The sequence below is a fragment of the Salmo trutta genome, chromosome 21 (assembly GCF_901001165.1).
Source record: "Salmo trutta chromosome 21, fSalTru1.1, whole genome shotgun sequence".
Taxonomy (NCBI): Eukaryota; Metazoa; Chordata; class Actinopteri; order Salmoniformes; family Salmonidae; genus Salmo; species Salmo trutta.
The window spans coordinates 30,376,069-30,448,157 of record NC_042977.1 but is presented as its reverse complement, the minus strand read 5'-3'; the positions used below and the strand labels follow the sequence as shown (position 1 = coordinate 30,448,157).

The 72,089-nt window shown below is 43.3% G+C and overlaps 3 protein-coding genes across 6 annotated transcripts in view; 1 reads left to right on the top strand and 2 right to left on the bottom strand.

Annotated features, from left to right (window-relative positions):
* Positions 1-28,931: 28,931 nt before the first annotated feature.
* Positions 28,932-40,295, bottom strand: LOC115157141 (interferon regulatory factor 4). Of its 2 annotated transcripts, XM_029705125.1 has the most exons (9): positions 39,909-40,295; positions 39,248-39,447; positions 38,673-38,859; positions 37,758-37,843; positions 35,832-36,003; positions 35,272-35,364; positions 31,496-31,882; positions 30,895-31,007; positions 28,932-30,143 (listed from the first exon to the last, which is right to left on the bottom strand). In XM_029705125.1, the coding sequence occupies exons 1-9, from the start codon at positions 39,916-39,918 to the stop codon at positions 29,769-29,771; spliced, it is 1,623 nt and encodes a 540-aa protein (XP_029560985.1). In that variant the 5' UTR covers positions 39,919-40,295; the 3' UTR covers positions 28,932-29,768. The 2 variants fall into 2 exon arrangements, with proteins under 2 accessions (XP_029560985.1, XP_029560986.1); XM_029705126.1 differs by lacking the exon at positions 35,272-35,364.
* A 4,613-nt stretch (positions 40,296-44,908) lies between these two features.
* dusp22b (dual specificity phosphatase 22b) lies at positions 44,909-56,076 on the bottom strand. The gene is made up of 7 exons (XM_029705123.1): positions 55,897-56,076; positions 54,255-54,288; positions 53,991-54,073; positions 53,315-53,364; positions 52,054-52,128; positions 45,686-45,857; positions 44,909-45,428 (listed from the first exon to the last, which is right to left on the bottom strand). Exons 1-7 carry the CDS (start codon positions 55,915-55,917, stop codon positions 45,276-45,278), a joined length of 588 nt encoding a protein of 195 aa, XP_029560983.1. The 5' UTR covers positions 55,918-56,076; the 3' UTR covers positions 44,909-45,275.
* A 7,331-nt stretch (positions 56,077-63,407) lies between these two features.
* The window catches only part of LOC115157139 (receptor-interacting serine/threonine-protein kinase 1), a 17,451-nt gene continuing 8,769 nt past the window's right edge, over positions 63,408-72,089 (top strand). For 2 of the 3 annotated variants that reach the window (XM_029705122.1, XM_029705120.1), the window contains exons 1-8: positions 63,408-63,654; positions 63,977-64,186; positions 64,549-64,705; positions 64,896-65,033; positions 65,454-65,697; positions 67,049-67,198; positions 68,269-68,345; positions 68,554-68,629. In XM_029705122.1, the coding sequence (XP_029560982.1) occupies positions 64,029-64,186; positions 64,549-64,705; positions 64,896-65,033; positions 65,454-65,697; positions 67,049-67,198; positions 68,269-68,345; positions 68,554-68,629 (1,000 nt within the window). In that variant the 5' untranslated portion in view covers positions 63,408-63,654; positions 63,977-64,028. Of the gene's footprint in view, positions 63,655-63,714; positions 64,187-64,548; positions 64,706-64,895; positions 65,034-65,453; positions 65,698-67,048; positions 67,199-68,268; positions 68,346-68,553; positions 68,630-72,089 lie in introns of those variants that run through there. The other variant, XM_029705121.1, reaches the window with a different exon arrangement.

Genomic DNA, 72,089 nt, shown 5'->3' with positions numbered 1-72,089 from the left:
ACACGCACATCAAGCAAAAGCGACTGGGGGTCAGACCCAAAAACGGACTTTTACAAAGCAATATGAGTCTACATCAGTCAGATGGCTCTGGTTCATTTAAGTTCATACAACTTGGTAATTCCCTAAGTGTAGTACAAATATGAACTAAATAACATTTTATTTTAGCCCAGAGAATGAGGGAGAGTGATTGGAATAGGGGGTGGGGATTGGGGTTTCTAAATCACAGCAAATCAACAGTGAGTTTGGTTTTGACGGCCCACAGTGAAAGTAAAGTGGTTAAAGTGTGAAGGAACTCACCCTTAGGGACCGAAACTGGACAGTGAGAGCGAGAGAAAAAACAGGACCCTCATCCTTACTCACACTTTAATGTACAGAACTGTCTAATTTCATGTTATTGTATGTTTATGTAATGTTATGTCTACTCCTGTAGTGAGCATTGTCCACCTGGGTAACACTTTAGTCAGATAACCCATGTATAGATGCTCATCAAATTATCAATAGACTATCAGTAGCATGTGAACTGCATGTATATGGACTTGTAACAAGGAAGCATCTCCCTGTGTGATGCTAGCTCAGAGTGGGAAGGGAACCAACCTGAAAGCTCCTGTCTTGGCTGGCCCTACAGTACATGGAAACCACAGATAGTTTTCCTTCCCGTTAGCCTGCCCACCGGTTTCGAGTCATGGGGAAGAGGTGTGGTTTCTTCCCACCAGTGAAACATGACAATGGTGATGCTTTCCTGACAATCCTGTCCTGACAGTCACTGTATGTACATTTGACATTACAATAACCGCTTCATAATACCTGCTTCATACAGTAACAACCTATCGGTCAGTGTCCAACTTTGTTTCCAAATCATTACTTTGTACAAAATATTTTCAGTATTGACAGTAACCTGTAAACCTTGGTTAATGGGTCAAAGACCAAAAGTGTAAATTTGGTGTCCGAAGGCCATTCATTTAACATAAACAGATAAATATGTATAAATATAATATTAAATCCTTCAACTCTTACCCTTCTTTTGACCCAGAAATATTTGTGTTGCAAACTATGAAATAAGTGTAAGGAATGACGCTGGAGATGAGAAGCAGGTACAGGGATTCAAATATTTCATCGGGAATAGACATAGAACAAGACAGGAACTGCGTCAGCACACGGGTAACACGGACATATGACAAACAATGCAGCAGCGGGGAACAGAGCTGGGGAACTGACAAATATAAGAGAGGTAATAAACAGCTGATTGAGTCCAGGTGAGTCCAATATTGCTGAAGTGTGTGACGAGGGAAGGCAGGTGTGCGTAACTGATGGTGGCAGGAGCGCGTAATGGAGGGCAGCCTGGCGCCCTCGAGCGCCAGGGGGGAAGAGCGGGAGGTACTGGTGGCCTACCTTGGCTAAGGACGTGAGGGTTTATGTTTCCTCCTGCTCAGTGTGCGCCCAGTGTAAGGCTCCTAGGCACCTTCCCAGAGGTAAGCTACACCCCTTACCCGTTCCACAGCGGCCTTGGTCGCACCTGTCGGTGGATTTTCTTACTGATCTTCCACTCTCACAGGGTAACACCACGATCCTGGTCGTTGTGGATCGTTTCTCTAAGTCCTGTCGTCTCCTCCCTCTGCCCGGTCTTCCTACGGACCTACAGACTGCGGAGACCTTGTTTACACATGTTTTCCGGCACTACGGGGTGCCTGAGGATATAGTGTCTGATCGGGGTCCCCAGTTCACGTCTAGGGTCTGGAAGGCGTTCATGGAACGTCTGGGGGTCTGGATCAGCCTTACTTCAGGGTTTCACCCCGAGAGTAATGGGCAGGTGGAGAGAGTGAACCAGGATGTGGGCAGGTTTCTGCGGTCCTATTGCCAGGACCGGCCAGGGGAGTGGGCGGAGTTCGTGCCCTGGACCGAGATGGCACAGAACTCGCTCCGTCACTCCTCCACTAACATCTCTCCCTTCCAGTGCGTACTGGGGTACCAGCCGGTTCTGGCGCCTTGGCATCAGGGTCAGACCGAGGTTCCTGCGGTGGACGACTGGTTCAGGAGCGCGGAGGAGACATGGGAAGCCGTCCGTGTCCACCTTCAGCAGGCCGTGAAGCGCCAGAAGGTTAATGCAGATCGCGATCCGAAACCTGCCCCTCCGCCTGCCCTGCCGGAAGCTGGGTCCACGGTTTGTGGGGCCATTTAAAGTCCTGAGGAGAGTGAACAAGGTTTGTTATAGGTTACAGCTTCCACCCGATTACCGTATTAACCCCTCGTTCCATGTGTCTCTCCTCAGGCCGGTGGTGGCTGGCCCGCTCCAGGAGTCTGAGGTGCGGGGGGTTCCTCTGCCCCCTCTGGACATTCAGTATCTCGTGGAATGGGAGGGGTATGGTCCGGAGGAGCGGTGCTGGGTTCCGGTCGAGGACGTGTTGGACCCATCTTTGCTGCAGGAGTTCCACCGTCTTCGTCTGGATCGCCCTGCGCCTTGCCCTCCGGGTCGTCCCCGAGGCCGGTATCGACGCGCTGCTGGGGCCGCGCGTCGGGGGGGGGGTACTGTCACGACTTCCGCCAAAGTTGGTCCCTCTCCTTGTTCTGGCGGCGTTTGGCGGCCGAAGTCGCCAACCTTCTAGCCATTGCTGACCCTCTTTTCATTTTCCTTTGGTTTTGTATTTTCTTGTATCACACCTGGTTCCAATCCCATTCATTATATGTTGTGTATTTAACCCTCTGTTCCCCCTCATTGTCCTTGTCGGTGATTGTTTGTTTGTAAACTTTGTGCAAAATATGTACTTGTGTGCGACGGGTTTTGTACCCACGTGTATTATTTTGTATATTTTGGTTTTCAGAGTTTTTGAGCACCTATTAAACTGCTCCGTTTTATACCAAGTTCGATCTCCTGCGCCTGACTTCCCTGCCACCAGCACTCACCCTTACAACTGTAGATGCCGTTGTCTAATAAGGAGAGGGTTGCACGGCACAGACAAAAGATTAACGCAGATCCAGTTCCTAGGGAGGAAAGACTAGCCAGAAGAAAAGCAAGGTTTTTTTTCAAGGTTTCATGCTACTGTCAGCAACAGAATAGGATATAATAGGATATAAATCTGGGTGGATAACACTTAACATTAAGTTGCACTGTAGTTCATGTTTTATTGCACTGCAGTTAAGGTATAATTGATGGATTATATTACTTAATATAATATTACACACACACACACACACAATTATGGATTAAAAATGGATTATGAATTATATTAGTTAATAGCTGCTTCACATTTGGGGCACTTTCCAAGTTACACACCAGTTAGGCTACAGAATACTACATATACCTACACAAGAAAACGACATATACAAGCAATCTAAAAAGAAATCCAAGTTTTAAAGATGTTATTGAATGATGAGTTCAGTTTGAGAACGTTGATGAGTTCCATTTGATGTTCAGACAATGGATTTGGTTAATATTCTGATGTTCAGAACACAGAAATGTTTTGTTTTGATATTGGTGGAATTATTTTTTATGCATGTTCTTTCAAACGCCTGGTGTGATGTATTTTTTAAATTTATTAAATTTTTTTACCTTTATTTAACCAGGTAGGCCAGTTGAGAACAAGTTCTCATTTACAACTGCGACCTGGCCAAGATAAAGCAAAGCAGTGTGACACAAACAACACAGAGTTACACATGGGATAAACAAACGTACAGTCAATAACACAATAGAAAAAAATCTATACACAATGTGTGCAAATTAGGGATTAAGGCAAAGTGGGTCACAAAGTGGGTCACATGGGTTGACATGCTTCGAAGTACGGTAATGAAATATTTAGAAATCTTTTGTCACGAAATGCGCCGTGACCCTTATTTACCATTCGGATAGTGTCTTGAACGCACGAATAAAACGCCGCTGTTGTAACATAACTATGGATTATTTGGGACCAAACCAACATTTCTTATTGAAGTAGAAGTCCTGGGAGTGCATTCTGACGAAGAACAGGAAAGGTAATCAAACTTTTCTAATAGTAAATCGGAGTTTGGTGAAGGCTAAACTTGCTGGGTGTCTAAATAGCTAGCCCTGTGATGCCGGGCTATCTACTTAGAATATTGCAAAATGTGCTTTCACCGAAAAGCTATTTTAAAATCGGACATATCGAGTGCATAGAGGAGTTCTGTATCTATAATTCTTAAAATAATTGTTATGCTTTTTGTGAACGTTTATCGTGAGTAATTTAGTAAATTGTTAGTAAATTCGCCGGAAGTTTGCGGGGGGTATGCTAGTTCTGAACGTCACATGCTAATGTAAAAAGCTGGTTTTTGATATAAATATGAACTTGATTGAACAAAACATGCATGTATTGTATAACATAATGTCCTAGGTGTGTCATCTGATGAAGATCATCAAAGGTTAGTGCTGCATTTAGCTGTCTTCTGGGTTTTTGTGACATTATATGCTAGCTTGAAAAATGGGTGTCTGATTATTTCTGGCTGGGTACTCTGCTGACATAATCTAATGTTTTGCTTTCGTTGTAAAGCCTTTTTGAAATCGGACAGTGTGGTTAGACGAGAGTCTTGTCTTTAAAATGCTGTAAAATAGTCATATGTTTGAGAAATTGAAGTAATAGCATTTCTAAGGTATTTGAATATCGCGCCACAGGATTCAACTGGCTGTTACGTAAGTGGGACGATTTGGTGCCATCTGCCCTAGAGAGGTTAATTTTATATTTGCAGGGACGGTGCACATTAAACACAGTTGTGTATAATGGCAGGGTATTCCTAGCAAACAGAATGGGCCGGTTTACAGACAAACTGAAGGGGTTTTAAGGTTTTAAGCAATCTTGGGTCAAATTAGTCAAATAGTATGTTAAAATATGGGGTTTCATAGATTGAAGTACAGTATTGTATCCAAGGGTAGCGCATGTTCAATTAAGTTTAAAACTAATGATTGGGGGGAGTACAATGGAATTATAAGTATTTTTAGGTTTTGTTTGTAGTTAACTTTTGGGTTTTTGAATCGGTGTAGTATGAGGAAATGCTGACCAAGTGGTTATTTTATGGAAAAAGGAGCGCTTAGCTCTTTTGGGAAAATACCTAGGGACAGGATATCTTAAAGGGGTATACACACATGGCATTTTTAAGTTTTGTTTTCTGAGTTTTAATTAAACACGTGAAATTATTTTGATAGGGAATGTTCTGGGAAATTGAGATACAAAATGTAGATAAAGTTATTAGCTTCAATTGTCTAATATTGTAAGAAACACGGTTCTGAAAAGGGGGTATGACTTTTGACCCCACTGGTGACTTTTCCTTTTGTGGTCTGATCAGCCGCAATGAAAAGCCATTTGGATGGTGAATTTAGGGTCATTTTTGATACTGATTTTAATGAAATTTGGAGAACTGATAATTATGATGGAGTTAAAGTTCATAGACACAAGTGATAATTTTAACCAATGAAAAGACAGAATGACAACAAGGGTATAATACATTTTCTTTGTGAAGTAGTTCAGGTTAATAAGCAGGGGTACTTTTTACATTATCTAGATAAGTTTATTTTCCCTTAGGAAATCAGCTGTGGTTGTATTCAGTGGAAGAGATTTAACACAACAAGACTGTGGAATTAATATAATAGTAATATTATATTTTGTTGTTAAATAAGGTTAATAATGGTAGACTTAAGTCAACAGGACAGGGAAATATGACATCTGTAGGTGATCCAGGATTATTGAGGGTATCGAGATAAATTTAAGTAGCTATGTAATAAGACAATGAGACATTTAATACTCCCCTGCACTGCTGAGACCTTGATGGGTTGGAAGTAGAAGGAGGAGAGCATAAGCAAGGAAGAGAAGATAAAAGTGACATAGAAGAATTAGATAACGGTTAGTGAGTGACGACCAGCATAGTTAAATTATAAACAGGTGAGGACAGAAATAACACTGGGAGAGACAGAAAAGACATAAGAATAGAAGATAGAAGGATAATTTAGTTAGTTTTGTTTAGTTAGGATATTAATACATGGAGGGACTATCAGCCCCATTGGCATGTATTTTAGTTTTGATTTTAAGGTTATGTTTGGTAAATTCAATAAGGAGAGATTACTATATACACAGACAAGCACATAGGCATTTAAAACCACACAAAGCAGCACAGATAAATCTTAAGACACTTGTCAGAGAATTGTTACAGGGTAGCTAAGGATGAATGCCCCAGGGAGAATTGGACATGTGGAAAATGAAAGGGGGCAATCCTACAAGAGAAGGGCTGAAATAAGGATAATTTACTGATCTTACCAAAGACATTGTTTAGATTTGCAGTAAAATGATACATGGCTTGAGCCATGTATAAAAAGGGGGAGTATGGTAGAGCAGGCGATAGAACAGGTTAGAATAATTACTTGAACAAAAACATTTTTGTAGAATGTCCATTCCAACATTTGGAAATGGACTTATTGAACTATTCCGAATGGAGGGGAAGAAGGGGTGTTTAACAATAACAGATAAGCATAGCAAATGGGTAGAAGCGTTCCTAACTTACTTGGTGGACATGATTATGGAAACTAAAAAATGAGGTCAAGATATTATCCCTAGTGTTGGTTTACTAGCATCTATCTCTTTAAATGATGGATGACAGTTTAGCTAATCAGGTAGAGCCTATAGAATGTCAGAGTTAGGGAGAATAGAGATACCAGAACAGGTAGACATAGAAATTTAAGAAATACTAGCAGAGCACATGAGGAGACTGTTAACCAAACCCGTATGTCCAAGATTTTGTGTCCAACAGGTGAATTACAGGAGAAGGTGATTCACTCAATCCAACCAGGAGACTGGGTGTGGATCCAGTCCCTGAGGAGAAAAAACTGGAAGCAGTCCCGTTGGGAAGGCCCATACCAGGTGCTGTTAAACCATTGCCTTTGCCATTAGAAAAGCTGAGAGAGTCACTTGGGTCCACGTTATCCACTGCAAGAAGGTATGTACACATATGAGCACTGATGATCACACACAGAGTTAGGAGAAGAACCGAGAACCAACAAGGTCCGGGGGTTACCTCCTTAATGAAGATTTCCTATCCCGACCGTTCATCACTGTGTGTGCTCCTAGAGGTGTGAGTATGGGGTGGTACCAAGCAGAGAGACTAAGGGCAGGAGAGGGTTGACGGTTTTTGGGAAGAGTAGAGACTCTGAGCTGCATCATAGTCTAATCTTTCTGATACATTCAGATCCACCACCTACTGGTACTAATCATAGGATACCGTTGTCATTGAGAAGAAGTAGAAGATAAACTATATAATACACTGATGAGGGACTTACAGAATAAGGAGTCAAAGAAGAACAAGATGTAGAATTTAAGGTAAACATTAAACAATTTCCTGGGGAAGCAGACAACTGTACAGGAATTGGGGTTGGCCAGATTGACGTACTCAGCCAACCCACCTCGGTTCACCTAAATTCCGGATGAATACCAGTGTTATAGATACAAGAATGGCACCGAGAACTAAGATGATTTTAATGGCTGAAAGTAATCGTTAATGTGACTGACTTAGGTTTGAAAGCACAGGAGAAAATGTGTAACCTCATAGCACCTATAACTGATGAAGGGTGGGCTAGTACCAGCAAAGGACGCATATGACAGAAATGACCACAAAGGGTGGTTAGGAACTTGTGCCCTGGGGTTATTGGTCCAACCAGTTCGAATTAGTGATCAGAGACCAGTTATAGGAGGCTAAAGTAGGCACAGGAGGAGTTTTGACCAGGATGGAAATAGCTTTGAATAGATGGATGCTATTGGCATCCTCAGGGAGATTCCAGATGAATACAAAGTTATGAATCAAATATGTGAAGGCTTTAACACTACATTATTTTGGTAGTTGACAATAAATAAAAATGTGGATTGAATTAATGACATATTTTATAATCAACAGAGATTCATGAATGAAACCGGGGATGCAGTAAAGAGGTTCCCTGACCAATTATCCGCCACCTCCCTCATGACCTGGTAAAATAGACTGACTCTCGATAGGTTACAGGTAAAGAGGGCGGTGTAGGCAGAATGATTAGGTTCATTACTGTACGTACATTTCTGATAACACAGCTCATGTTTGGGAAATGGAAAAGTGTTGTAAGAACTGTATTATGGGCTGCTTTCACCTGTATGAGTGTGTTTGTGTTGTGTGGTTGTTTGGTCCCGTGTGCGAGAGGTTTAATCACCAGAACTCTAGAGAGATGGATAACGGAGCAGATGGTGAGATACGGATCGAGTCAAAGTTCAGACCAATGAGACGACAAGTACCTACCGCCGAGCAAGGTGGAGGATTCATTCAAATATGAGGAGCACATGTTAGATGAGACCAACTATTGGGATGCATGAATTAGTTTGAATTTGTGTGAAATTTCTGAATCCAATAAAAATAGATGTGATATAATGTATGTGAAATATCTAGCAAAACGGGTGGATTGTAATGGAAATTATATGATTTTAAGTCCTACTGGGACTGGACAAGCTATCTGCTGAAATGAATGGTGTAGCGGGGGTAGGTGAGGGGAATTGAATGAATATCTTTTTTGGCAAGTACACATCTATGCTGGTTACTGGAATTCTGACCCTAGTACTTGTGTTCCTATTATTGATATGTTGTACTGCCTGTATAATCCCTTGCATAAGAAATTCTCTTACAGAAGTTGTCAGAGCAACCGGAATGATGCCTTTGATGGAATTGACCCCGGAGAACACTAAATCCAGCTCTGGGCCAAAGATGGATCTGTCAGAGGATGATCCTTGTTTTGCTGTTGAGGAAGTGGTTGAATAAGGCATATGCACAATAAATTCATATGTATTGAATGTAGTGGCAGGTAGATGTGAAGGTTTTAAGTTCTGGGACAAAGTGTCTGTCCCACACATGTTAGGTGTAGCCCCTGCCGCAAGAAGGTTTTCTTTTTATACGTGTTGAATAATATGTTATGAATTTGTCGTGTATACTATTTGTCTTTCCTGATGTGAGGGTTTGAAGTTCCTGGGTGACTGGTAGTCAACCTAGTACAAGTGAGGTGTAGCCGGAAGGATGTGAGGCTTTTTTACTAATCATCTAATCATTGAAATGGAGATATACAAATTGTGTTGAGTGACACCCTAGGGGGTGTCAAAAGGGGGACTCTTAAATTTCCCTGAAATTTCTTATTGGAATATGTTCACACCCCAAGGGGTGTGAAAAGGGGGATTGTTAGGGTTGAACTGGCTATTTGTTTGCATAACTTATATAATATACTGGGGAAGCTATGCTACAATATTAAGTATATGAACTGCGGCTAAATCAACTGCTGAAGACAGGAAGAACGACACCCGGCGACAGGAAGTGCGTCACGACGCTGGGACCAGCCTGCGCGCCGACGATAGGAGGAGCAAGTTTAAACCACGCTCCTCCTCCCTCTGACAGGCCAGCATTGAGCGGGAACTATCTCTGTCAGAGTATAAAAGAGAGAACAATAGAATGTGACGCTCTCTTCTCTGTTTGCCCTGCGAGGTGTCACAGAGAGACCGTATATACGAACCACCTATTTACCACACGCGTGTTTGCATTAATTAAAGTACAAATAAATCAGAAGTTACTATGTGCTGACTATTTTGTTCTGATACCAGAAACGAACTGTCGCAACTTTAACACTACTAATAATAGTTCAAAGGATCATTATTGTTATTGCTGAAGGAATCACATTTAATCAATATTTGTGGGCCGTTGTGATATGTGTCATTCAGGGTAACAAAATATTGTCATACAGTATAACACCTGTATTTTATAATAAAATACAATAACTTCACTTTGTTGACTCAAAAAGACAAAAACACATCTCAAAAGATAAGGTGAAAGATATTTTCATAGATTTGTGCATTTTTTTCAGTGTAAAGCAGGATGATTTTGTAAAAAACCTTCAACAAATTTTGAGTTGTACCTGAGACACATCAAATATGTGGTGTTCAAAATAAAGTTATGGGTAGTTATATTTCTGCCAGTCTAAGCATGGATATATAACCTTGTGATTATGGAAAAAGGGCATAAAATATATTTTTAAAAACAGTGTTGTACTGAATTACATTTTACTAGGGTACATTCATATGAATCACAATAAAAATGAATTATTCTTGAATATAACTAATACAAGGGCATGGGTGACACTTTAACATAAAAAAGCCTTTTAGGGAATTGTAATGGCTATTTAATTTTTTTGCTGCTTTGAAAACCTTATATGTCTTTGACCCAAATACCGACAAACAACCAAACGTTGACTACATTCTTATATGACTAGCTAAATATTGCCTGGTGGGCTAGCTAGTTAGGCACCTTTGTTGGCTAGTTGGCTACATTACTGAACGTTAGCTAGCTAACGTTGCACCGTATCACTCTGTGGTGTAGTCAGACTTTTCCGACAGGAAGTGACATGCTAGCGAATGAGCTATTAGCACTAACTAGCTAAAGTTAAATATCCCTGCACTGGTGAACTAGCTAGCATGTGACCACCCGTGGGGTCTGGGGAAAGGTCTGACAACACGAACGTAACATAACCTTCCGTTAGCTAAATATCCCTACCCTGGAGGGCTAACATTAGCTAGCATGTCAACATGTGGAAAAGTGTGACTATGCGAATGGTGAGCTAACATTAACTAGCCGAATAGCTAGCTCACAAAGGACAGGTGGCCACAATATTTTCCCATACAAAACACAAATGGTTTTGTTCCACGTGTGCATCTGTTATATATGACTAATCAAATGACCTGTGAAGTCAGTTATACATGTCAGCAGGGATGGAAATTAAGATAGCCCAAGGCGAGTACTCTTCATACTGGGCTAGTAGACAATTTGTCAACTAGCCTGACACAGCAGTGAAATGGCTATCAGAAAATGTGGCAAACTAGCCTGACACTGCAGTGAAATGTTGCCTTTACAAACATTGCATGGCACAGAGTTAGGACCTGAATGTTACCCAGGCTAGTATAAATCGTGGTCTGCTGGCCAGTGCACAAAATCCTTATGTTCCATCGCTGCATGTCAGTACCTTTCAGACGTTCTCGCAATCACTGTTAGTCCTCCTTAGTGACCTCACAGCTGACGGTTTTAACTTTCCTCTTGAGAATTAGAATCAGAAGTAGAGTTATATAGCCCATCGCAATACGCCATCTCTTTGGGCAAATAGTACCCTAGACAGTCCTGATCATCTTTTTGAGCATTCCAGATAATTCCTCCATCGCAGCAGAAATGTCCCATCCACATACAGTAGAGGATTTTGTGTAAAACATTGAATTTGTTGATGCATCGAAATTTTGACCTTATGTCCCCTTTTCCAAATGTTTTAGACATGACACGTGAAATACAGAACATCAGGCTCACCCCACAGGAAGCAGTGCATGATCAACACTACCCTCAGCAAGGAGATCTGATGGAAGTGATGTAATCTCTCTATCTTTCACTCTGGGGGTAAGACATCATTTAAACATCACAGATATAAATTCCCACTGTGCCCATGGTAAAGCTAACTTCAGTACATTACTTTAGTTGGCTGCTTTGAGCAAAACTTCTATGTAATATAACCTATTCTCGAAGCCTAGTGTGTGTGTGTGTATGATTTCTATTCATTGTTCACTTGTTTTTCAACAATGTCAGATACAAGCAGGGATGACTGGGGCCTTCAGCAAGTAAAACACATGGGGTAAGAAATAATTTGAACATCACATATGTAAATTCCCACTGTGCCCATGATAAACCAAACTACAGTGCGTTACTTTAGTTAGCTGCTTTGAGCAAAACTTGAACGTAATATAACCTATTCTGGGAGCGTAGTGTGTGTGTATGAACTATGTGGAATATTTTTAGACCATTGGAAAAAACAGGTACTGACAGGAGGATCAATATGAGTCTGTCAGAGGTCATCACACTGGATGGGGATGGTGATGTAGGCTTTGGTGGTCCATAAAACAAAGAAGCAGGTATCCCTTCCAGTGATGTGGAGCTGACCCTTGGACCTGGTGCCAGTAAGGATGTTTTCACAGAGGCGGTAAGACCCTCCCTCCTTGATACAGAAATTTGTTGACTTCACTGCCTCTTCAATGGTAAGGTCCTTTGCGCCATAGGGACACTTGACCTCCACCACTGCTGTGGTCCCCACCAGACCATCCAGTGAGGTACCCAGGATCTCAGACCCCTTGACCCAAAGCCCTGACTCCTGCACATCCATCCATGTAGCCATTTTGAATGCCTTGATGCCCTCCTCTTCATTATCTGTGCCCCACTTTACAGACAGCACCCCATTTAATGACTGATCTGAGGATCCTTTTCAGCAGCAACGGAGTAACGAGCTTGGCCCTAACCACTGCTCCATAATTGCTGTCCGTCTCCTCATGGTGTGCCAGTTGAGGTTGGTGCCCACATACCCCAGGAGCCCTTGTTTTTTAACAATGTCCGGTACAGACAGGGACAACAGGGAGGGTGTCAGTTGTTTTATGCCATTCCACTGAACCTGCCCCAGAGACGGTTCCTTAGCCACTAAAGATCCTCCTCTGTGAGCTCTCTGGACAGAGAGTTGTTGTCTTCGGCTGGGTATACAGTGCATTCGGGAAAGTATTCACACCCCTTCCTTTTTCCACATTTTGTTACGTTACAGCCTTATTCTGAAATAGGGATGGTGATGATATAAAAATAAATCATCATCAATCTAAACACAATACCCCATAAGTATTCAGACCCTTTGCTATCAGACTTGAAATTGAAATCCTTGAGATGTTTCTACAACTTGGAGTCCACCTGTGGTAAATTCAATTGACTGTACATGGTTTGGAAAGGCACACCTTTCTATATAAGGTCCCACAGTTGACAGTGCATGTCAGAGCAAAAGCAAAGCCATAAGGTTGAAGGAATTGTCCGTAGAGCTCAGAGACAGGATTGTGTCGAGGCTCAGATCTGGGGAAAGGTACAAAAACATTTCTGCAGCATCGGACGTCCCCAGGAAGTGGCCTTCATCATTCTTAAATGGAAGAGGTTTGGAACCACCAAGACTCTTCCTGGAGCTGGCCGCCCGGCCAAACTTAACAATCAGGGGAGAAGGGCCTTGGTCAGGGAGGTGACCATGAACCTGCTGGTCACTTTGACAGAGCTCCAGAGTTTCTCTGTGGAGATGGGAGAACCTTCCAGAAGGACAACCATCTCTGCAGCACACCACCGATCAGGCCTTTATGGTAGAGTGGCCAGAAGGAACCCACTCCTCAGGAAAAAGCACATGACAGCCCACTTGGAGATTGCCCAAAGGCACCTAAAGGACTCTCAGACCATGACAAACAAGATTCTCTGGTCTGATGAAACCAAGATTGAACTCGTTGGCATGAATGCCAAGCGTCACGTCTGGAGGATACCTGGCACCATCCCTAGGTAAATTATGGTGGTGGCAGCATCATGCTGTGGAGATTTTTTCAGCGGCAGGGACTGGGAGGCTAGTCAGGATCGAGCGAAAGATGAATGGAGCAAAGTACAGAGAGATCCTTGATGAAAACCTGTTCCAGAGTGCTCAGGACCTCATACTGAGGCGAAGGTTCACCTTTTCAACAGGACAACGGCCTTAAGCACACAGCCAAGACAACCAGTGGCGGTTCTAGACCATTTCAACTGGGGGGGCCAAGCTGGGGCCAGTTGTACTGTTAGAGGGGCCAGTTACATTAGACGTTATTGTTGTCATATCGTTTTCTTCACTGCATTACAGGCATTAGCAGGCAAAAGACCATGTTCATAATCATTAGTGTTCCGTGTTGCCACTGTCTAATAACGGATGTTACAAATTATTTCATACTCCACATTTAGGGGGGCCACAAGGGGGTCCAAAATTGTTGTCACAGAATCACCCCTGAAGACAACGCACGAGTGGCTTCGAGACAAGTCTCTGAATGTCCTTGAGTGGCCCAGCCAGAGCCAAGACTTGAATCCTATCGAACATCTCTGGAGAGAACTGAAAATAGCTGTGCAGCGACGATCTCCATTCAACCTGACATAATTTGAGATAATCTGCAGTGAAGAATGGTAGAAACTCCCCAAATGCAGGTGTGCCATGTTTGTGGCGTCGTACCCAAGAAGACTCGAGGCTGTAATCACTGCCAAATGTGCTTCAACAAAGTACTGAGTGAAGGGTCTGAATACTTCCTTAAATGCTATTATTAATTTTTTTTGTATAAATTTGCAAGAATTCTAAAAACCTGCTTTTGCTTTGACATTATGGGGTATTGTGTGTAGATTGATGAGGGGGAAAAAACTATTTAATCCATTTTAGAATAACGCTGTAACATAACAAAATGTTTAAAAAGTCAAGGGGTCTGAATACTTTCCAAATGCATTGTAGGTCCTACACTGACTGCACCTGGTTGGGCACGGCTGCCTTCCTCCACTCGCATTCCACATCCATACGGCCAGTATTGTGAACCGCCACATTTGGCTGCATAGCTATACTTTTGAGCTCCACAGAGGCATTCATTCGTAAGTGGTAGAGAGAATCCCCTGGTCACCTATAGAGACCTGCCAAGAGGAAGGATGTGCTATATAAATAAAATTTATTTGATTGATGACATTACAGCTGTAGAATATTTAAGAAACTGTCATTTTCACGAGGACAAGTGCAGTTTTTCCATAAACGTTTAATTAATAACTTGGGATTTTATTACTTGACATATCAATCATATAGTGGGAAGGATCCTATAAATCAAGACTGTGTGATTGCATGTAGCACTCTGAATAAATAAATACTGTGCCTCTGAAGATTTGTCTCAGGTCATGAAACTACAATACAGACTGGATGTCTAAACAAAGTCCATTCTGAATGTCAATAGATTTTAGATTCATTCTCATCAATGACAACATCCTAGAACTGAGTTATCACTCATCTGACTGGTATCCGGGGTGATCTGGTTCATGATTATATAGTTGAATAAGTGGCTCTATCCTTGTAGAATGTTGTCAGCAGTATAGAACACATTCTATTGCTAAGATGCTCAAACTTAATTTAATAGAGATACACTCACCGACACAGGATCAACTTTATCCCTCATGCCTACACTCACTGACACAGGATAAACTTTATCCCTCATGTCTACACTCACTGACACAGGATTAACTTTATCCCTCATGTCTACACTCACTGACACAGGATAAACTTTATCCCTCATGTCTACACTCACTGACACAGCATAAACTTTATCCCTCATGGCTACACTCACTGACACAGGATAAACTTTATCCCTCATGTCTACACTCACTGACACAGGATACACTTTATCCCTCATGTCTACACTCACTGACACAGGATTAACTTTATCCCTCATGTCTACACTCACTGACACAGGATTAACTTTATCCCTCATGTCTACACTCACTGACACAGGATAAACTTTATCCCTCATGTCTACACTCACTGACACAGCATAAACATTATCCCTCATGCCTACACTCACTGACACAGGATAAACTTTATCCCTCATGTCTACACTCACTGACACAGGATAAACTTTATCCCTCATGTCTACACTCACTGACACAGGATAAACTGTATCCCTCATGCCTACACTCACTGACACAGGATTAACTTTATCCCTCATGTCTACACTCACTGACACAGGATAAACTGTATCCCTCATGTCTACACTCACTGACACAGGATAAACTTTATCCCTCATGTTTACACTCACTGACACAGGATAAACTGTATCCCTCATGTCTACACTCACTGACACAGGATACACTTTATCCCTCATGCCTACACTCACTGACACAGGATAAACTTTATCCCTCATGTCTACACTCACTGACACAGGATAAACTTTATCCCTCATGTCTACACTCACTGACACAGGATACACTTTATCCCTCATGTCTACACTCACTGACACAGGATTAACTTTATCCCTCATGTCTACACTCACTGACACAGGATTAACTTTATCCCTCATGTCTACACTCACTGACACAGGATAAACTTTATCCCTCATGTCTACACTCACTGACACAGCATAAACATTATCCCTCATGCCTACACTCACTGACACAGGATAAACTTTATCCCTCATGTCTACACTCACTGACACAGGATAAACTTTATCCCTCATGTCTACACTCACTGACACAGGATAAACTGTATCCCTCATGCCTACACTCACTGACACAGGATTAACTTTATCCCTCATGTCTACACTCACTGACACAGGATAAACTGTATCCCTCATGTCTACACTCACTGACACAGGATAAACTTTATCCCTCATGTTTACACTCACTGACACAGGATAAACTGTATCCCTCATGTCTACACTCACTGACACAGGATACACTTTATCCCTCATGCCTACACTCACTGACACAGGATAAACTTTATCCCTCATGTCTACACTCACTGACACAGGATAAACTGTATCCCTCATGTCTACACTCACTGACACAGGATAAACTTTATCCCTCATGTCTACACTCACTGACACAGGATAAACTTTATCCCTCATGTCTACACTCACTGACACAGGATAAACTTTATCCCTCATGCCTACACTCACTGACACAGGATAAACTTTATCCCTCATGCCTACACTCACTGACACAGGATGCACTTTATCCCTCATGTCCACACTCACTGACACAGGATAAACTGTATCCCTCATGTCTACACTCACTGACACAGGATAAACTTTATCCCTCATGTCTACACTCACTGACACAGGATAAACTTTATCCCTCATGTCTACACTCACTGACACAGGATAAACTTTATCCCTCATGTCTACACTCACTGACACAGGATAAACTTTATCCCTCATGCCTACACTCACTGACACAGGATAAACTTTATCCCTCATGCCTACACTCACTGACACAGGATGCACTTTATCCCTCAATTCAACACTCACTGACACAGGATTAACTTTATCCCTCATGTCTACACTCACTGACACAGGATAAACTTTATCCCTCATGTCTACACTCACTGACACAGGATAAACTTTATCCCTCATGTCTACACTCACTGACACAGGATAAACTTTATCCCTCATGTCTACACTCACTGACACAGGATAAACTTTATCCCTCATGTCTACACTCACTGACACAGGATAAACTGTATCCCTCATGTCTACACTCACTGACACAGGATAAACTTTATCCCTCATGTCTACACTCACTGACACAGGATAAACTGTATCCCTCATGACTACACTCACTGACACAGGATCAACTTTATCCCTCATGTCTACACTCACTAACACAGGATAAACTGTATCCCTCATGTCTACACTCACTGACACAGGATCAACTTTATCCCTCATGTCTACACTCACTGACACAGGATCAACTTTATCCCTCATGTCTACACTCACTGACACAGGATAAACTGTATCCCTCATGTCTACACTCACTGACACAGGATCAACTTTATCCCTCATGTCTACACTCACTGACACAGGATAAACTGTATCCCTCATGCCTACACTCACTGACACAGGATAAACTTTATCCCTCATGTCTACACTCACTGACACAGGATAAACTTTATCCCTCATGTCTACACTCACTGACACAGGATAAACTTTATCCCTCATGTCTACACTCACTGACACAGGATAAACTGTATCCCTCATGCCTACACTCACTGACACAGGATAAACTTTATCCCTCATGCTGGCCCTGACCAAACCGGCAAGTTGCCCTCACTATAGCTGCACTTCTCCACATGGCCAGACTTATAGTGGTCTTCTCCCCTTTTAATGCTCTTATGCTCATTCTTCAAAAATGCCATAAGGTCTGAAATAGACACCAAAGTCGACATACTGTACAAATAATTATCTAGGCTAAGTAATACTAAAATATGATTTTATCTACTGCTCTGCTAACTAACCAGCTAAAGTGTAGTCAGTGACTAGCTAAGACAGAGAAAGGGGACGGAAGAAGTTCCACACTGTAATGTCTGCGTCCAACTCCCACTCCCAAACACTTAGATCCCGGGAACACAGCCCACTTTCCAGCTCACGCTCCAGATCCCAATCACCGGAATTCTAATCACCTGTTCACACACCTGCATGTCATCATCCCACAGTATCTAGTTCAGTTCCTACCCCATCACTGTGAGTTTTTTTGTTGTTGTTGAGAAACACTTTTTCGGAGTGCTGTTTTTTCCCGTCCTTCTCTCCTCCCGTTTTTGCCTGCCTCACTCACAACATATTTGAACTACAATTCATATACCAGGCAGATCGAGTTGACAGTTTTTGGTTGTGACCATGGTGATTCCAATATTGTTTGTTTAAATCTATCAAAAGTAGAGAACTTTACAGACCATGAGTGGTCTTGTTGCACTACATGATGAAATGAATAAGGAGTCCAAATGTATCAAATCTCCAGACACATCTTTTAGGAATCACAGTTCTGAGAGAGAATATTCTCAGGGCTATTGCAAGACACTACATACGATCATTTTTCAGTTAATATCCATTATTGACAGTTTTTGGAATTTTAAACACTTTTTTGGAGAGTTTAATATTGGGATCCTTTGCTCCGGACAAGGGTATTTCCAGGCATGGAAATGTATAATGTTCAAAGTATTTTGGGGGGCAAAGCTCGTGGGCCCCATGTGGTGTGTGCTACGCCAGTGTCCTCCATCACATCCAGCTGCCAAGGGGAAACAATTTGTTTTAACAGCTTCCTCCCCTCCACCACTAGACAACTGATAACAACAATTTCTCTCGAATTGGAGTTGTATATTACTGGTACATGTACAGTGCATTCGGAAAGTATTCAGACCCCTTGACTTTTTCCACATTTTCTTACGTTATAGCCTTATTATAACATTTATTTAATTGTTTTTTCCCTCATCAATCTACACACAATACCCCATAATGACAAGCAAAAAAGTTTTTTTGCAAATGTATTAAAAATAAAAAACGGAAATATCACAGTTACATAAGTATTCAGACCCTTTACTCAGTACATTGTTGCACATTTGGCAATGAATACAGCCTTGAGTCTTCTTGGGTGTCACACTACAAGCTTGGCACACCTGTATTTGGGGAGTTCCTCCAATTCTTCTCTGCAGATTATCTCAAACTCTGTCAGGTTGGATGGGGAACGTCGCTGAACAGCTATTTTCAGGTCTCTCCAGAGATGTTCAATAGGGTTCAATTCCGGGCTCTGGCTGGGCCACTCAAGGACATTCAGAGACTTGTCCCGAAGCCACTCCTGCATTGTCTTGGCTGTGTGTGTAGTAGAGTGATGTTGTTCCCCTAGATTATGCACCAAGTTGCACGCAAGGACAGTTCAAGTAGGCCAGGGCAAGAGGGGATGTTAATAAATTAATAACAATAATAATAATTCAATGTGTTTTCTTTATTTAATTACAGCAGCATAGTTAATGTTATTTTTCGGTGTACAAAATTTTTTGATATCTATATTGTAAATACACCTAATTGTAAAAGTTTGTATATTTTGGTTTGGTCCATCGCGGGTTATCCGTACTTACGGACCCTTTTATCGTTCTCTTTTGCCGGACCTTCAGCTAGCAAGGTATGTTGTCCTTGGCGCCGTAATTTGGCAATATAAAACTGTGGTAAAGTTACATAAAGTGCTGTTACGCAATTATAGGGTTTGTTACAATGTGAACAATTATAAAGATTTATGTTAACTTTCACCAAGCTCGCTAATTAGGGTACCTATTGTAACTCGGGAGTATTTGGGACCGTGTTTGAGTGAGTTGCTATGTGGTCACGCAGGTGCCCCGAGAGCTGTGACTGCACCGAGGGCTAACCTATTGTGTGTTGTCTCTTCGTGTGCAGGTATGTCTTTTATTTTGTTCCGAATATGTTGTATATAATTTTAACTGTATTGTATAGTGTGCTGATGGGCACTGAATGTATGTATGCAGTTCCCGCTCTTTTGCCGGACCTTCAGCTAGCAAGGTGCCCGAGAGCTGTGACTGCACCGAGGGCTAACCTATTGTGTGTTGTCTCTTCGTGTGCAGGACCAATAAACATGATTCAACCATCATAATTCCGGTTGTGGCAGTGTCCTGATTAAAAGTACACAACGCAGAACGAACCACGCTACAAACTGGTGCCGTGACCTGCCGACTGGTCAGCTCGAGCCGACCCCCGGGAGCTGTGCATGTGGCTGAGGCGCATGACCTGCGCATGCGCATTTGTTGATGGTTTGCTGTAAGATAATATATACTGTAAACAGTGAATGTGAGTGTAGCATATTCATTAGATACAGGTATTCGTGATTATTTGTATGTTTTTGATGAATTTGTTTATTGCAATTTTTTGGGGGTATTTGAATGCAGTAAATTACATTGTATTTTAGTGCTCTGTTGAGCCATGGAAAACTCTCAAGTCCATAAATTTGGTTATGCTGGGGATTTTAGTGTGGGTAGAGGGAGGGGTGTCCTTGCATTTACGCCAAGTGTACAGTCAGCTCCTGGGAGTAGAGCGTTTGCTAGTCCTGAGTTTTCAAGCGCTGGGAGGGGTAGGCTGTTTGTTCCACCTGACCAGGGTATCCCACCTCTGTCTTTTGATGTACCATCATCCACAGTCCTCAGTGATAATGGGACGCCTCCAAGTCAGCTTAGTGACATTATTAAGCAGATTGGTTCAGAGATAGGTGAATCCATCAGAGCGAGTTTACTGCAGTCTGGGGTTTCAAGTCTTTCTCCTGCCTGTCCCCCTCACCAGCCCCAGCAGGTTCCCCTGCCTGAGCAGTGTGGGTCAACCTTTATTGATGCGTCCAAGCTGAATCTGGTTGTGAAGTCCGATGTTAGTCCTCCACCTTTCTTTAGGGGTGATGGCTCAGATAAGTACTCTGTCCTGGAGTGGGAGGAGTTAATGGGAGTCTACTTAGAGAAGAGGGGTTACACTGGGTCTGAGAATGTTGGGGAGGTGATGTCTAGGCTCATGGGGAGGGCACGGGATGTGACCAAAGTCTGGATGCGTAACAACCCTGTTGACACAGATGTTAAGGCGGTGTTCAGTGTTCTCAAGCAACACTTTGGGGATACTGTCTGCTCAGGTATGCCATTAGCTGATTTCTATTCAATCAAACCATATGCTAATGAGGGTCCAATAGATTTCTGGATTAGGCTTAACAAAGCTGCAGAGGCAGCCAAACAGTACCTTGTGAGTGAGGGCAGGACCCTACCCAATGAGTGCTCAGAGTTGGCAGTCATGTTTGTACGCAACTGTCCTGTTAGAGAGTTGGCCCAAGTGTTCAAGAGCAAACCCATTCGTGACTGGACAGCCAGTGAGGTACAGGATCAGTTGGATGAACTGTTAAGGGAACGTAAAGCATGTAGAACACAACTTTCACAGCAGGTGGCTGCCGTCTTTGACTCCCCACAGGAGGGAGTGGGTCCTGTGAACAGACCTAAGGTGTCATCCTTTTCTCAATGTGGCCGTGAACCAGACCAGGCACCATCTATATCTGAGGGTGAGACATTCGAGAAGGTTTTGACTTTGTTAGAGAAGGCTCTGGTCAGCAATACTCAGTCTGTGAACAGAGGGCCCCGTAAACAGTTCCACAAACGTCAGCGTGAGTGCGCCGTCTGTGGAAGCACTAATCACTGGACCAAAGCTCACTGTCAGATGCACCAGCTGTGCTTCAAGTGCTTCTCTCCGGGCCACATTAGCTTTGACTGTAGTGAGGCTGGGCAGCGACAGAGCCCTGGATGTGGACAGACTGGCAGGTCTCAGGAAAACTAGAATGCCTCCATTCTGAGGAGGGCAATGTGGGGCAGTCTTATTTTTCCTCCACTGATGATGATATCCAATCTGTTTATTCTTACTTTTGTGAGTCAGTACCCAAGAGCAACACAGTCATTTTTCAGAACACAATGAGAATTTCGCAGAATGACAGTTTGTTTTACACCTCCGTGCTAGTACAGGATAAAGTTGAGCTGAAGGGGATGTTAGATAGTGGGTCCATGGCTACTACTCTGACCGCAGATATTGTACCTCGGTTGAGGGAGGCAGGAGTGGTAGAGGGGAACTTTCTAGCTCCTTCAGATATTATCCTGGTGGGTTGTGGTGGGAAGCAAACTAGCCCAGTGGGCATATGTGATTTAAAAATTCAGCTTTATGGTTTCAGCTATGTAGTCCCAGTGCTTATTGTAGATGGGCAGGTTGATGAACTCATTGTGGGCACTAATGTGTTGAAGTCTTTGATTAGACAGTTCAAATCAAATGACAGCTACTGGCGGGTGGTGGGTACACCAGGTTCCTCTAGCCAGTGCGATGACAGCCACTTCCTGCGTCTCCTGTCAAATCTGGAGAGATGGAGAGGAGACTCTATCCCAGATAAAGTAGGCACCATTAAGTTGAAGAGAGCAGTAACACTCCAACCCATGAGTGAGCATCTAGTGTGGGGCCGCCTACCCCCAAAGACAAAACTCTCTGTGGGCAGTACTGTTGTTGTCGAGCCCAGCACGTCTCGTTGTGTGAATCGACACATACTAGTGGGGAGAGTAGTTACGCCTCTGTGGGGGGATGGATGGCTACCTGTGAAGATAGTGAATCCAACAACATCACCAGTTACCCTGAGACGAAATGCTAAAGTGGCGGATGTGTATCCTTGCATTGCATTAGAGGATTTTGATGATGTCAAGCAGCAAGCAGCTTACCAGAACGTGGCTAAAGTTCAATGTGACAGCTCACACGGCAGTCTGACAGCTAAGAGTTCAGTTGGTGGCAGTGTAGTTCATGGCAACAGTACACTGAGCAATCTTGGACTTCAAGGCCTGTCTGTTGAGGAGTGTCCAGTTTCACAGTTCTGGAAGGATAAACTTGTCAATTTAATTGGGAAGTATGACACAGTGTTCTCTAGACATAGCCTAGATTGTGGTGAGGCAAAGGGGTTCTGCCATCGCATACGGCTGACTGATGACCGCCCATTTCGATTACCTTATCGTAGGCTTTCTCCAGCTCATTACCAAAAACTCAGGGAAACACTGGATGATATGGAGGAAAAGGAAATTGTCAGAAAATCCAGCAATGAGTATGCCTCACCATTGGTGCTGGTATGGAAAAAGAATGGGGACTTGCGCCTATGTACTGACTTTAGGTGGTTAAATGCCCGCACTGTAAAGGACGCTCATCCCCTGCCTCATGTACTGGCCGCGCTGGGAGGTAATGCCTTCTTCAGCACAATGGACTTGACGTCAGGGTATTATAACGTGCCACTGCATGAAGAGGACAGGAAATACACAGCCTTTTCCTCTCCTTTAGGTCTGCACGAGTACAATCGGTTGCCTCAGGGCCTATGCAACAGCCCGGCTACGTTTATGAGAATGATGCTGACCATCTTTGGTGACCAAAACTTTCTAAGTCTCCTTTGTTATTTGGATGATCTGATGGTTTTTGCTAAGACTGAGGAAGAGAGTCTGCAGAGACTTGAGATGGTTTTTCAGCGGTTGCAGGAGCACAATCTTAAACTGTCTCCGTCTAAGTGCAAGTTTTTGAGGAGGTCTGTTAAGTTTTTGGGTCACATCATTTCTCAGGAGGGTGTAGCCACTGACCCTGCTAAAGTTCAAACTATTTTGAACGTGACTGAGAGCGAGATGATGGAAGCTGATGGTGTCACTCCGTCTCCTAGCAAAATCCGTTCTTTCCTTGGTATGGTAGTATACTATCAGCACTACATTGAGAATTGTTCCATGGTTGCTAGGCCAGTGTTTCAGCTAACTACAGGTCAGAAGAAGCCTAGGAGAGGCAAGGGTGGGAGGAGGCCTGGTCCCACTCGCAGGCTCACTGCTGCAGACTGGACTGCCGAATGTCAACTCGCTTTTGAAGCTTTGAAATCAGCACTAGTTGACCAGGCACTGCTGGCTCATCCAGATTTTTCTCAGCCATTTTTACTTTCTGTGGATGCATCTACTAGTGGTTTGGGAGCGGTACTATCCCAAGTGCAAGATGGGACGGCAATAGCCAGGCCAATAGCTTTTGCTAGTAAATCTCTTAATCATGCACAATCCAAGTATCCTGCTCACCGGCTGGAATTTCTAGCCATGAAATGGGCCATTCATGATAAATTCAGCCATTGGCTGCGAGGGCATAAGTTTACTGTGTGGACCGACAACAATCCACTCAAATATATTCTTACAAAGCCGAGACTTGATGCATGCGAGCAGAGATGGGTTGCAAAGCTGGCACCCTTTGACTTTGATATCCAGTACATACCAGGTCCCAAGAATGTCGTTGCTGATGCTTTGAGCAGAGAGCCATTTGTCCGCTCCACAGTTCTGCACCGACTGACAAGAATTCCATATGATGTCCTGCTGGAGGAAGCCAGAGGTCTTCGAGTGGATGATGTTCAAGACATGTTCCGCCTCTCCTGTGAACAGCCCAAGGCTGGCTGTGGAACGTCTATGGCTCCTGGGAGTGAGTTAAGTAGAGCTGGAGACGATGTCAGTGGGTTGGTTTCCTGTGAAGAGGTGTCTGCTGTCCTCCATGCTCACCGCCGATGGGATGATGGTGCCACGGTGAGGGCCATTTCACATGCGCAGCACCTTGAGAAGTTGATGTCCATGGGTCAGAGCCCTTTACCTGTCTTTACACACAAGGAGCTGTATGATAACCAGTCACTGGATCCTGTCATCAGCAGAGTCATGTTCTTTGTAGATAGAGGCCGGCGCCCATCTAGGAGAGAGCGAGTCCTTGAAGCTAATGAAACAGTTTATACTCTAAGACAGTGGGGAAAACTCACCACACGGTTAGGGATTCTGTATCGTGTCTCAAAACACCCAGTGAGTAAGAAGAAAATATTCCAGTATGTTGTACCTGTGTCTTTGAGAGGCCTTGTGTTGAAGGGAGTTCATGATGATGCTGGTCATCAGGGTCAGCAGCGCACATTGTGGCTTACGAGACAGCGGTTTTACTGGAACTCTATGGAAAAGGATGTCAAGGAATACGTGGCCCACTGTAAGAGATGCGTGTTGAGTAAAGCACCTGAGCCTGAAGCAAGAGCTCCACTTGTCTCCATTGTGACAACGGCACCTTTGGAACTTGTGTGTATTGATTTCTGGACTGCAGAAGATTCAAACAACAAGTCTATTCATGTGTTAGTAGTGACTGATCACTTTACTAAGCTGGCATGTGCGTATCCGTGTCCAAACCAGTCTGCTAAGACTGTGGCTCGTGTTCTCTGGAATAATTTCTTCTGCGTTTATGGGTTCGCTGATTGTATCCATTCTGACAGGGGTGCTAACTTTGAAAGTTCACTTATTGCAGAATTACTTCAGTTATCTGGTGTTGGAAAGTCCCACACCACACCTTATCATCCCATGGGGAACGGTCAAGCAGAACGTCTAAATCGCACGCTGGGTGGGATGATTAGAGCTCTGCCAGCTAGGTCCAAGGCTAAATGGCCTCAGATGTTGAACACATTGACATTCTCCTATAACTGCACTGTTCACGAGACTACTGGGTTTCCACCCTTCTTCTTGATGTTTGGACGCACCCCTAGGTTGCCAGTAGATGTTATGTTTGAAAGTGTGCTGTTGGATGGGGACACGGTCGATGTGGATAAGTATGTCCAGTCTTTGGGTGAGGATCTGAGAGAAGCCATGACATTGGCTCAGCAGCATGCAAGTAAGCAACAAAAGAGACAAGCCGAGGTCTACAACAGACGGTTGAAGGGTCATTCGGTAGAGAAGGGAGACAGAGTTCTACTTGCTAACAAGGGAGAGAGGGGCAAGAAGAAACTGGCTGATCGCTGGGACAGTGCGGTGTACATAGTTGTTGCGAAGAACAGCTCACTGAACACATATCGTATACAGCACCCTACCACTGGACGCATCAAGACGGTGCATAGGAACCTGATTATGCCAGTCAACTTTCTGCCTTTGCCTTCATGGGAGGAACCTGAGAGTCACGGATATCTATCGAGTGGTGACGTGTTCTCTGAGATGTCTGCAGCGTCCAGCAAAATGGATGGGAGTGACGCAAGGACTGTCCACTGGGTAGCAAGCCTTCCTGAGTCTTCTGGGAGGATATTCCAAGAAGATGGTGTAGTCCCAGTTGATGGAAGTGAAGTGGAACGGCCATATGACGTCCCCTTGAGTGAGGTGTGCTCAGTAGAAGTGGACCAGAGAGAGATTCCCAAAGCCTTCAAGAGTTCTGATGGCGAAACTCCATTCAGTGGGGATGGTGCTGTGACAGATATTGTTAACTTGGTTGAAGATGCTTTGTCAGTGTGGTCTGTGGCAATCTACCAGGATTCTGATCAGTCGTCTGACACTACTAGTGTTGAGTCTGTAACTGAAAGTGTGCTGGCTCCGGATAGGCCGAGTTGTAGTATTCCCCAACCTGAGGTTAGACCTCTGAGCACGGTTAGTGCTGTCCGTGACATTCCTGCTAGGTTTTTGGGTGAGGGTGTTCGGACTAGACTAGGTAGATTTATTAAGCCAGTGGATAGGTTAATCCAAACTATGTCTACACAGGAAATGAAACCGTTCTTGGTTTCTCAGTGACGGTAGGATATTGCCTACCTTTTCATTTTTTTTGTGTGTATATGGTAATCTAACTGGGTCTTAGAGTGATTGGTGGGTTGGTCTAATATTTTTGACAATTCATGTAACTTTGTGTGTAGTTCATCAGCATAAAATGTATTTGGCATTTTTTGTATACGGTTGAATAAGGGATTAGCTACCTCTTATTTTTCCTAATCCTTCGCGGGATAGCTTTCCAGCTGATCGACCATTTGTGGGTCTAGATTTAAGGGACTACACTGGGTTACTCCGTCGCTCTGTGGGTGTGAAATTTTTTTTCTTAAATTTTTTTTTCTTTCTTTGCTTTGTTACCTTCGAGGTAATGTGTTTTGTGCCTATAATCTAGTGTAAAACAGTGGGGGTGAATGTAGTAGAGTGATGTTGTTCCCCTAGATTATGCACCAAGTTGCACGCAGGGACAGTTCAAGTAGGCCAGGGCAAGAGGGGATGTTAATAAATTAATAACAATAATAATAATTCAATGTGTTTTCTTTATTTAATTACAGCAGCATAGTTAATGTTATTTTTCGGTGTACAAACATTTTTTTATATCTATATTGTAAATACACCTAATTGTAAAAGTTTGTATATTTTGGTTTGGTCCATCGCGGGTTATCCGTACTTACGGACCCTTTTATCGTTCTCTTTTGCCGGACCTTCAGCTAGCAAGGTATGTTGTCCTTGGCGCCGTAATTTGGCAATATAAAACTGTGGTAAAGTTACATAAAGTGCTGTTACGCAATTATAGGGTTTGTTACAATGTGAACAATTATAAAGATTTATGTTAACTTTCACCAAGCTCGCTAATTAGGGTACCTATTGTAACTCGGGAGTATTTGGGACCGTGTTTGAGTGAGTTGCTATGTGGTCACGCAGGTGCCCCGAGAGCTGTGACTGCACCGAGGGCTAACCTATTGTGTGTTGTCTCTTCGTGTGCAGGTATGTCTTTTATTTTGTTCCGAATATGTTGTATATAATTTTAACTGTATTGTATAGTGTGCTGATGGGCACTGAATGTATGTATGCAGTTCCCGCTCTTTTGCCGGACCTTCAGCTAGCAAGGTGCCCGAGAGCTGTGACTGCACCGAGGGCTAACCTATTGTGTGTTGTCTCTTCGTGTGCAGGACCAATAAACATGATTCAACCATCATAATTCCGGTTGTGGCAGTGTCCTGATTAAAAGTACACAACGCAGAACGAACCACGCTACATGTGCTTAGGGTTGTTGTGCTGTTGGAAGGTGAACCTTCGTCCCAGTCTGAGGTCCTGAGTGCTATGGAGCAGTTTTCATCAAGGATATCTCTGTGCTTTGCTCCATTCATCTTTCGCTCGATAATGACTAGTCTCCCAGTCCCTGCCGCTGAAAAAATCTCCACAGCATGATGCTGCCACCACCATAATTCACCTAGGGATGGTGCCAGGTTTCCTCCAGACGTGACGCTTGGCATTCATGCCAAAGAGTTCAATCTTGGTTTCATCAGACCAGAGAATCTTGTTTGTCATGGTCTAAGAGTCCTTTAGGTGCCTTTGGGCAAACTCCAAGTGGGCTGTCATGTGCCTTTTCCTGAGGAGTGACTTCCTTCTGGCCACTCTACCATAAAGGCCTGATTGGTGGAGTGCTGCAGAGATGGTTGTCCTTCTGGAAGGTTCTCCCATCTCCACAGAGAAACTCTGGAGCTCTGTCAAAGTGACCATCGGGTTCTTGGTCACCTCCCTGACCAAGGCTCTTTCCCCTGATGGCTCAGTTTGGCCGGGCGGCTAGCTGTAGGAAGAGTCTTGGTGGTTCCAAACTTCTTCCATTTAAGAATGATGGAGGCCACTGTGTTCTTGGGGACGTTCGATGCTGCAGAAATGTTTTGGTACCCTTCCCCAGATCTGTGCCTCGACACAATCCTCTCTGAGCTCTGAGGACAATTCCTTCGACCTCATGGCTTGGTTTTTACTCTGACATGCACTATCAACTGTGGGACTGTAAACAGGTGTGTGCCAATTTCGAGTGTCATAGCAAAGGGTCTGTTTTGTATTGTGTGTAGATTCATAATAAATAAATAAAAAACATTTTAGAATAAGGCTGTAACGTTACAAAATGTGGAAAAAGTAAAGGGGCCTGACTACCTTCCGAATGCCCTGTACGCCAGGGCTACCCTTTTTTCAATCAGTTTTGAGATGGGGAAGTAGTAGACAATAGAACTATATGAATGGAAAACTTTGTGACTTGTGTTGTCACAAAAAGTCAGATTATGGAGCCTGATAATCAAGAAAATATAAGAATACAATAAGAGTTATTCAGTTAGGTTGCATCAAAGTTACCTATTGTTGTTCATAAATAATCAAAATATGTCAAGGGAATTGTATTCAGTGCCTGGCCTTAAGTGGAGTGAACCCCTTTCATAGATTGTTTGATAAATGGTGAAAATATACTACACAGAAATTCTCTGTGTGACACACTTCAATATATCAATGATCCATTTGTATTCTTGATTCATATACATTTCACTTCTTCTTCCTTCTCGAGTCTTAATTTCTCTTGAGGGCTACTCTTCTTCCTGTGCACCTGTGACTTGTGCTTCCTGCTTCAGACAGTCCCTCTCTGCTTCACATTGGTCCCCCATCACCCACCCTACACCCTCTACCCCAAACCACATCCTATACACTGTCACCATGTCACATGCACACAAATACACATGCATCCCCCTCTCGTTGAAAGAAAATGAGAGAGGGGAGAGCGAGAGAGGCTAAGCAGTGGGGTTCCCCCCCACACCACTATCACAGGTCAGGAGCTTTCCCATCAGCACCCACAGATGTCACAGGAATACGAGTAACACACGCCACCTCTTGTGATAGGCCTACACGCCACCTCTTGTGATAGGCCTACACGCCACCTCTTGTGATAGGCCTACACGCCACCTCTTGTGATAGGCCTACATGCCACCTCTTGTGATAGGCCTACACGCCACCTCTTGTGATAGGCCTACATGCCACCTCTTGTGATAGGTATTCACTTTTTCATATCATTTAATAGAACAGCAAAAAAAATGGTTGATTACAAAAATAATTGTAAGGCTGTACAAACTAGGGAAGATTCTTTCAGCGCCCCCATTTTTAACATTGATCATTGGGTCAAACTACTGACACTGACGATGGAGGCACAGTCCAGTCTTACGTTGAAATTACAGTAAGGTATTTTAGTCCAAGACCTGAGTATACTGTACACTATTCAGGAGAAGCGATGTAAAGCTCATTGGTCAATCTACATTCATGTCCATGGCTCCTGGGGCCTGTTTGTGTGTTACTCCTGCATGTGTTGCAGGGTCCTCTGGTAGTCTCCTGGAGCTAAAGGGGAGCTCTGTTGCAGGGTCCTCTGGTAGTCTCCTGGAGCTAGAGGGGAGCTCTGTTGCAGGGTCCTCTGGTAGTCTCCTGGAGCTAGAGGGGAGCTCTGTTGAAGGGTCCTCTGGTAGTCTCCTGGAGCTAGAGGGGAGCTCTGTTGAAGGGTCCTCTGGTAGTCTCCTGGAGCTAGAGGGGAGCTCTGTTGAAGGGTCCTCTGGTAGACTCCTGGAGCCGGAAGGGAGATCTCTGTGTGTCCCTGGAGCTCGTAGTCACTCAGGCAGTGACTGCTGCTCTGCTGGCTGAAGTATAACATGCCCCTGGCAAACATGGGCTCCACCTGCAACACATGCAGGGGTCACACCATGAATGATGAATGAAAATGAAGAAAGACTGCTCCCATTTACCTAATCTCTCTTGGGCAGATTCTGTGTGTAAACCGAGAGAATCTGTCAGGGCTGTAATCGAATGGCTGAGATAACTAGCCGCAGTAGTTTCTGTGTTTGGGTTTTCATCACTATTTGAAATTATCACAATTGGGCGAAGGCGGCGCTTCAATATATATACATGGGGGGGTGATTTCAAGCCTGTGTGCGCAGTAGTTAATTAGTGGAGGAGGGAGACTTTCCTTTATGAGGGTGGAGACATTGCTTCCTCCCTGGTACAACGGAACTCTCAATTGTTAACACGTATTGACCCAGAAGTAAATAAGGAAGCTGACCATATTTCGCAAGAATTTATTTCTGGGTAAACCAAGAATAGCAAATACCAAATCTCTTCCTTCCCCTCCCCCTTGGGCCTAACCTTCAGTTTCTGAAAATGTGTAAGGTATAAGCAATACGCACTGCCCTTCTTATACCTATCCAGATCCTACAGATTTGCAAACATCGATGGGTTAGGGCCAAGAGAGTGGGGGAAGAACCGATTTGGACGTGTTGATAGAGTCCTTTGTTTATCATCATGAGTAACAAGGCTAGGCAGGCTATATTTTGTTTTCTTTTTATTTCAGCCTTTATCATGTTGGACTGTTATTGTAATGCACTGTTGATTCCAACCATAATAAGATAGCGAGAGTCTGTAATGTACTGTACCTGTGCTGTGATCATCTTGGCCTGGCGCTGGGGGTCTGGGTACTCGTCTCCGAAACACAGCACCACCTGGTGCCTGGGCATGGGACGGCCATGGTGGGCATACCCCTGCAGCTCTGGAAGGAGGGATGGAGGGAGTGTACAATGAGTTTATCACCTTATTTCACCCACAATTCACCAATTCGCCCCCTAACAGCTGAAAACATCTACTTTGCTCATGAAGGAAGGACGTTCAGCTTGAGAGAGATGGGTATTGTGATTCAGTATCACTGCATGGAAAATGCTAAAATTAAAAGGTTCACAGAATGAGAAAGAGGAGTCAGAGAAAGCTTTTTCCAGTCATTTGCAAGGAAGTCGTTGGTGTTAAAAAATGAGTGGTTCACATGTAAACTGCAGCTAGAGACTGAGTGGTGGACCACAGGAGGTGGGCGGGGGCTGTTTCATGGACACTCCACTGACAGGCCGCCGCTGAGAACATGACAGGTTGCATACCCACTGATACCACAGCATGGAGAGGGACTTCACATTCTACAGTAGGTATCCTCACCACCATCATCAATGTTCAGCACCATCATCAGCTCACAATCAAAATACTGTTTCTCACCAGTGAGGAACTGCTGGGTGTCAAACAGCTTGCAGGTCTGTTCTTTCTCCAATTTATTGGGTTTGTCCGTGTAGGGTGCCAGCGGGCCTTCCCAGTACACTCGGCTCTGGCACAGCCGCTTGGCATAGAGCCCATCTAACGTCATCCACAGGAGCACGCCCCTCTCCAGGACGTTGGGCAGCTTCTCTGCCCCTCTCCTCTGAGACTGGGGGTAAGGGGAGGGGAACTGCACCGTCTCTGCACCACTGTACAGCCTGTCCTCGGGGGAGGGGGAGGACGGAGAGGAAGATGAGGAGGAAGAAGTGATCCGGCAGCCTTCAGGACTAGAGGTGGTTACCTTCTTGACCAGAGACTCACGGTAGAACAGGGATACGTGCAGTCGGAAGTCTGGAGGAAAGAGGGGGGAAGATGTTAGAGAATTAACCAGTAAGTAAAAGTATTCCAAAAAAGATTGACAGCTGTCTGAAAACAAACGCATTCTTTCCATGTGTTTAGTCGTAATAAACATCTGAATCCGTTTCTGATATGAAGATGCCTGGGGAAGTTGAAATCACTTTCAATGGCTAAAAGTCAGTTTCCTCTTGCAAACAGTGTATATAGAAAGAAAGTGAATGACAGAAGTTATCAAACTGCTGAACTTTACGACTTTCTTAATCAGCCGAGCTAAACATTAAATACTGTTCCATTTACAGACAATGCAAAAGGAGCCAGTTCTGTATTTTCAACACTGATAAACAATACAATTATTTTATTTAATACTGCGTATGTTACTGTAACTGTAGTGGTCCCTGCAGTCACCCATCTAAAATATCAACAACATACAGTTGAAGTCAGAAGTTTACATACACTTAGGTTGGAGACATTACAACTCGTTTTTCAACCACTCCACACATTTCTTGTCAACAAACTATCATTTTGGCAAGTCGGTTAGGACATCTACTTTGTGCATGACACAAGTCATTTTTCCAAGAATTGTTTACAGACAGATTATTTCACTGATTATTCATTATATCACAATTCCAGTGGGTCAGAAGTTTACATACACTAAGTTGCCTGTACCTTTAAACAGCTTGGGAAATTCCAGAAAATGTCATCGTGGCTTTAGAAGCTTCTGATAGGCTAATTGACACAATTTGAGTCAATTGGAGGTGTACCTGTGGATGCATTTCAAGGCCTACCTTCAAACTCAGTGCCTCTTTGCTTGACCATGGGAAAATCAAAAGAAATCAGCCAAGACCTCAGAAAAAAATTGTAGACCTCCACAAGTCTGGTTCATCCTTGGGAGGAATTTCCAAATGCCTGAAGGTACCACGTTCATCTGCACAAACAATAGTACGCAAGTATAAACACCGTGTGACCACGCAGCCGTCATACCGCTCAGGAAGGAGATGCGTTCTGTCTCCTAGAGATGGACGTACTTTGGTGCGAAAAGTGCAAATCAATCCCAGAACAACAGCAAAGGACCTTGTGAAGATGCTGGAGGAAACAGGTACAAAAGTATCTATATCCACAGTAAAAAACGAGTCCTATATCAACATAACCTGAAAGGCCTCTCAGCAAGGAAGAAGCCACTGCTCCAAAACCGCCATAAAAAAGCCAGACTACGGTTTGCAACTGCACATGGGGACAAAGATCGTACTTTTTGGAGAAATGTCCTCTGGTCTGATGAAACAAAAATATAACTGTTTGGCCATAATGACCATCGTTATGTTTAGAGGAAAAAGGGGGAGGCTTGCAAGCCGAAGAACACCATCCCAACTGTGAAGCATGCGGGTGGCAGCATCATGTTGTGGGGGTGCATTGCTGCAGGAGGGACTGGTGCACTTCACAAAATAGATGGCATCATGAGGTAGGAAAATGATGTGGCAATATTGAAGCAACATCTCAAGACATCAGTCAGGTGGTTGGTAACACGAGATAATAATTCAGTACGCTCCAATACATCGTACTAATCTTCTCTTTGTGTCTGTCATTAACACTGGTCAGTGGTGTGGAATTACAATACAATACACACATGCTGTGTGCACAATAACTGAAAAAGGTGTGCGGGAATAATTCCATGATATCTTGAAGGAAATTAAAAGACTAGCTAGCAATGGTAGTAGTAGTAGTAGTAGTAGTAGCAGCAGTAGTATTAGTATAGTTAGCAGTAGTAGTAGTACTGGAGTCATATTACTCCAGTGCTAGCCTCCCTACACTGGCTTCCTGTTAAGGCAAGGGCTGATTTCAAGGTTTTACTGCTAACCTACAAAGCATTACATGGGCTTGCTCCTACCTATCTTTCCGATTTGGTCCTGCCGTACATACCTACACGTACGCTACGGTCACAAGACGCTGGCCTCCTAATTGTCCCTAGAATTTCTAAGCAAACGGCTGGAGGTAGGGCTTTCTCCTATAGAGCTCCATTTTTATGGAATGGTCTGCCTACCCATGTGAGAGACGCAGACTCAGTCTCAACCTTTAAGTCTTTACTGAATACTTATCTCTTCAGTAGGTCCTATGATTAAGTATAGTCTGGCCCAGGAGTGTGAAGGTGAACGGAAAGGCTGGAGCAACGAACCGCCCTTGCTGTCTCTGCCTTGCCGGTTCCCCTCTCCCCACTGGGATTCTCTGCCTCTAACCCTATTACCGGGGCTGAGTCACTGGCTTACTGGTGTTCTTCCATGCCGTCCATGGGAGGGGTGTGTCACTTGAGTGGGTTGAGTCACTGACGTGGTCTTCCAGTGCGTGGCGCCCCCCCCCCCCCCCCCACTTGAGTTGTGCCGTGGCGGAGATCTTTGTGGGCTATACTCGGCATTGTCTTAGGACGGTAAGTTGGTGGTTGGAGACATCCCTCTAGTGGTGTGGGGGCTGTGCTTTGGCAAAGTGGGTGGGGTTATATCCTGCCTGTTTGGCCCTGTCCGGGGGTATCATCGGATGGGGCCACAGTGTCTTCTGATCCCTCCTGTCTCAGCCTCCAGTATTTATGCTGCAGTAGTTTATGTGTCGGGGGGCTAGGGTCAGTCTGTTACATCTGGAGTATTTCTCTTGTCTTATCCGGTGTCCTGTGTGAATTTAAATATGCTCTCTCTAATTCTCTCTTTCTCTCTTTCTTTCTTTCTCACGGAGGACCTGAGCCCTAGGACCATGCCTCAGGACTACCTGGCATGATGACTCCTTGCTGTCCCCAGTCCACCTGGCCGTGCTGCTGCTCCAGTTTCAACTGTTCTGCCTGCGGCTATGGAACCCTGACCTGTTCACCGGACGTGCTTGTTGCACCCTCGACAACTACTATGATTATTATTATTTGACCATGCTGGTCATTTATGAACATTTTAACATCTTGACCATGTTCTGTTATAATATCCACCCGGCACAGCCAGAAGAGGACTGGCCACCCCTCATAACCTGGTTCCTCTCTAGGTTTCTTCCTAGGTTTTTGGCCTTTCTAGGGAGTTTTTCCTAGGGAGTTTTTCCTAGCCACCGTGCTTCTTTCACATGCATTGCTTGCTGTTTGGGGTTTTAGGCTGGGTTTCTGTACAGCACTTTGAGATATCAGCTGATGTACGAAGGGCTATATAAATACATTTGATTTGATTTGATTTAGTAGTAGTAGTAGTAGTAGTAGCAGCAGCAGAAGTAGTAGCAGCAGTAGTATTAGTATAGTTAGCAGTAGTAGTAGTACAAGTAGTAGCAGCAGTAGTAGGAGCAGTCGTAGCAGAAGTAGGAGTAGTAGCAGTAGTAGCAGTAGCAGCAGTAGTAACTTAGTAATCTAGAGGTAATAGAATAGCATGTACCAGAAAGGGTAGACATGTTGTGGTCCATTTTAAATGCTGTGGGGTGAGACTCTGAGGAAGAGTAGGAACAGAAGGAGCCAGTGAACTGATAACCTGAGGGGAGAAGATAAATAAATACTGTTATTAACCAATGAATGAGTGTTTTTAGTGTACATATCATGGAGGATGAATTACTAGACCTTGTCTAAATAATTTCATATCAGGAGGAACCTGACTAAAGACTGTTAAATGAAGCCCTCATTATTTTGGAGAACTGGTGGTTACCAAAGCCTTCACTGTCAAACCGTAGCTGTTTTTACAACTTGTGTGTGTGTGTATGTGTGTGTGTCACTCAGATTAACATCTGTCAAATCTGTCATACAGAACACTGACCTATACTATAGCCTTTCACTATCTGAAACCAAGTTAACATGAGAACTAGTGAAGTATGGTGTTCACATGGCTTCATCTCTACCTGGCTCCTCTGTACTTGTACTGAAGGACATGTACTGTGGAGTCTTATCTCTCCATATTTTCATTCCTATAATCAGTGTCTTCCCCATGGTCATGCCATGTCTCACCGTTATCTGTGTGTGGCCCGGTGTGCCAGGGTCGGCTGAGTGGCTGTGGGTAGTGGCACTGGTTGTACTGCAGCTCAATGTGGGGTGGCTGGTGAGGCTGAGGCTGGTCCAGTGCGTGGCTGTACTCCCTCCACTCCTTCCTCTCCTGAGGAATCATGAATCCGCCAGACACCTGGGGACAGGCCAAGGGGAGAGGAGACAGCTGTTAGTCAGGTAGTGGTGGGTTCCTGATCCACACCCAGCAGGGAGAGAGAGCTGTGAAGATCTTTGAAGGTACAATTGAAGTCAGAAGTTTACATACACTTAGGTTGGAGTCATTAAAATTCGTTTTTCAACCACTCCACAAATTTCTTGTTAACAAACTGTAGTTTTGGCAAGTCGGTTAGGACATCTACTTTGTGCATGACACAAGTCATTTTTCCATCAATTGTTTAAAGAAAGATTATTTCACTTATAACTCACTGTATCACAATTCCAGTGGGTCAGAAGTTTACATACACTAAGTTGACTGTGCCTTTAAACAGCTTGGAAAATTCCAAAAAATGATGTCATGGATTTAGAAGCTTCCGATAGGCTAATTGACATATATTGAGTCAATTGGAGGTGTACCTGTGGATGTATTTCAAGGACTAGCTTCAAACTCAGTGCCTCTTTGCTTGACATCATGGGAAAATCAAAAGAAATCAGCCAAGACCTCAGAAGAAAAAAAAAATTGTAGACCTCCACAAGTCTGGTTCATCCTTGGGAGCAATTTCCAAACGCCTGAAGGTACCACGTTCATCTGCACAAACAATAGTACGCAAGTATAAACACTGTGGGACCCCGCAGCCATCATACCGCTCAGGAAGGAGATGCGTTCTGTCTCCTAGAGATGGATGTACTTTGGTGCGAAAAGTGCAAATCAATCCCAGAACAACAGCAAAGGACCTTGTGAAGATGCTGGAGGAAACAGGTACAAAAGTATCTATATCCACAGTAAAAACATAACCTGAAAGGCCTCTCAGCAAGGAAGAAACCACTGCTCCAAAACCGCCATAAAAAAGCCAGACTACGGTATTTCAACTGCACATGGGGACAAAGATCGTACTCTTTGGAGAAATGTCCTCTGGTCTGATGAAACAAACATATAACTGTTTGTCCATAATGACCATTGTTATGTTTGGAGGAAAAAGGGGGATGCTTGCAAGCCGAAGAACACCATCCCAACCGTGAAGCACGGGACGGCAGCATCATGTTGTGGGGGTGCTTTACTGCAGGAGGAACTGGTGCACTTCACAAAATAGATGGCATCATGAGGTAGGAAAAATATGTGGATATATTGAAGCGACATCTCAAGACATCAGTCAGGAAGTTAAAGCTTGGTCGCAAATGGGTCTTCCAAATGGACAATGACCCCAAGCATACTTCCAAAGTTGTGGCAAAATGGCTTAAGGATAACAAAGTCAAGGTATTGGAGTGGCCATCACAAAGCCCTGATCTCAATCCCATAGAACATTTGTGAGCAGAACTGAAAAAGCATGTGCAAGCAAGGAGGCCTACAAATCTAATTCAGTTACACCAGCTCTGTCAGGAGGAATGGGACAAACTTCAACCAACTTATTGTGGGAAGCTTGTGGAAGGCTACCCAAAACATTTGACCCAGATAACCAATTTAAAGGCACTGCTACCAAATACTAATTGAGTGTATGTAAACTTCTGACCCACTGGGAATGTGATGAAAGAAATAAAAGCTGAAATAAATCATTCTCTCTACTATTATTCTGACAGTTCACATTCTTAAAATAAAGTGGTGATCCTAACTGACCTAAAACAAGGAATTTTTCCTTGGATTAAATGTCAGGAACTGTGAAAAACTGAGTTTAAATGTATTTGGCTAAACTTCCAACTTCAACTGTACCTGTTGCAGGGGTAAACACATTACCTTACCTGGCTCTGTAGAGATGGGTATAGAGAGTGCATAGGGTAGCTGTTGACTGATCTCATGTGGGACATTGTCTCTGCCATCTTGATCCCTACATTACAGAAACGTAACATTAGACATCACATCATAGAAATCTATGTTCTAATGCAACATTATGTGGTGGTCCCTCCAGAAATATGTATGTCCTCAATAAGAAGTCAAATCAAATGAAATTGTATTCATCTGTCAACTGTCATCCTTACAAGTAGAGCCTTTTCAACAGAGCTCAAGGCTATTCAGCCTCTTCAAACAGTTGAATACAGAAACTATAGAGCCATGCGATAACAACATGTGTAAAGTGTCTCAACCCCTAGGTTGCAGGTTTGGTCTCGAAGAGTCAATCCTAACTGAGACTGCCATATGAGAGTGACAAAGGGTTCTTCTGATGGTGGAGCCTTCAGGCTTGCATAACAAAGGCTGGAGGTTAAGTGTGTATGCTGTGCATTCTGCACTGGGTAACTGAAGCCTTCTAAAAAAAGCGTCAAGGCCTTTTTGGTACACACATCGGCTTCCTCTCTGCTTCCTGCCTCATCAGACGATGGAGGCAAAATGAAACATTGCTGGCTGTGTGTGTATGTCTGCTCGGCTAGGTTCAGTCAGACAACCTGAGTTTGGGCTCACCCTCTATGTAAGCAGGTGGGTGTTCTAGGGATGGGCAGACTACAACATTTCTCAGAAGCACAAGTTACGGTTTTGTTACGGCAATGCAGGTGTAACTTGAACCCTAGTGCATTATTACCTTTGACACATGAAATCTCTGATATCAACTGCCAGTAGCCTATATCACTTCACTATGGTACAGTACAGTACAGTCAGAACAGTAGGCATTCATGACATGGACTTGACTTTGATAATACTACAATAACATGAACAAAACGTGCCTCTCTTAGCTCCCTCCGGTATGATTCTGTAGACTTTGAAAGGATCGGAAATGTCCAGTTGGCTTCGCTCCACCAGCTCATCAAAGTCATTGCTTTTGTTCAGAGCACATCGCAGTCTGGTCTTCCATGTAGGGGGGTCTGGTTTGTCCACTCCTTCCCTATGTTTCCCTTTGAACAATGCCCAGGCCTGCAATTATCAACAACATCATGATTTGACTACCTCTCTGCATTCAATTTCAATTTACCTGGCGATAAGTAAGGCATTATGGGCCTGCATCAAAATCAACATATCATGGTCTTTGCCTTGAATAAATTCTCATTGCCTTGAACAAAGATCATCACTTGCTATACTGTAGTAAAAATCAACAGGTAGTCTATAGCAAATACTGTAAATTACACCAGACCAACTAGACTAGGTCTGGAGATAAATAAGTATGAATATGATTGAGTTAGCTATACTTTATGGGGTTCCTGCACACTATATTCAATATTCACGAGTTGTAAATAGTAACTTAAAAGTAGAAGAAAAACAATAGGAGAAGTCGGGTAAAGTGAAGGTGTGGGTCCTAACTCACCTTGAAGAGCGCAGCATCCTCGTCACGATTGTAATCCTGTTTGCCCGCATGTTTCCACGGAATCCTGAAAATGCTTTTCTCTTCATTCTCCCAAACCAGTCCGGGATAGATGCAGCTGTCAATCTGATCGATCAGCCACTGTCTAAGTTTCCCATTGCCACAAATCACTGACAGGCCGCAGTCCCCCTCTAAATTCATCTCTTTCGAAAAACACACGCAATAGAAGGATGGGCATGATGTGGGACCAATTAGTCGATCATGCAATGCAAAAGAAAAATACATTGTCATTTGGTGTTGAGTGATGGTGGTTAATGTTATTAGGTAAATCATGTTTTTATCAAATATTATCACTGATAATTTGAGAGTATAATCATTGAGATTATTACATATGTTTAATCAACAACAACAAAAATCACAAACAATAAGTAAGAATTAAATAATTTAAGAATTAAACACTTCTGGATTTGTTGGTCATCTTGATTCAAAGATATTTAATTAATATTTTGTAGGCTCATAATTGCAATCTGAAAAACAATGTTATAATCACATGCATAAACTTAATAACGTAATAGCCTAGTGTTAAGTGCATCAACATCACTGCGTCAGTTTCAGGACGTTTACCCTCTTCTATGTTCACTATGAATGAGAATAAACTCCTTACCTCTAACCATGTGAGCGTCTCTGAAAAGTAATGAAATCGATCTCACGGACACTGTTCTCAAGAGAGAGCATGGGATGACCTATTCTTAAATATTGTCACATCTTTATGGCGGTGTCTTGACTGGGAGGAGCCTTTTCACTTTATGCGTTCGGCACTATGCGCTACATTTCTTTGAAGCTTATCGGAGAACAACCTACATACAGTAGCCTACAGTAAGTGGATGGGGATTCCCTCTCGACTGGCAAACACAGGATGCAAACACCGCCATGGAATGGAACAATTACCTGCGCTCAATATCAAAACAGAAACTCCTTAAAATCGTCATTATGTCAATAGATTGGGTTACCATTCTATGTTTATGCTTTAAATAGTCTACTGTATTATGAATCCTAAAATATAATTGTTCTTGAGTTTACAGTGCATTTGGAAAGTATTTAGACCCCTTGACCTTTTCCACATTTTGTTAGTTACAGACTTATTCTAAAATGTATTCAATTAGTTGTTTTCCTCATCAATCTACAAACAATACCCCATAAATTCAATTGATTGGACATGATTTGGAAAGGCACACACCTGTCTATGTAAGGCCCCACAGTTGACAGTGCATGTCAGAGCAAAAACCAGCCATGAGGTCGAAAGGAATTGTCTGTTGAGCTCCGAGACAGGATTGTGTCAAGGCATAGGGAAGGGTACCGAAACATTTCTGCAGCATTGAAGGTCCCCAATAACACAGTGGCCTCCATCATTCTTAAATGGAAGAAGCTTGGAAACACCACGATTCTTCCTACAGCTGGCCGCCCAGCCAAACTGAGCAATCGGGGGAGAAGAACTTGGTCAGGGAGGTGACCAAGAACCTGATGGTCACTCTGACAGAGGTCCAAAGTTCCTCTGTGGAGATGGAAAAACTTCCAGAAAGACAACCATCTCTGCAGCACTCCACCAATCAGGCCTTTATGGAAGAGTGGCCAGACGGAAGCCACTCCTCAGTAAAAGGCACACGACCGCCCGCTTAGAGTTTGCCAAAAGCCACCTGAAGACTCTCAGAACATGAGAAACAATATTCTCTGGTCTGATGAAACCAAGATTGCACTCTTTGGCCTGAATGCCAAGTGTCACGTCTGGAGGAAACCTGGCACAATCCCTACAGTGAGGCATGGTGGTGCCCACATCATGCTGTGGGAAGGGGCTGGGAGACTAGTCAGGCACGAAGGAAAGATGAACAGAGCAAAGAACAGAGAGATCCTTGATGAAAACCTGCTCCAGAGCGCTCAGGACCTCAGACACCTTCCAACGAGACAACAACCCTAAGCACACAGCCAAGACAACGCAGGAGTGGTTTCAGCACAAATCTCTGAACGTCCTCGAGTGGCCCAGCCAGAGCCGGGACTTGAACTCGATCGAGCTGTGGAGACCTGAAAATAACTGTGCAGCGACGCTCCTCATCCTACATGACAGAGCTTGAGAGGATCTGTAGAGAAGAATGGGAGAAACTCCCCAAATACAGGTGTGCAGGCTTGTAGCGTCATACCCAAGAAGATTTGAGGCTGTAATCGCTGCCAAAGGTACTTCAACAAGATACTGAGTAAAAGGTCTGAAAACTTAATGTCACGATCGTCGTAAGAACATTCAGACCAAAGCGCAGCGTGAAATCGGTTCGACATATTATTTGAAGTGAACCACACAAAAAAAAACAATAAAGAACAAATGAAACGTGACGTTCTGGAGTGCTCACAGGCAACTACACAAAAACAAAACAAGATCCCACAAAACACAGTGGGGAAATGGCTGCCTAAATATGATCCCCAATCAGAGACAACGAAAAACAGCTGCCTCTGAATGGGAACCATACCAGGTCAACAAAGAAATAGACAACCTAGATTACCCACCCTAATAACGCCCCGACCAAACCAACATAGAGAATAAAAGGCTCTCTATGGTCAGGGCGTGACAGTACCCCCCCAAAGGTGTGGACTCCGGCCGCAAAACCTGACTCAATAGGGGAAGGTCCGGGTGGGCATCTAGCGTTGGTGGCTGCTCCGGTGCAGGTCGTAACCCCCGCCCAGACCCCGGATCCGGCCATGGCGCCGGGCTGAACGTCGTGCCTGGACTGGCACTGGCGCAGAAGAGGGCTCGGCCATGGAGCTGGGTTGAACGACGCGCCCAGACTGGGCACCGGCGCAGAGGAAGGCTCTGGCCTTGGAGCTGGGCTGGTCGCCGTGCCTGGACTAGGCACCGGTGCAAAGGAAGGCTCCGGCCTTTGAGCGGGACTGGACGCCGTGCCTGGACTGGACATCGGCGCAGAGGAAGGCTCCTGCCATCGAGCGGGACTGGACGCCGTGCCTAGACTAGGCACCGGCGCAGAGGAAGGCTCCGGCCTTGGAGCTAGACTAGACGCCGTGCCTGGACTGGGCACCGGCGCAAAGGAGGGCTCCGGCCTGTGGACCGTCATAGGAGGTTCCGGACTGTGGACCGTCGTAGGAGGCTCTGGACTGTGGACCGTCGTAGGAGGCTCCAGACTGTGGACCGTCGTAGGAGGCTCCAGACTGTGGACCGTCGTAGGAGGTTCCGGACTGTGGACCGTCGTAGGAGGTTCCGGACTGTGGACCGTCGTAGGAGGTTCCGGACTGTGAACCGTCGCCGGAAGCTCTGGACTGTGAACCGTCGTCGGATGCTCAGGACCGTGAACCGTTGCCGGAAGCTCTGGACCGTGAACCGTCACCGGAAGCTCTGGACCGTGAACCGTCACCGGAAGCTCTGGACTAGGGACCGTCGCCGGAAGCTCTGGACTAGGGACCGTTGCCGGAAGCTCTGGACTGGGGAGCATCGCCGGAAGCTCTGGACTGTTGATGCACACTGGAGGCCTAGTGCATGGAGCCGGTACAGGTGGCACCGGACTGGTGACACGCACTTCAGGGCGAGTGCGGGGAGCAGGCACAGGACATGCCGGACTGGGGAGGCGCACTGGAGGCCTGATGCGTGGGACCGGCACAGGTTGCACCGGACTGGTGACACGCTCTTCAGGGCGAGTGCAAGGAGCAGGCACAGGACATGACAGACTGGGGGGGGGGGCGCACTTGAGGCCTGATGCGTGGGACCAGCACAGGTTGCACCGGACTGGTGACACGCTCTTCAGGGCGAGTGTGAGGAGCTGGCACAGGACGTACTGGGCTGTGGAGGCGCACTGGAGACCTGGTGCGTAGAGCCGGCACAAATTGTACCGGAACGATGACACACTTCACTCGGCGAGTGCGGGGAGCTGGCACAGGACGTACTGGGCTGTGGAGGGGTACTGGAGACCTGGTGCGTAGAGCCGGCACACATGGTACCAGACAAATGATACGCTCCTCAAGGCGATTGCGGAGAGCTGGCACAGGACGTACAGGGCTGTGGAGGCGTACTGGAGACCTGGTGCATGGAGCCGGCCCAGTTTTTACCAGACTGCTAGCACGCTCCTCAGGACGAGTACAGAGAGCTGACTCAGGTGGCATCAAAGAGATAACACGCTCCTTAGGGCAAATGTCGTGCATCATACACCAACACAACAACTCTCTCATTTCTCTCTTCTCCAATTTCTCCATTAACTCATTTACGGTCTCTGACTCTCTCCGTTCACTCTCCTCCAATTTCTCCCTCTTCTCCCAGATTGGCTCTGGTTCGCTCCTCGGCTCCGCCGACCATCCCGTGTGCCCCCCCCCAAAACAATTTGGGCTGTCCTTTGGGCTTTCCTTGTGAACCCCTTGTGAACCCCGGCATCGTCGCTGTCCTCCCTTCTGTCCTTGCGTCTGCCACCAAGGAAGGCGATCCTGTCCTGCCAGGATTTCCTCCCAAGTCCAGGATCCCTTCCCATCCAAAATCTCCTACCAAGTCCAGGACACTCTCTCCTCCTGGGCACGCTGCTTGGTCCTGTTGTGGTGGGATCTTCTGTCACGATCGTCGTAAGAACATTCAGACCAAAGCTCAGCATGAAATCGGTTCGACATATTATTTGAAGTGAACTGCACAAAACAACCAATAAAGAACAAACGAAACGTGACGTTCTGGAGTGCTCACAGGCAACTACACAAAAGCAAAACAAGATCCCACAAAACACAGTGGGGAAATGGCTGCCTAAATATGATCCCCAATCAGAGACAACGAAAAACAGCTGCCTCTGATTGGGAACCATACCAGGTCAACAAAGAAATAGACAACCTAGATTACCCACCCTAGTCACACCCCGACCTAACCAACATAGAGAATAAAAGGCTCTCTATGGTCAGGGCGTGACACTTTAAGTGTTGTATTTCATTTTTATATATATTTTAATTTTAAAAAAAATCTAAAAACCTGTTTTTGCTTTGTCATTATGGGGTATTGTATGTAGATTGATGAGGGGGGGAAACAATTTAATCCATTTTAGAATAAGGCTGTAACGTAACAAAATGTGGAAAAAGTGAAGGGGTCTGAATACTTCCCGAATGCACTGTATATAATTTTCATAATTTAGTTATATTTCTTTTCAAATTTAATTTCTATTTCATTTAGTCAACCCTCCTGATAGGTGATTACAGTATTACACTGATATGGTATATTTTAGTGGAGAAGAGTAGATTAATTTAATTAACAAATAGCCTACAATATAGCCTAAATTGGTTTTACTATGGCAATACTGCTGCCCTCCAGTGGTTGTGAAATGTGCATAACCTTAAATATCAACTGGGTCTATTTCATAGACTGTATGATATATCTATTGGAGGTCTACACTATAGGTAAGCTACAGACAAATTAAATGTAGTTACTTTTCAGAACTAGTTGCACTCATGCCCAGCCCTCTCTATCCCTCCGATGCTGACAGTGAAAGGTGGCTGAAAATGTTGTTTTTACTGCTGTCATGCAAGGCTTCCTTTGCATTAGACACAAACAGGAAATAGACCCGAAACAGAGAGCACAGAGAATGTCTTTCTGTCATCACATGGTATCTGACAGCACACACAGCAGTTAATAACCATTTAATCACACAATGACTTGAATCCTTTTATTATTGCACAAAAAGCTGACATGGCTTCAAGAAGAAACAAATGACATGGTAACAATATTATACATTTTCAAGATTTAGAAAAACAAGTACAAATACAGAACGTGGTATACATAGCTATATACATAAAATAGGGGTAATGAAACCAGTAGTATTAGCCATAATAAAACATCAATAAACCTTCTCAAAATGGTGCATCAATCGGCCCATCCTCCCCCAGTCTTCTCCAGCAAAGGGACAACAACAGAGAGAGAGACTGGTCCAACGGCGTACTGACAGAGAGAGAACCCCCCCTCTTGGGGCCAGAGTGGTATCATCCCACAATGCAAGACTTAAGACCTGGATAAGGGGTCTCAGGTACCCTGCAATCCAGGAGGGGTGGACGGCTCAATATTCACCTCCACCGCCACCCCGTTGGGTTTGAGACTCCTTGTCAACAGGATGCGGATGTCATCCTCGTCATTGAAGGGACTCTCTTTGTACTCCTGCCGAAGCCACTCCCTGTACTGGAGAGACAGACAGCAACATACAGTATGTCAATATTCTTGTCTGTTGAGGCAGCTGTATACTCTTCCTCAAGTAACTACAAGGCTACTCCTCTCTCTGAAGGCTTTAATGCATAACACATACATTTTCTATGGTAAGAAACTCCTTTTTATTGAACTTCCATTCCCTCCAAGAGTGCCTGCATCTCTTACACTGTCACCTGTACCTAGACTGACATCTTTCCCCCTGTCCTCCCTCTATCCCCCTCTGTATTGACCTGGTCAGCGTGAGTGGTCTCAAACTCCTGGAGCTGGCGCTGAAACCCCAGGTTGGGGCCAGCGCAGGGCCGAGCCACCCTCACAGCAGCCAGAGCCTCCTGCCAGCCCAGCCCTGTCACTGTCATGATGTAGGCCACCACCAGGGAGACACTCCGAGACACACCCGCCAGACTGCATGGAGAGAGGAATGGATGGTTAACCTCTTAAATGTAATGGCAAAATGTAGATTCCCGCCTAAATAGACTTACCCAAAACTAACTGCTATTTATGTGTAATTACATGATTCTGACATGCAAAAACATGGCATATTTGGAAAGAAGACATCTGGGAGATTATGAGGAAATGATCAGAAGATAGATAGGAGTTACATAGTTCAGAATACACAAGATCAAGTGCACACAAAATAACCTTTCTTTTTTTTATTGACAAGCTATAAGTGAATAATTGATGACTAGAGCTGAAAACACATAAGATGCTTCCACAGCATGTGAACAATATCAGAAAGCAAATGGGATTGATAGACCTAACAACTAGAAATGGGCAGATGTTTTAGTAAGTGGTGTCAGGTGTGGACGTTTCCAAGTGTCCCTAAACCTCTCCAAAGTGGCATATGTCTGTAAATTAGATCGTGCTAGTACATATTTGCAATCCTTAAATGCTATTTGTTCAGTATAAAAACACAATGTCTACCATATCAACCTCACTCAGACGTTGTGGTGGTGTTATGAGGTATCCAGGGTACATTCAAGTGCCCTTTCAACCTCTCCAAAGTGTCAGAATGTGGTAATTGCACTGTTTTTGCACACTGGGGGTGCCTAAAAGTTATTGTTCTTTATAAAAACTACATTTCTTAAACACCATCCTCTCTCAAACATTGTGGTGGTTTTGGGGGACATACAGGGGATTCCAAGTGTTTTTGTAGCCTCTCCAAAGTGCCTGAACGTTTAGCCTAGGTATATCCAATGTATTGGTCCCACATACAAATGAACTGTTTACAAAAACAATATAAAAGCAATAGATATGCATAAAAAAAATCTGAAATAGAAATAAGCTGAACTATTTACAAATGACATTCGTGTTCGTTTTACATCCCAGGTGAAGGTGATTAGATTTCACTTTCACCATAGCTTGTGCATGTCATGATAGTCTTTGAAGCAGTCCCTCTCCCATCCCCCCCCACCCCCTGGGTTTTGTGTAATGCTTGCAGATCTTCCTTTTGTCTTTTGGCATGTGTGTTGGATAGTGGCACTCACTTTGAGTGGGGGGGGGGGGTATTGTGATGGTTGTGATGTTGCTTTGGGCCCCCAATTCAACACCAGCTGCTGTTGGAAGGCCAACTGGGAGAGAGGGGTTTGACCTTTGCTTTGGCCATCTGCTTGTGGAGAATAAAAGTATTTACTGTAGCAATGTCCACAAAGTGGTAAAAAAAAAAGTATTATACCACTTCCTGGTCTTGTGGAGGACCTGGTAGTAGCCTATCAGAGCATCAGATAGGTCGACACCGCCCATGCTGGCATTGTAGTCCTTCACAGAAACAGGAATGGGGACATTCTTCCTTACCCATCACCCATTGGCATTTTTCACGCTCCTTGAGACATTGAATGCCTTATGCTGTGTGGTGAGCATAGTTACTTCCCTAGCAGCTTGTTAATCCTGATCCAACGTATGGCCCCCCTCTACGCTGTCTTTTCATGTGGTTGTCACGCCCTGATCATAGAGAGCCTTTTATTCTCTATGTTGGTTAGGCCAGGGTGTGACTAGGGTGGATTATCTAGGTTGTTTTATGTCTATGTTGGCCTGGTATGGTTCCCAATCAGAGGCAGCTGTTTATCATTGTCTCTGATTGGGGATCATATTTAGGCAGCCATTTCCCCACTGGTTTTTCTGGGATCTTATTTTGAGTTAGTGCATGCTGCACCTCTTATGTTACGGTTCGTTGTTTGTTTCCTTTTTGTTTTGTAAGTTTCACAAAAAATAAAGATGTGGAACTCAGAGCACGCTGCGCCTTGGTCCGTCTCTCCACACAACCGTGACAGTTGTTTACCTTGGTCTTGGGGAAACCGATTCTGTTAGGACGAATGGTGACACAAGACCCTATTTTCTTTATCAAGAGGTCTATGAAAACTATGGGACTAGAATAAAAATTGTCCACAAAGAGCTTGTACCCACCGCCAAGTAAGGGGAAGTCCATCAACTGCATAACAGAAATGGAATAATGTGTCCCTGAACAAAGAACAAGGGGGGTGTAACAGTCAGTATCTGGTGTGGCCACCAGCTGCATTAAGTACTGCAGTGCATCTCCTCCTCATGGACTGCACCAGACTTGCCAGTTCTTGCTGTGAGATGTTACCCCACCCTTCCACCAAGGCACCTGCAAGTTCCCGGACATTTCTGGGGGGAATGGCCCTAGCCCTCACCCTCCGATCCAACAGGTCCCAGACATACTCAATGGGATTGAGATCTGATTGAGAGCCACATCTGCAGTCCTCATGCCTCCTTGCAGCATGCCTAAGGCACGTTCACACAGATAAGCAGGGACCCTGGGCATCTTTCTTTTGGTATTTTTCAGTCAGTAGAAAGGCCTCTTTAGTGTCCTAAGTGTTCATAACTTAATTGCCTACCGTCTGTAAGCTGTTAGTGTCATAACGACCGTTCCACAGGTGCATGTTCATACATTTTTTATGGTTCATTGAACAAGCATGGGAAACAGTGTTTAAACGCTTTACAATGAAGATCTATGAAGTTATTTGGATTTTTACAAATTATCTTTGAAAGACAGGGTCCTGAAAAAGGGATGTTTCTTTTTTTTGCTGAGTTTAGATGGAAAGAGTTCCACGTATAGGCAGAGGCTGAATCGGCTAGCACAAAGAGCTTGTAGCCACATTTGGTCTGCTTATTTTTCATATATCGCTTCAAGCCAATTCAAGACTTTGAGGCAACCATGCACTCATCTATAGATAGATTTTGAGCAGGCTGGAGGTAAGTTTTGCATGACTCCACCATGTCATGGTAAAGGGGCTTGACTCTTGCAAGACGATCATACCCTGCAGTCCCCTTCTGGTCATTCTCCTGATCCTTTTGTGGGTCACTCATGTGAACAGTACGGTTGATGGTCAAGAATCAGGTTTCACTAATGATGGAGGTGGGGAACTCAAACCGATTGAGTGGGGACTTGCTCCAGTTGTCAACTAGTCTTGATACCTTTACCAGTCCCATGTAAATCACCAAGGAAGTGTAGTTGAGCATGTCACCCAAGGTGACAGGTTTTCAGGACATCTTCCTTCCCCCCTGCTGCTTCTTGTCCCCATACTTGTTGGTATTACTAATTAGTGTTCCCAGTACAGAGGTTGTAAAGTAGAGCTGAAACAGCTGTAAGGGGCAGTATGTTTCATCACTAACCAACTGTGGGCCTTCAGTCGTTTGGGTTTAAACCAAAATTGTTCTGGTTCCTCATCATCTTCAAAGACTGTATGCCACCTGTCCTCACTTTCCTCTCCCTCTGTTGTGCTGCTTCCACTGCCTCTCCCTCTGTCTCTCCCTCTTCTCTATTGAGGCCTAGATCTCCTCCCTGCCCCCGCACCTCCAGATGAACTTGCACAGAGGGGACTGGTGCCAGGGCCTGCAGTGGGGGTGGTTGAAGAGGAGTGGGGTCTTTGCGAAGTAGTGGTTGTAGAATCATCAAACGGGGTGATTGACACAGCAGTGGGGGTGGTTGAAAAGGAGTGGGGTCTTTGCAGAGTAGTGGTTGTAGAATCATCAGACGGGGTGATTGACACAGCAGTGGGGGTGGTTGAAAAGGAGTGGGGTCTTTGCAGAGTAGTGGTTGTAGAATCATCAGACGGGGTGATTGACACAGCAGTGGGGGTGGTTGAAGAGGAGTGGGGTCTTGCGGAGTAGTGGTTGTAGAATCATCAAACGGGATGATTGACACAGCAGTGGGGGTGGTTGAAGAGGAGTGGGGTCTTTGCGGAGTAGTGGTTGTAGAATCAACAAACGGGGTGATTGACACAGCAGTGGGGGTGGTTGAAGAGGAGTGGGGTCTTTGCCGAGTGGTGGTTGTAGAATCATCAAACGGGGTGATTGACACAGCAGTGGGGGTGGTTGAAGAGGAGTGGGGTCTTTGCCGAGTGGTGGTTGTAGAATCATCAAACGGGGTGATTGACACAGCAGTGGGGGTGGTTGAAGAGGAGTGGGGTCTTTGCAGAGTAGTGGTTGTAGAATCATCAAACGGGGTGATTGACACAGCAGTGGGGGTGGTTGAAAAGGAGTGGGGTCTTTGCAGAGTAGTGGTTGTAGAATCATCACATTTACATTTTACATTTAGTCATTTAGCAGACGCTCTTATCCAGAGCAACTTACAGTAGTGAATGCATACATTTCATACATTTTTTTTTTTCCTGTGCTGGCCCCCCGTGGGAATCGAACCCACAACCCTGGTGTTGCAAACACCATGCTCTACCAACTGAGCTACAGGGACGGGGTGATGACACAGCAGTGGGGGTGGTTGAAAAGGAGTGGGGTCTTTGCAGAGTAGTGGTTGTAGAATCATCAGACAGGGTGATTGACACAGCAGTGGGGGTGGTTGAAGAGGAGTGGGGTCTTTGCAGAGTAGTGGTTGTAGAATCATCAGACAGGGTGATGACACAGCAGTGGGGGGTGAAAACCTTGACTGTCGGGGGCGCTTTCAGGGGAGGGGTGGCTCCCAAAAGTCATCATCCAAATCTTCTGCATCCTCCACTCTGTGGTGAATAAAATAAAGGGATATATTGTTGTAAGACACAGAATTACAGTTGACTAAATTTACAAAACTACATTACTGTAAAGTAAAAACACCAAGCCTAAACTTTATCTGTACAGTGACTCTCATATAGAAGGTGTGAAGCACACACAATGCAAACAGTAACACAAAGGCAGAGGTGACAACCACAAATAAACAATGGCCATGAGAGTTTAGTGGCCTCTCCAAAGTTACAAGGATGAAACTTAGAACAGCAAACAGTGAACTAATATGAAACATAGACAATAACTACTTTGGAAATATATAACATTGAAATTACTTGTTGCATAGGCCTTTGGTAACTAAATCCAAAGCACAAAAAGCAGACAATTTGTAAAAAACTAAATACCTATAGTAAATATATAAAGTCATGAAAATAATTACTTACAGATCTAAAAGTGGATCCAATCCTTCTAGAAAGCAATCTTCGTCGGCCGAGTCGAAATTTTCGTTCCTCTTGATCCGAGTCCGACTCCAGTATTTTATTCAAAGCTTCTATGTCGGTAAACTTATTCATAGTTGCTTTCTTTTTAGGTTTCTGTTCGATATTCTTAGTTTTTACCTTTTTTTACCCCTTGAGAAGCATTTTATGCTAAAGTTCAAGAAGAGTTAAGAAAATATTTACAAAATAAACTAAAGTAAAAATAATAAAAAGTAACACAATAACATAATAATAACGAGGCTATATACAGGGGGTGTTACTTGTCCACTGATGGTTAAGGGCTTGTAAGTAAGCATTTCACGGTAAGGTCTACACTTGTATTCGGCCCATGTGACAAATAAAGTTTGATTCGATTATGATTTGTTTGATGAAAACGTTGTGTAAAATAAACATTTTGACTCTCTGCACTGGTGATCAATAACGGTAGGTCACAGGCAGATGAATAAGATATCCTTATGATCTGTGGAGTCCCGGCTTTCGGTGTTCATCAACGTATTCCGTGTTTATTTCCTTTATGCTTCACAACGCTAACCGGAATGTAGGTAGCAGCCATCTTGAAATGAGGTTATCGGCTCGGCCTGCCGTTATAAATTCGTATGCCCATATATGGTAATAAGTCACACCAAAGATTTGAAGGCGCCGATCAATAGCCAAGATACTCAGCTTTCCGCAGACATCCTGGTTTTGCAGATAGGGGCTACCGTTCTCATACCAGCCTGAATTGAATAAAACAAATCAAATAGGGTCCCCAAATATGGGGACTTTAAATTTAAGAGGGAGAGATGGATAGGGGCTGGCATGGCCATGATAGAGATAAAGGGCATGGACACGAGCAGGTCATATTAATAGACAATACATTTACTTGAATTGGAAGTCAAAGATAGAGGCTGTGGAGGCAACATTAGAAAATGTATATAAAGGAAGGGTCTTCTGTATTTCTCAGAAGACCCTCACCAGAGATACCTCAGATAATTTAACAACACAATACATTCAAATCAAGATTGTTTTTTGGGGAAGTTCAAGAATAGCCTTCTGTGTTATCTGTCTATGTGCTGCTTACCATAGTCACACATGGGTTCACTTGTGAGCACTCAGATTAACCCAGAGATACAGTAACAGATGGACAAATGAAGAAGTTTATGACTCACCAGTGGACCAGACAGCCCTCTCCTTTCAGCCGGGACTCGTGCATGAACATGATGCTCTGTTTGAAGTGCTGTGTCCTGAGAAGGACACACATACAGGTTATGTACAGTCATAAGCAGGTCATAACACAATAACAAACCAGTTACCATTCCCACAATGGTAACAACATTGTATCTGTTGTGGAAGACAAAGCATATAGGACAAGTAACATTAAAGTCGCCAAAAAAGCTGTAAAACGGGCCCTCCACCCCAGTCATAGAAAGTGGGGGGATGAGTGGGTAACGAGTCATAATGCTGAGAGGAGAACGACTCATAATAATGGCTGGAATGGAGTGAATGGAAAGGTGGAAAAACACACATGGAAACCATGTGTTTGATGTGTTCGATACTATTCCATTTATTCCATTCCAGCCATTACTATGAGCCCATCCTCCCCAATTACGGTGCCATCAGCCACCTGTGGTGTGCGAGCAGTGAAGGGTATGGGTGAGGGGAGGGCCGTAGCGGTGAGCATGGGTGTGTTCTTCTAGGCCCGAGGGCCATCCATCTATCCTCCTGACAGGACCAGGATGAGCAAGTAGTGTCTGTCCGTCTCTGGCTAGCCAGGGCCAGTTTAACATTTCACCTGCAGGTTTCACACACCTTGCTGGAGAGGCAAGGTGTGGGAGTAACAGGGGAGTTGACAGTGACATCTGGGTGCCTGGGTGTTAGTGTGTGCGTGAGTGCGTGCGTCTTTTTCGGGAGTGTTATAAAAATAGAGGCGCAGTGCAGACGGACGTGGCAACTCATAGAGAACCAGAGACTTCCTGTTCCTTCCGGCATAGAGGACCAGGCCACCTGCACTCTATGCACTCAACCAGAGGAAATGTGTGTGTGCATATGTGCATGTTTTACAGCATCGATCTATCCACCTATTTATGTATGTATATGTTGATATGTCGGTGCTCAGTACATCTCTGCATGTTTTTTGTCTAAATCCTAATGAGTAAAAAGCATTACATGATTTCTCATTAGAGAAATAAGAAGCTGAATCGCCTAGTTAGCTGGTGATTTATTCAGTGCTTTGATTCACAGTCAACTGGTGAGCATGTGAAGCATATCATTTTCATATCAGGAGAACATGAACTAGAGACGCCCACGCAGAGTGTGTGTGCTGGATAGAATGGATCTGACTGGTCTAGTCTGCTTCAGTCCGGTGCTGTTCTGTTCTGTTCTGTATGGTAGCCTTGTGTACTATGTGGTGCTGTGTGTTGGGGTACTTACAGGTTTTGTGTGGGCAGGTCTGCTGCTGAGATGCATAGATAGGTAATCTCCTGCAGGAAAACAGACAACTGTTCTATGCTCTAACACAATTACAATCTAATAGGCAAAGCATGCCGGCAGGATCGTTGTAAACACCACTCTGTGCACACTATTACATAATGCTCTCAGTCTTACAAGTGTGTCTGCAAACAATAAAAACCATTATGTAAGCTTACACACCAGGTCCTATCCTATAGACTGTGTTTCTGATGTGGTGATTGCAGCTGTAGTGAGGAAGTAAAGAAATGGGACAGACTGTCCTAGTTTCTATAGGGAGTAGTAGAATATGAGAACACCAAATCCCACACAAGCTAGAGCCAGAGCACTGGGTCAGAAACTAAAATGAATACTCCTCTCTACCGCCTACTCCCTCCCACAGAGCTCATACAGGCTCCAACAAATGGTTTCTATTGATGTAATGTGAACCTGTTTTGTTTGGGATGGGGCCTAGTCTAATATTACACACTAAGCCACATTCCCATACTGCTGTAGCAGTCATGAGGACTGACATGGGGACTGTCAATTTATTTACTTAACCAAACTGTGTCCGCATTTTTGGATGCAGATCTTGATTTGTAACATTAACATCCATCTAAATTGGATCTAGCGAATGGTCCACTGGGAATTGTTTTCTTACCGGCAGGATAGGGGCTGCACTGTCATGGATGGAGAGGATGTGTGTGATGTTGTTCCTTGCTAACTGTTCCCTGTCCCTCGCATCTAAAGGAAAACAAGTATTGAATGACAAACACATGAATCATCTATTAAATATTCATAGAATGTTCTCAAATATGAATGTGCCACTGAAATGTATTGGAAGGGAAAATGGTGAAGGGGTGTCTTCATTGGTCTTATCCTTAGCTCAAGCCTTTCACCAGCATAGCTGGGAAGAAACACTTACCTTTGAAGTTTCCCAAGTACAAGTCAGGCAGGACCTATGGGAAGATAAGCATTGAATATTATTGTGTGACCTGTTGTTTACATTCACCAGTGTTCTTAAACCTGACATAATTACAACAAGCATTTCATTCATTACCCAAATAACTAGGCTAAGCAACCATATTACTACTTAAAACACAAGCCCCTGGGCCTATACTCCTGTGCCACTATTGACAGCAAAGACGAAACTCAAATATATAGCCTGTGTTCTCAAGGCAAGACAACACGGAGGTGTAGAGACTGTATATTTAGTTTGACACCAAATACCAGAGGCGAGTGAGCTCACATAACCGACACAGTTCACTCTGACGCCACACAAAATAATAGTGATAATAAGACATGTTAATGTAGGATCTGTGTGTGTGTGTGTATACTACCGTTCAAAAGTTTGGGGTCACTTAGAAATGTCTTTGTTTTTGAAAGAAAAGCTAATTTTTTGTCCATTAAAATAACATAAAATTGATCAGAAATACAGTGTAGACATTGTTAATGTTGTAAATGACTATTGTAGCTGGAAACGTCGTAATAATACTTGAAAGTACTACTTAAGTAGTTTTTTGGGTTATCTGTACTTTACTTTACTATTTATATTTTGGACTACTTTTACTTTTCCTTCACTACATTCCTAAAGAAAATAATGTAATTTTTACTCCATACATTTTCCATGTCACCCAAAAGTACTCGTTGCATTTTGAATGCTTAGCAGGACATGAAAATGATCAAATTCATACACTTATCAAGAGAACATCCCTGGTCATCCCTACTGCCTCTGATCTGGAAGGCTCACTAAACACAAATGCTTTGTTTGTAAATTATGCCTGAGTGTTGTGTGACCCTGGCTATCCCTAACATTCCCTTTTACTTGAGTCATTGGGTACTTTTTCATCCACTGTGTGTGCATGTGCGAGCGTGTGTGTGCGAGCGTGTGTGTGTGTGTGTGTGTGTGTGTGCCTGTGTCCCTCATACCTCTCCTCCCCCATCTCAAACCCAGCTGGAATAACAGTGATGAGAGGTGCAGAAAGCTTTTCCAATTGAAATGAGTTGATGACACCTGTTGTGTACACCAAGTACCAAGCCAACATTTGAGAAGGTAATTTGCTAAAGTATCCATGATGACATGTAGCCTACAGTATGTGATAAGACACAGCAATGCATTTCACCCATAAGTAATATCACCAAATGTAGCATGCTTTGATCATTTTCAACAGAAATCTGTCCAATGTGTAGCCAAGGAGTTGGAATGTAAAAGCACAACGCCTACACACCGGGTGTGTCTACTTTGATAGACAGCTAGAGTCATTAAAGTGTACAGTGTACAGTAGCATACATACAGCGACAAACAGACACTCTTACGGCAGATGGCCTGAAGTGGAATATTGTATTCTGCAATTGTGCACCGATTCAATATAAATTAGATGTAATACGTGTTTATAACACCAATAGAACACACGCATTAAACACATTTGACTACACGCGTTTGATTGACATTCTATATTCATTGAAACCCCCTGTCTACAGAACTACTGTAGCCTACTCAGCGACCGCAACGCGTAAACTTTGCTTTAGGAGCGCATGCATAGGCTGTATATCAACGAATAACATACCTTATTGAGCCCATTACCCATTCTAAACGAAGAATTCTGTAAAACCAACAAATGGAAATTACGGCATTTATTGTTGTACTCTTGTCTCTAGAAGTAGGTCTCCAACAGCTTTCCCAAGAGCTCCCCAAATTGCGAGCGATCGAGGACTCACACAGTCTGCAGCAGCGCTGTTCCTTAAAGCTCCCGATGTTTTCAATGCTTCCTGGGATATGTAGTTTTTGCTTATCTAGAGAGGCATGGTCTCTGTAAATGAAGGATGGCAGGCCTACGCTTATTTTTATATTCACATTTTTTATACAGTCTATGCCATAGACTCTATGGGTAGGCTTCACCTACAGTTGGCTCCAAAATGACTGCCACCCCTGACTGGCAACACATATAAAAATATATAAAAAATATAATTAGAGATAAACTCAAAATACCAACATGTGAGAAATACTGTACATTATTAATGTTTCAATGGAACCAAACAAAATCATACATTTATTTAATACAAAATACATTTCACCAAAATCAAGGTTTCATAATTATTGGCACTCCTCATTTAGTACTTAGTGCAACCAACTCTGGCAAGGATAACAGCAAGGTTAAGTAACACATTTGGAGGGATTTTGGACCATTCCTCTATACGCAGATCCTTTCAAGATCCTTCACACTGCCCTCTTCCACTCAGCCCACAGGTTTTCGATTGGATTGAGGTCCGGCGACTGAGATGGCCATGGCAGAACATTGACTTTGTTGTCACAGAACCATTTCTGTGTGGATCTTGAGGTATATTTTGGGTCATTGTCTTGTTGGAAAGTCCACCTACGGACAAGTCCCAGCCTTCTGGCAGAGGCAACCAGATTGTCAGCCAAAATTGCCTGATACTTGGTGGAATTCATTATGCCATCAATCTTAACCAGTGCCCCTGGACCTCTGGAATTAAAACAGCCCCAAAACATCACTGACCCACCACCATATTTCATCATGGGTATGAGGTGCCTCTCCTTGTATGCATCTCTGTTTCGACACCAAACATGCCGATGCTGTATCTGACCAAAACGTTCAATTTTGGTCTCATCTGACCAGAGCACCTTCTTCCAGTCATAATTTAAATGACGTTTGGCAAACTCCAAGCGCTTGCGTCTGTGTCTTGGGGTCAGTAAGGTCTTTCTTCTGGCAACCCTTCCAAAGAGCCTGTGGTTGTGGAGGTGGCATCTGATGGGGCTTTTTGAAACCTGGTGACCCCAAGACGCCACCAAGGCCTGCAATTATTTCACAGTGATTCTGGGGATTTTGTTGCTTCTCTCACCATCCTCCTCCCTATCCTGGGGGGCAAAATGCATTTCTGTCTTCTACCCGTGAGGTTTTCAACTGTTCCATATTTGTTTTATTTTTTTAATAATTGCCCTGACAGTGCTCAGTGGTATATTCAATCATTTGTGGATCTTCTTGTAGCCATTACCAGATTTATGAAGGTCTACGACCATCTGTCTCTTTTGAACTGCCAGTTATTTTGTCTTCTTCATGGTGTTGGATGACAAAGGGATATTGCATGCGCGTTACCTCATTTTTATACCCTAATGAAACAGGAAGTGATGTAATGGCTTAATTTTAAACCAGTTAATTCCTGGTTTAATTTTAGTAGATGTTATTTACAATAATCTTTAAGGGTGCCATTAATTGTGAAACCTTGATTTGGAGGACATTGATAAAAATCATTAAAATCCAGACAGAAAATACTTACACAAGAAGCAACCTAATATCACACAGTCAAACTCTGTCATTTAGTAAGTTCACCATTTTGCAATTCTCACTGTTAAACATCGCACAGTGTTTAAAAATCATTAAAAAAATCATTAAAATCAAAAATTATTTTGGTGGGTTACATTGAAACATTAATAAAGTACAGTATTTCTCACATGTTGGTATTTTGAGTTTATCTCTATAATTATATTGTTTATATTTTTTTAAGTATTGTTTGTGCATTGCCAGTCAGGGGTGCCAGTTATTTTGGAGCCCACTGTATAGGCAATAGGCATACAGTCAAAGATCTCTGTAAAGCGTCTGTGTGTAGCTGGTGAGATGAGTCAGGCGCAGGACAGCAGATAAGAGTAAAGAAAGCAATTTTACTCAAAATATATCACAATACATGTCGAAAATACAAGGCCACACAATACGGACCGCAATACAATAAACAATTACTCACAAACAAACATGGGGGAACAGAGGGTTAAATAATGAACAAGTAATTGGGGGATTGAAACCAGGTGTGTAAGACAAAGACAAAACAAATGGAAAATGAAAAGTGGATCGGCGATGGCTAGAAGGCCGGTGACGTTGACCGCCGAACGCCGCCCGAACAAGGAGAGGGACCGACTTCGGCGGAAGTCGTGACAATCGCTCAACTCATGAATGAAGGAATGGACATAGAGTTGTTTTCTCTAGTGTCAAAAAAGTATTCTAATTTCACAACATACATACTCATTTTGGGTAAAAGCCACTCACTCAACATTTTTGTTTATCATTATTTTTTTATTTTTTTATTTCGCCTTTAATTAACCAGGTAGGCCAGTTGAGAACCAGTTTTCATTTACAACTGCGACCTGGCCAAGATAAAGCAAAGCAGTGCGACAAAAACAACAACACAGAGTTACACGTGGGATAAACAAACGTCCAGTCAATGACACAACAGAAAAATCTGTATACAGTGTGTGCAAATGAAGTAAGCAGGTAAGGCAATAAATAGACCATAGTGGCAAAGTAATTACAATTTAGCAATTTACATCGGAGTGATATATGTGCAGATGAGGATGTGCAAGTAGAAATACTGGTGTGCAAAAGAGCAGAAAAACAAAAACAAATATGGGGATGAGGTAGGTACAGTTGAAGTCGGAAGTTTACATACACCTTAGCCAAATACATTTAAACTCAGTTTTTCACAATTCCTGACATTTAATCCTAGTAAAAATTCCCTGTCTTAAGTCAGTTATGATCACCACTTTATTTTAAGAATGTGAAGTGTCAGAATAATAGTAGAGTGATTTATTTCAGCTTTTATTTCTTTCATCACATTCCCAGTGGGTCAGAAGTCTACATACACTCAATTAGTATTTGGTAGCATTGCCTTTAAATTGTTTAACTTGGGTCAAACGTTTCAGGCAGCCCTCCACAAGCTTCCCACAATAAGTTGGGTGAAATTTGGCCCATTCCTCCTGACAGAGCTGGTGTAACTGAGTCAGGTTTGTAGGCCTCCTTGCTCGCACATGCTTTTTCAGTTCTGCCCACAAATGTTCTATAGGTTTGAGGTCAGGACTTTGTGATGGCCACTCCAATACCTTGACTTTGTTGTCCTTAAGCCATTTTGCCACAACTTTGGAAGTATGCTTGGGGTCATTGTCCATTTGGAAGACCCATTTGCAAGCAACCTTTAACTTCCTGACTGTTGTCTTGAGATGTTGCTTCAATGTATCCACATAATTTTCCTCCCTCATGATGCCATCTATTTTGTGAAGTGCACCAGTCCCTCCTGCAGCAATGCACCCCCACAACATGATGCTGCCACTCCCGTGCTTCACGGTTGGGATGGTGTTCTTCGTCTTGCAAGCCCCCCTTTTTTCTATTTTAGTTCTATTTTTGTTTCATCAGACCAGAGGACATTTCTCCAAAAGGTACGATCTTTGTCCCCATTTGCAGTTGCAAACCGTATTCTGGCTTTTTATGGTGGTTTTGGATCAGTGGCTTCTTCCTTGCTGAGCGGCCTTTCAGTTTATGTCGATATAGGACTCGTTTTACTGTGGATATAGATAATTTTGTACCTGTTCCCTCCAATATCTTCACAAGGTCCTTTGCTGTTGTTCTGGGATTGACTTGCACTTTTCGCACCAAAGTACGTTCATCTCTAGGAGACAGAATGCGTCTCCTTTCTGAGCGGTATGACGGCTGCATGGTCCCATGGTGTTTATACTTGCGTACTATTGTTTGTACAGATTAACGTGGTACCTTCGGGCATTTAGAAATTGCTCCCAAGGATGAACCAGACTTGTGGAGGTCTACAATTTTTTTTCTGAGGTCTTGGCTAATTTCTTTTAATTTTCCCATGATGTCAAGCAAAGAGGCACTGAGTTTGAAGGTAGGCCTTGAACTACATCCACAGGTACACCTCCAATTGTCTCAAATGATGTCAATTAGCCTATCAGAAGCTTCTAAAGCCATGACATCATTTTGCTGGAATTTTCAAGCTGCTTAAAGGCACAGTCAACTTAGTGTATGTAAACTTCTGAGCCACCGGAATTGTGACACAGCGAATTATAAGTGAAATAATGTAAACAACTGTTGGAAAATTTACTTGTGTCATGCACAAAGTAGATGTCCTAACCGACTTGCCAAAACTATAGTTTGTTAACAAGAAATGTGTGGAGTGGTTGAAAAACGAGTTGTAATGACTCCAACCGAAGTGTATGTAAACTTCCGACTTCAACTGGAGTTGGTTGGATGGGCTATTTACAGATGGACTGTGTACAGCTGCAGCGATTGGTAAGCTGCTCTGACAGCTGACGCTTAAAGTTAGTGAGGGAGATATAAGTCTCCAACTTCAGTGATTTTTGCAATTTGTTCCAGTCATTGGCAGCAGAGAACTGGAAGGAAAGGCGGCCAAAGGAGATGTTGGCTTTGGGGATGACCAGTGAAATTTACCTGCTGGAGTGCGTGCTACGGGAGGGTGTTGCTATGGTGACCAGTGAGCTGAGATAAGGCGGAGCTGTACCTAGCAAAGACTTATAGATGACCTGGAGCCAGTGGGTTTGGCGAAGAATATGTAGCGAGGACCAGCCAACGAGAGCATACAGGTCGCAGTGGTGGGTAGTATATGGGGCTTTGGTGACAAAACGGATGGCACTGTGATAGACTGCATCCAATTTGCGGAGTAGAGTGTTGGAGGCTATTTTGTAAATGACTTCGCCAAAGTCAAGTATAGTCAGTTTTACGAGGGTATGTTTGGCAGCATGAGTAAAGGAGGCTTTGTTGTGAAATAGGAAGACGATTCTAGATTTAATTTTTGATTGGAGATGCTTAATATGAGTCTGGAAGGAGAGTTTACAGTCTAGCCAGACACCTAGGTATTTATAGTTGTTCACATATTCTAAGTCAGAACCGTCCAGAGTGGTGATGCTAGTCGGTGGGGCGGGAGCGGGCAGCGATCGGTTGATGAGCATGCATTTCATTTTACTAGCATTTAAGAGCAGTTGGAGGCCACGGAAGGAGTGTTGTATAGCGTTGAAGCTTGTTTGGAGGTTTGTTAACATGGTGTCCAAAGAAGGGCCAGATCTATACAGAATGGTGTCGTCTGCGTAGAGGTGGATCAAAGAATGACCCGCAGCAAGAACGACATCATTGATATATACAGAGAAAAGAGTCGGCCCGAGAATTGAACCCTGTGGCACCCCAATAGAAACTGACAGAGGTCCGTACAACAGGCCCTCCGATTTGACACACTGAACTCTATCTGAGAAGTAGTTAGTGAACCAGGTGAGGCAGTCATTAGAGAAACCAAGGCTGTTGAGTCTGCTGATAAGAATACGGTGATTGACAGGGTCGAATGCCTAGGCCAGGTCGATGAAGACGGCTGCACAGTACTATCTTTTATCGATGGCGGTTATGATATTGTTTAGGACCTTGAGCGTGGCTGACGTGCACCCGTGACCAGCTCGGAAACCGGATTGCATAGCGGAGAAGGTACGGTGGGATTCGAAATGGTCAGTTATCTGACCTGTTATTAATTACAGGACTTATTATTTTGGAGAAGAGGCAAGCAGTGAGATATTGAAAACTTATTTGTATCTGTCTTCACATAAACCATAATGTATATATTGTTGAATAATTGCAATCACATATCATGACCAGTAATAACATATTGAGGGATATTTGCTTTGAATGAAAAGCTTACCAAACTTATTGAGCTTTGCTGTGGGCAGAAATTGTTAATGCTATACAAAATAGGCATCAGGCCAGACAATAGTACATTTAGGCTTATTGCACCCATACAGTTATTGATTAAACCACTCATTCACCCAGACTCTATTACAGGCAGACAATAAGATCCAGTTAAAACAGAGGATGCCAGGGTTACTGTAATGACCATGAAACAGAACCCAGAGCAATGGCAAATGATGATGTGAAATACTTTGTTGTGGCTTTAGTGTGTGAGGACAGGCAAAGAATATAGCGGAGGTCGGGGGCGTTTACAGAATATAGGCCTACTCCAGATGTAATGTAGGCTTTGGCCTAACTCTGCACGTTCAATGTAGTCTAGTCACGTCACCCAAAACCATCAAAAGCCCAAAACCTTCAGAAGCACTACAATTCAGGTGGTTTCCCATCCTGGTTTCAGAGAAAGTCTTACTTTATCAATGGATCATAATCTCTTTGTTTTTGCGAGTGTGTTGCTTTAATTCAGTGTGGTTTGGCTGTGTTGAGTCATTGTGCCGGTAAGGGAAAGTGTCTTGTTATTTCCTTTTTAGTGTCTGTAAAGTACAATGAGGTAGATTATGACAAATGTTCAGGTTATTTTGAGGGTAGCTATTTTTATCCTTTAATATATTATTGTATTTCACCTGCTGCCTGTGGGTTCCAATGCCATAGATTTTATTGATGTACTGTATTTCATTACTTGAGAAGTCAAAAAGGTCAAAGTCTTAAAAAGTCAAATTGAGACTGTCCAAAAACTAAACCCTCTGGTCACAATTCTTATAAAAATAATCTAGTGCAGTCTTTCACAATGCCATGGCTGACATATCCTTGCTCAGCACGACCCATTGTCCATCAATGGCAAATGACTTCCAGGAACAGCCAGGCTATAAGTGTAAAGTGGCCTACATGTTTCTCATGTCTCTCTTTGTCTTTCTGTCTCTCTCTGTTTCTCTCTCTCTCTCTCTCTGTTTCTCTCTCTCTCTCTGTTTCTCTCTCTGTTTCTCTCTCTGTTTCTCTCTCTCTCAACACACAAACAAACAAATAAAGGGTAAAGCCCCCCAAAAGTCAGGAGATACTTGGTTGTGAATAATGTAATGATGATCCATGTTCTCTTCTTTGGTAGATTAACTGTGATAGATGCATACCTCCAGTAGGCGGTGATAGTGCTATATGTTACTGGACTATTTTTACTTTTATGGGCTTTTGCCTCCCGATCTGACATTGGCTACTATGCAATTTTCCGAACATGTGAATTGTTTTGTGACAAAAAAAAGTTGTCCAACTGTGATATCATTCAGTTTAGCCTAGCCATTTGCCCAGGCTAGGAATCCGTCTTTGATCAAAATGTTCAGCTCCATTCACACTTATAATATAAACCGCAGAACAAAAACGTTGAAAATTGTAAAATAATGTTTTTCTCAGTGGACTTGTGGTTAGAGTGCCTTCCCTAAAGTCAATCCCTGGCCGAGTCACACCAAATACTGTAAAAATGGGACCTGATGCGTCCCCTCTTGACACAGCGTTAAGGAGATAGATTGGGGCCCTGCGATAGACTAGCACCCTGTCCATTCACCAAGCTGCCTCAGGCTACACAAACAGGATTATAGGCTCCTGCCCTATGAGCCGTTCCGGCTCGCACAAGGCTACTTACTTACTATAGTCAGTGACTATTTGCATATAAATCATATGCTCCTTTCTCGATTAGCAACACTGGTCTGCAACTAACTTCCACAACATATTTTTAGTTGTTTCACTATTGCGACAGCAAGTCAAATCCCGGAACTATACGCCTACCCGTGGAATGAAAAGGTAGGTTATTTATCTATAATTCACGATTTAACCTACATCTTTTATCCTATTTAATACACAGACCTATTTACCTTGAATATTAAACTGGTTCAATTATTGATGTTATCCACTTTATGTGTTGACAACTCTTTAACAGAGCAAGTTACAGTATTGGATTTCCGACTACGTCTTTCACTTCCATATTCAGTTTTGTATTTCGAGTCAATGTAACGCCGCTGAAGCTCCTCAGCCTACTCCTCCATTCGTTCGGAAATATACTATTGTTACTATTTACATTATGGGAGATTGTGATTGACCAGTAATAGAGCAATGTATCCATTAGTCTCGTATCAACGCTAGAAGGAAATACCCGATCGAGGACCAGGTAGCAAGCCATGGCTACTGCGCAGGACTCCATCTACATGAAATCCGCTGACCTTATCAAAAAGGAGCCTCTGGACTACGGTGGATTCGGGACAGTGTATCTGTGCTATCACAAAACCCTCGGCCAGGTGGTTCTGAAGACCATCTACACCGGGCCACCGCGTAATGAGTGAGTATAACGGGCTATGGCAGAGAGCATTCCCCCAGTGTCTGTAAGTGTTGTGACTGTCACGCTCTACTGACTTTCATATTGTAGTCTACACCAGGGATTCCCTAACCTTTTCACTCAGGGACTCCCTTCCAGCATTGGGAGTGCCAGTGGGTAGGCTTAGGCTACACTTATTCTTTCCTGTGACAGAAAGGACGATAAAACCAGAGAAATTGGGTGTCTATAGACCTGTTCCTGTGATGTGTATAGTGATAAATTAGGCTACAGTAGGCGGCCCAGTTAATACATAGGGATACATCTCCAAGTGAACATATTTCCCTAGCTCATAGTCTTGACCAAGCCTTCCTCCCTCTCTCCCTCAGGGGCAGTAAGCAGTCCCTGCTAGAGGAGGGCAGCCTGATGAGCAGACTGAACCATGAACGGGTGGTCAAGCTGCTGGGGGTGATCCTGGAGGATGGGGACTACTCTCTGGTCATGGAGCTCCTCCCTAAAGGAAACCTGCTGGCCATGCTGGACCGGGTGAGAGGATATCACAAAAACACTTAACTTAGTCTACAATGTCACTATATGAATGAGGTTATGTCCTGGACTCACTGCAGAGATGGAAGGTTTTCAAACAGAACTCCATATCAGATTTTCTCTATGTAATATCAACAACCTATTTTCTCTCTGGGCAAACAACTTGTATATATTCCTGTCTTTTCTCCAGGTGCCTGTGCTGATATCTATCAAGGGCAGGATCATACTGGAGATTCTGGAGGGGATGGTGTACCTGATGAAGAACCGTGTCATACACAAAGATCTCAAACCAGAAAACATACTGGTGGACAAGGATTTTCACATTAAGGTACAGCACACACTGTAAAATATGCTTTATTACTGTTTATATCATTGACTTTACTGTGTGTGTGTGTGTGAAGTCCCCACAAGTATAGTAAACCAAAAAAATTGACCAACTGGTCAAATGTTATTTCTAGGGGGTTAAGGCTAGAATTAGCGTTAGAATTATGTTTAGGGTTAGGTGAGCTAGGGTTAGGAGCTAGGGTTAGGGGTTAGGGTTAGGGGTTAGGGAAAATAGGATTTTGGGACTGAACCGTGTGTCCCCACAAGGTTAGTTATGCAAGACTGTGTGTATGTGTGTGTGTGTATCCATGTGCATCTGTGTATTGATGTCTCTATGTTCAATGTATGTATATGGATATGTGTGTAATCTGTGTATGCAATGCATGTACATGTATGAATATGCATGTCTGTATCTGTGCTCCAGATTGCAGACTTGGGCCTGGCCACCTGTCAGACGTGGAGCAGGCTGACTAAGGAGGAGTCTCGCAGGCAGAGCCGGCTGGCGCGTCCTGGGGCTGGGGGAACGGGGGGCAGGGCAGCTGGTACTCTGTGCTACATGGCTCCTGAGCACCTGGACAGCATCCACACACGCTCCTCTGAGAAGTCTGACGTCTATAGCTTCGCTATTGTCGTATGGGTCATCCTCACTGGCAGTGAGCCATATGAAAGTGAGTGTTTCTCACTCACTCTACAGAGGACTGTTGCATTCAAATTAATCTGATACGATTTCAGCCATATATATATACTGAACAAAAATATAAATGCGACACGCAACAATTTCGAAGATTTTACTGAGTTACAGTTCATGTAAGGAAATCAATCAATTTAAATTAACTTACTGGGCCGTAATCTATAGATTTCACATGACTGGGAATACAGATATGCATCTATTTATCAGAGATACCTTCAAAAAACGGTAGGGGCGTGTATAAGAACACCAGTCAGTATCTGGTGTGACTACCATTTTCCTCATGCAGCACGACACATCTCCTTCGCATAGAGTTGAAGAGAGTTGTCCCACTCCTCTTCAATGGCTGTGCGAAGTTGCTGGAGACTGGCAGGAACTGGAACACGCTGTCATACACGTCGATCCAGACCATCGCAAACATGCTCAATGGTTGACATGTCTGGTGGTGAGTATGCAGGCCATGGAAAAACTGGGACATTATCAGCTTCCAGGAATTGTGTAGAGATCCTTGCAACACGGGGACGTGAATTATCATGCTGAAACATGAGGTGGTGGCGACGGATGAATAGCACGACAATGGACCTCAGGATCTTGTCACAGTATCTCTGTGCATTCAAATTGCCATCGATAAAATGCAATTATGTTCATTTTCCATAGCTTATGCCTGGCCATACCATAACCCCATCGCCACCATAGGGCACTCTGTTCACAATGTTGACATCAGAAAACCACTCACCCTCACATCGCCATACATGTGGTCTGCAGTTGTGAGGCCGGTTGGACGTACTGTCAAATTTTCTAAAACGACATTGGAGGCGGCTTATTGTGGAGAAATTAACATTTAATTCTCTGGCAACAGCTCTGGTGGGCATTCATGCAGTCAGCATGGCAATTGCACACTTCCTCAACACTTGAGACATCTCTGTGTTGTGTGACAAAACTGCACATTTTAGTGTGGCCTTTCATTCTCCCCAGCACAAGGTGCACCTGTGTAATGATCATGCTGTCTAATCAGCTTATTGATATGCCACACCTGTCAGGTGGATGGATTATCTTGTCAAAGGAGAAATGCTCCCTAACAGGGATAAAAAGACAATTTATGCACAACATTTGAGAGAAATAAGCTTTTTGTGCATATGGAAAATTTCTGGGATCTTTTATTTCAGCTCATGAAACCAACACTTGACATGTTGTGTTTATTTTTTTATTCAGTGTAGTTTGTGAAATCAGATATATTTTATAGTAAGAGGTCCTTTGTTCTTTTTTCATGAATGGATAAGATTTGAGATCAGATTTGAATGCACTGAATTAATATTGGATGTGCATTTCAGATGCTCGGAGTGAGGACCATATCTGCCAGTGTGTGCGTAAAGGTGATCGTCCTGATGAAGACCTCATCTCTGCTGATACTCCTGTAGAGATCACAGAGCTAATGAAGAGATGCTGGCATCAGGATCCACAACTACGACCAACATTCCAAGGTGCATGTGCATGTGTGTAGTGAGATTGAGGTACGGGAATTCCTAAACACAGTATAATGCATTACAGTATACACAAAGCAAATCCATACAATGTTATTTGTATAGCATTTTGTCCCAGCACAAATCATGAAACCCAAACCTAACCCCCCTGAATAGCAAGTTCAAGTCAACAGAAGCTTGGTATAACTCCTAAAGGTAGTGTAGACAACCCTTGAGAGGAATTAGACCCTAGGGGAGTCCCCATACTCCCGTGGCTAGCTGGACCTATTGTAACCGGTGTGAAATGGCTAGCAAGTGAGTAGTGCACACTAGTAGTGTTTCAATTGGTGACGTCGCTCGCTCTGAGACCTTGAAGTAGTTGTGTCCCTTGCTCTGAAAGGTAAGGCAATAGGTAATGATGCTTCATGGGAGGCAGTTGTTGTGTTCAGAGGGTCACTGTTTCGAGCCCAGGTTGGGTCAAGGAGAGGGACGGAAGCAATACTGTTACACGTGTACAGACATGGCATTAAAGGGGGTGTGTGTGTTTCTCTCTCTCGCATACATATATATGTGTGTGTGTGTGTGTGTGTGTGTGTGTGTGTGTGTGTGTGTGTGTGTGTGTGTGTGTGTATATATATATGTATGTGTGTGTATATATATATATATATATATATATATATATATATATATATATATACACACACATACATACATACACACACGATTACACACGATTACACAATGCTTGCTGTTTGGGGTTTTAGGCTGGCTTTCTGTATAAGCACTTTGTGACATCTGCTGATGTAAAAAGGGCTTTATAAATAAATGTGATTGATATCCCAGAGCATTTACAATGTGTACATTTCAACACATATTCAAAACTACTGCAATATGCAACCAATATGCTGTATTCATCTTCACAAGTCAACCTTGGACCTATGAATCAATGGGTACTGCAACAAGCATCAATTCAAGCGAGCCCATGGCATTCACAAGTCTAATGTTGCATCATGGTCTAATATGCAGATTATTCTGTGGCTGTTGCTATGTTAGTCATATGACTGCTCTGATTTTTAATGTTCTCTACACAGAGGGCTACAACACCTTCCTGCCCGTCTACAGAGAGAAGTTAGAGCCAGATGTAGAGAGGGACTCACTTGGTCTCAGAGTAAGTTGCTTGTGTGAACAAAGTGACAGCATTGTCATGAGTACATTATTGAATGAACCAAGTGCACAACAAATACAAAGACAAAAACAAATACAGTAACTACATGAAAGATATTGATGGGTGTTTAATATTACCACAATATTACCAAATGTATCATATAAGGTCCATAACACTTTTTTAAACTGTGATCTGTTTCATTGGCATGCAGGACTTGTACGAGGGGCCAGAGGAGCTGGTGGAGAAGATTAAATCTTTATCCATGTCCCCTGAAAGCCTTAAAGCAGGTGAGCAGTCAGAACAATGTGAGGCAGGCTTCATGACCCTGGCCCTCTATAGCTTTCCGTCTTACAACTCTACACTGCTCTCTGCATCTTTATACATGACGCACACCTCCAGACCACTCACAGCCATATGTCTTACAACTCCACTCACTGCCTTGTTAAACAGTGTCAGCGTGGTGTAGGCTTGTGTCAAGTTTAATATATAATACTTTGCCTGAGCCCACGGATCCAAAAGTTTAGACAAAGTGCACTGAACTATTGTACATGAAAGAAAAGGAATACAAAAATCCAATGGGATGGGATGCATAAAGACCTTTACTTGAATTTTTCCAGTATAATATAGGTTCAGCAAATCCCCTTATTGTTTTGGATACCTTTAAATCTACCTTCAGGGGTCATTCAATTCAATATTCATCAATAATAAAAAAGCAGTTTCTGGCTAAAGAAACAAGACTAACAAGGGAAATCCATGAACTAATAGTACAGGTAGATGGCAATAAAAACGATAGTACAGAGATACAAAATAAGTTAGAGGAAAAACAAAAAGAACTTGAGGAACTTATTCAAGAACGATCTAATGTAATCTATTACAAAAATAAAGCAAACTGGATGGAATATGGAGATAAATGCACAAAATTCTTCCTGAATCTCCAATACAGGAACACTAACAAAAACAATTTGCAGAAACTTGTTACTGAAGATGGAGTCATCTATGATTCTCCGAATGATATTTTAAAAGAGGAAGCTAATTATTTTAGGCAGATGTTCTCTTTTCCGTCTCATCCTCTCCCACTGAATGAAGATTACGGTAAGGAATTCTTTCCAAATAATATAAAAAATGGGAAATTAACAAATGTACAGAAAGATCAGTGCGAAGGCCAAATGACAGAGGAAGAACTTTGAGGCTATTAAATCCTTTCAGTCTGGAAAAACCACAGGGCTTGATGGCATACCGGTAGAGGTATATCAAGTATTTTTTGATATACTAAAGGCTCTATTGTTAGATTGTTTTAACTACTCCTATAGAAATAGTAGTCTGTCAGGTACTCAGCAGGAAGGTCTGATTTCTCTATTATTAAAACAAGACCCAGATGGCAAATATAAAGACCCGGTCTATCTAAATTAAACTGGAGGCCCCTTACACTTCAATGTCGTGATACAAAATGCATAGCACTCAGAATTAAAAGAGTTTTACCAGATATTGTTCATCCTGATCAGACAGGTTTTTTACATGGACGATACATTGGAGATAATATACGACAACTACTAGAAATAATAGAACCTTATGAATGGTATTTATAGCGGATTTTGAAGACTGGATTTTATTTATAAATGCCTGGATTTTTTCAATTTCGCTAATTCTCTTATAAAATGGGTAAAAAGTAATGTACAGCAACCCCAGGTGTAAAATAGTAAATAACGGCTACTTCTCAGAGAGTTTAGAATTGTGAAGAGGAGTTAAACAAGGGTGTCCGCTGTCACCATATCTATTCGTTATGGCCATCGAAATGCTAGCTATTAAAATCAGATTGTCACACTTGTCGTAGTGATGAGACCAAAACGCAGCAGGGACATGTATACTCATCTTCTTTGTTGACGGGAAAAGAAGGAAAAAAAACAAACAAACACATATACAAAAATAACAAACCGATGAACGACAAAATAACAGTCTTGAAGGCACCACAGCAATCCAAGAACAATCTCCCACAAACACTTAACCAAACACATACCCATATATAGGACTCTCAATCAGAGGCAACTAGAAAACACCTGCCTCCAATTGAGAGTCCAACCCCAATCAACTAGACATAGAAATACAACAGACTAGAAACCACATAGAAATACAAACATAGAACATAACCCCAAAAAACCCAGAATTAACTAAACAAACACCCTACTAAATAAATCACCACATAAACAAAATACCCTCTGCCACGTCCTGACCAAACTACAATAACAAATAACCCTTATACTGGTCAGGACGTGACACAGATCCAATAACAACATTAGAGGATTAGAAATCCAAGGCTTAAAAACGAAGGTGTCCATGTATGCCGATGACTCAAGTTTTATGTTAAGTCCGCAAGCTAGATCCCTGCAATGTCTCATTAAAGATCTAGATAACTTTTCTGTACTCTCTGGACTAAAACCTAATTATGATAAGTGTACAATATTACGTATTGGATCCTTAAAAAAATACAACTTTTACATTACCTTGCAGCTTACCTATAAAATGGGCTGATGGTGAAGTAGACATACTCGGTATTCATATCACAAAAGATATAAATAAGCTCTCCACAATGAATTTCAATAGAAAACGTAAAAATAGACAAGATCCTGCAACCATGGAGAGGTAAATACCTGTCTATTTATGGAAAAAGTGCCCTGATTAACTCCTTAGTCATATCTCAGTTTATTCACTTACTTATGGCGCTGCCTACTCCTGATAATTCGTTTTTCAAATCATATGTGCAAAAATATTTTGCTTTACATATTTACGCTAAACTAGACAAAATAACGAGCCTATCTATATAATGAATAGGGTGGGTTGAGATTATTAAATATAAAAGCACTAAACCTCTCTCTAAAACTTCACTCGTTCAAAAGTTTTATTTGAACCCGAAATGGTTCAAGTAGATTAATAAGAAAAGCTCATCGATTGTTTAAAAATGGCCTTTTTGCCTTTGTGCAGATTGCCATGTCTCATTTTCGATTAACTGAAAATGATACTTTTTTCAAAGTATCTGTCTTTTTCAAACAAGCATTGCAGAGCTGGCTACAATTTCATCCCCCTGAAAAGATAGAACAAATATTACAACAAATATTATTGCTGAACTCACATGTGCTCGTTGATAATATACCTGTATTTATGGGAAAGATGTTTGAAAAGGGTATTTTGTTCTTAAATGATATTGTAATGGTAGAGTTATGTCCTTCATGGAGTTATCAGAATTGTACGGTAAGGTCTGCTCAATCCAAGAGTACAACCAATTGATTACAGCATTGCCCCAAAAATGGAGGAGGCGGGTGGCAGGAGGTAGGGAACTGGTATGTCTGACCAATATAAAGGATCAAACTGGCGGAGGAATAAAAATAGCATAAATAGGAAAGTATACCAGTTTCATTTGAGAACCAGGATGTTGACAACTGTGCCATACAGATGGCAAAATAGTGGGGAAGAGATTTTTGATGTACCGATTCCACGGTACAGGGTGTATGAGTTGATATATAAAATAACGCAAGATTCAAGACTTCGTGCTTCTCAGCTAAAATGATTACATAGAATTCTTGCCACCAACAAAATGTTGAATATTTGGGGCATAAAATCATCGAAGCTCTGCAGATTTTGTTGTGAGGATACAGAATCATTAGACCATTTACAGTGATGGAAAAAAGTATTTGATCCCCTGCTGATTTTGTACGTTTGCCCACTGACAAAGAAATGATCAGTCTATAATTTTAA

Bases quoted from the DNA above. Each gene is read 5' to 3' on its own strand.
- LOC115157141 (XM_029705125.1), bottom strand. The intron at 37,844-38,672 runs GCACGTTTTGTT...TCTGTAATGTAG, and splicing joins ACCGGAGGGAGCTAAGAGAG to GGATCAAGATGGCAGAGACA. The intron at 36,004-37,757 runs GTAAGGTAATGT...GCCTGTCCCCAG, and splicing joins ACCCATCTCTACAGAGCCAG to GTGTCTGGCGGATTCATGAT.
- dusp22b (XM_029705123.1), bottom strand. From the start codon at position 55,917: ATGGGTAATGGGCTCAATAAG. The intron at 53,365-53,990 runs GTAAGAAAACAA...GTTTTCCTGCAG, and splicing joins GTGCAGCCCCTATCCTGCCG to GAGATTACCTATCTATGCAT. The intron at 45,858-52,053 runs GTGAGTCATAAA...CTCTCCATGCAG, and splicing joins GAGGGCTGTCTGGTCCACTG to TCTGGCGGGTGTGTCTCGGA.